Genomic DNA, 72,089 nt, shown 5'->3' with positions numbered 1-72,089 from the left:
TAATATTCCATTATTTGTATATACCAAATTTTTTTTATCTACTTGTCTGCCAGTGGACATTAGATTTCTTCTGCCATTTGGTTATCACAAATAATACTGCTATGAACTCTCCATACAAGTATCTGTTCAAGACCCTTCTTTTCAATTCTTTAGGTATATAACCAGAATGGAATTGCTGGATCATATGGCAATTCTATATTTAATACTGTCTTCCATAAAGATGGCACCATTTTTTGGATTTTCTTTTAATATGGGGTTGAAACTTTTCTCCAGGCTCCACCAACACCTCTAACACAACCACCAACACCACCTCCTCAAATGCCAGTGCCAACACCTCCACCATCATCATCATCACCTTCACCATCACCAACACCACCACCTCCACCACCAACGCCAACACCTCCACCTCCACTGCCACCACCACTACCTCCATCACTAATACCACCACCTCTACCACTAATGCCAACACCTCTACCATCACCATCATCACCTTCGCCATCACCAACACCACCACCTCCACCACCAATGGCAACACCTCCACCTCCACCAACAACATTACTACCTCCACCACCAATACCACCACCTCCAACACTAATGCCAACACCTCTACCGTCACCATCACCATCATCACCTTCATCAACACCAACACCACCACCTCCACTACCGACGCCAACACCTCCACCACCACCATAACAGAAAAAAGGAACCTGCATTATTACAAGTTACCCTTTTCTTGACATCATCCTTATCTGTTAAATCAGCTGTATGTAAAATGTTCATCATTTTTAGGAAGGCAGAGCTTACTAGGTCAGTTTTCTTTGGCTCCATCCTTAGTTATCTTCAAATAAATCCTCTCAAGTGAACACTGAAGAAAGTACACATTTCTATGAAAAAAAAAAAAATGCAGTGCAGTTGAACTGAAATCTCCCCCTCCTTGCCTAACCCCTCCAAAAGTACAGTCAGATGTGAAAATGTGAAGAACATTGTGAAGTATCTGAGATTACAGAGTAAAAGCAGTTTTATGATTACTAAATTCAGTTGTTCCTCAATTTATGTACAATACCATTATCTGCTGCCCCAAAAAAGATAAATATGTATAATACAGATGAAATTATAGGAGAAAAAAAGGTCAGCCTATATTGGGGAAGGAGTAAATCTTACCAATTTATCGCATTTTTTGAAAGATTAAGGATTAGAAAGCATGAAATCATTTTAGTTTCTTTCATAGAACTCTACCCTCCTTCTAGTCAGCGAGTCTAAATCCCATCAATAAGGGTGAGTAGGGGTGGGAGGGAGGAGTGGAAGAAACAAAAGCTTTTTCATTCACTGCACAGAGATGCATTCTTCCCCTTTTTATGATCATTTTCTCTAATCCTCACAACAGCCTTACAAATGAAGTTACTGTCACCCCCATTGCACAGTTGAGAAAACTGTGGTTGTAAGAGGTTACATGGCCTGCAGGAAAAGGCACGTTCAGTTAAACACAGAGTCAAGAATTAAACATAGTTTGCATAGTCTGGCCCTTTTTCTGGAGTCTATTCTCTATTCCTCTAAAGAGAGTCTACGCAGAGTTCACTTCTGGGTCCTTATAGAGTGAAAATGTCTTTATCTCACTCTATTGGATGTCAGTTTGGCTGGGTATACAATTCAGGAGTCAAGCTCATTTTCCCTGAGAGTTTTGGGAATGTTGCTCTAGTGTTTTTTGCTTGTATTGCTGGTGAGAAGATATCAAGTCATTATGGTCTTTGATTCTTCATAAATACCGGTGTTTTTTTTTTCCTTTCTCAGAAAGTCCTTAATAAATTAACTTTACATTCAGTGCTTAGAAACTCTACAGCAATAAGGCTAGATTTCCCCCTTTTTCTACTCTTTTCACTCTACTCAACACTCAGCCTTTTAGTCTGAGGACTCAGCTATTTCTTTAACTCTGGGAAAGATTTCCTTATTACCTCTTTGTTCAGTGGCTTTCCTTTTCTCTTATATGCTCTACTGCATTTGGGGTGTGGGGCTCAGCAACCCTCCTGGGAACCCACACTTTTGGCTCTAATCTCCCTGCTCTGGCTCTGTCCTGGACATATGCTGATGCTGCCTAGTGCCCAGCTCTGGATGGGCTGGGACTTCCCAGTCAGCCCAGCTCCTGAAAACCGTGCTGGACAAGAGTTAATCTGGGGGGAACACCACCAAGCCCCCGAGCTCCACTGTTCCTCTCATAGAGGCCTCCAGTAGGGAATGGCACTCCTCATTTTGCCTCTCATCTCTGTTTCTCCGAGCTTCCTACAAATTTCTGATTCACTATCCTTCTTGTTTCTTTTTTCTGGTATTTTTGTGGGTTAATTATTTTTAAAAAGTTTCTTGTGTCATTTTACGGCATCTATGGTCCTCCCCCAAGTTGTAGAAAGTTTCTGCTCAGTCTGCCATGTGGCTCCTAAATTCTGTCTGTGCTTTAACTATTAACGGAACATGCAGAGCAAAGCACCAGTTTTTGAATTACAACTTAAATCAGTTCTTAAATAGTTCTGTTGAAAACCTATTGAAAGCACAGTGCACTCCTATTATATAACTTCATGTCAATTAGTTCAGGCTTTTATGTTATGTTAAATTGGCAGCAAGCATTTCTCAGACGATTCACAATTATAGTTGAGGTTTGATCCTCTATCTTGTTCTTTGGGTGGCCTATCTCAACAGTACAGAGATACCCAGAGCATTCTCATCCCATTTCCAACAGCTCAAATGTGCAAAGTGGAACTAAATCTATCAGAATTGAGTTTTTACCTTTAGCACATTTTCCTCTTGACTTTTTTCTTTCTGCCATGCTTCACACAATTCCTGCACAGTCAAAGAAGTAGTGTCAAAGGTAAAAATTGAAGCCTTTCTGCCTCATTTGTGATTCTGTGGGTGCATTTTTATGTGTGTGTGTATTTTATAAGGTGAACCCCTTAGATAAGTTTTACCATTCCTTAGTGTTTTATTTACTGTTGAATCTAAATGGCTTGTCAAAATTTTTAAAAAATAATGATTATGCACATACAAGCTCTATCAGTAGCCCAAAATATAAGAGTGGGTCAAAAAAATAATGTTACCAGCACACCAGTAGCCTCAAAGTCCTTCCTTCCATTCAGCAGAATGAAGAACTTCATCCCAGAAAGTTTGGAGGGAAATCAAGTAGAAAGAACATGTTCATCAGAAATGTGTGAACTTCATATAATTTCAGTGGCTTTCCCAGACACCTATGGGTGAAACTCCCATGTGAAATCTCATTTAGCAAGTGGTGGGAAGCCTGGAAACCAGGAAGTGGACTATTTAAAAGTGGAGTATGATGCCTCCATCAGAAAGGATGAACACCCAACTTTTGTAGCAACATGGACAGGACTGGAAGAGATGACGCTGAGTGAAATAAGTCAAGCAGAGAGAGTCAATTATCATATGGTTTCACTTATTTGTGGAACATAACAGATAGCATGGAGGACAAGGGGAGATGGAGAGGAGAAGGGAGTTGTGGGAAATTGGAAGGGGAGGTGAACCATGAGAGACTATGGACTCTGAAAAACAATCTGAGGGTTTTGAAGGGGCGGGGGGGTGGGAGGTTGGGGGAACCAGGTGGTGGGTATTGGGGAGGGCATGGATTGCATGGAGCACTGGGTGTGATACATAAACAATGAATTCTGTTACCCTAAGAAGGAATAAAAAATAAAATAAAATAAAAGTGGGAAAGGGCTTAAAATTTAATGGGAGACTTAGTGACCCCCCCCCCCCATGGTGTTTATCTGGGGCTGTAGAGGGCTTCTGGGAGTAGACCGTACGTGGGGCAACACGGTGCTCCCGCCTTGCACTCCTGCACTCAAAGAGGGCAGAACTCGGCTGAAAACCACATGTAGAGCTGCTCCAGCCACACACTCCAGCAGCTCAGGGCCGTTCTCTTTGCAAAGCTTCCCCTCCACATCCAAGGGCTAGGATGTAGTTACGCTGGGGTTTTAAGCAATTTCCCCTGCTCCAGGGTCATGAGTGGGGTTGCTCTCCAGCCTCTCCTGGTTCCCATTTCACAACTCCTGCTGATCCCGCAGACCACGAAGGAATGATGTGTAAATTTCACACAGCTCCTACGTTTGGGTTGGAAGAGCATCTAAAAACTTGGTTTCTTACCCAGAATTTACCCAAACATCATTAGTTGGACAATCTCACGTGATCAGCCTTTCTCATGAGACCCTCCTGGGTTTCAGCCCAGCCAGAAATACTAAGTGGGCAGCCAGTTGGTGACTACAAAGGCACACACAGTTTTTAAACATCAATACAGAAAAACCAGCTCTTTTGAACCTCAGAAATGATTTGCATTGACTTGTGCCTTCCTCAGAGACCAGAGTCAGTTCTCCATCTTCCTGACACAGTATACGAGTTTTCCGAGAGTCACGAGAGAGTCATTAAACAGAGGCCGGTCAAGAACCACTGGAGCTCCAGGGAGAAGGAACCATTCAGAGCTCTCAGGAGGGACTCATCCTTTGCTAGGGTGTTAGTCTTCCACCGCTGCTATAACAAAGCACGCTAAGGATCCACCAAGAGGAATAAAGTTATTCCAGGTCCAAGGTTAGAGGTCTACATTCAAGTCTAAGCAGGGTTGAGCCCCTTACCAAGGCCTCCTGGAGGATGTGTGCCTTTTCCAGCTTCTGGAGGTGCCTGCACCCCTCCCTTGAAGCACCAAACCTCTTGTTTCTCTTGTCATCCCTCCTCCTACTCACACAGATTGCCCTGCTCTCCTCTTCAACAGACCCTTGTGATTACAGCAGGCCCATCCTAAGAATCCAGGACAATCTCCCCATCGCAAGATCCATACCTTAATCACATGTGTGAAGTTCCTTTTACCATGTTAAGATAACGTTTGCGGGTCCTGAGGATCGGGACGTCAGCAGGGGTGGGGTCATTATTTTGCCAGCCACGGTTAGTTTCCCCTCAACCAAAAAACTCTGAACTCCGAATCCAAAGGGAGTGTACGCCTTGGTATTTCTCCAAAAGAGTTGAAGACCAAGGAACAGAAGAACAGTGCATGGATGTCTATAGCAGTTTATCCATAATTACCAAAACTCAGAGACAACGGAGATGTCCTTGAGGAGGCGGATGGATAAACGAGCTGTGGCATATCCTGTCATCACTCATTTGTCCAAACCCAGAGAATGAGCAGCACCAAGAGTGATCCCTGCTGTGAACTATGGTCTCTGGGTGATGAGGACGTGTCCATGTGGGTTCAGGTGTTGTAACAAACGAACCTCCCACCTGCGGCATACTGACACCGGGGTGCGGGGGAAGAAGGGGTACGGGAACGCTCTGTGCTTTCCTTCCACTCTGGCTATGAATCTAAAAGTACCCCCAAAATAAAGTCTTCATTTTAAAAAAGAAAGGAAGCTGTTACTGAAAACGTTCTATATTTACCTACATTGAAGATTTTGACAATAGCTCAAGGTAAATTGCATTTACTTTCTTGAAAATGTCAGTATATAAATAAATGCATTTTCTTGTCCGAAGAAAGACAGTATACCACCACATTTAAAACAAAGAGAAAAAAATAAAATAAAAAAGGAAGGAAGGAAGCAGGACACACTCAAGCCTACACCCTAGCAGCTTCCTCCTTCAGGCAGCAGGAGGAGCTGAGACTAGAGTCCTTCTTGGAATGTGCAACAAGGAACAGGCGCGCTCTGTGCTGAGCCCATTCGTGAGGCTTGGGTGCCATGGGAGGGGGGGAGGCAGAGCTGAGAAGGTTCCCTGGGGCCCTAGGGCAGGCCCTGGCTTCGTGAACCTGACCTGTTACCCAAGGGCCTCGTCACCCCACGTGAGGCTGACAAGTTTCAGGACAAGCTTGGCTCCTGTGGCTCTTCCAGCCCAGGGCAGGCCCTGTCCGGGCTCTCTCTGGACAGCGGGCCTTGTTTCCTGTGGCTCTGAAGTAACACCCACCAACTCTCTGGGCCTCAGTTTCTCCCGACCAAGAAAAGGGCGTGCTGCCGGTGACGTCATGAGGCAATGATGAGGTGTACTTGCTATGCCAAGGTCAGTGTCGCATTTAAAAGCAAATGATACCCCCAAGGAGCCGTTTTTCTTCCCCTCGGGTGGTACACTTCACGGAAGCAGGGGTGGTGGATTCCCACCCTGACGAACAGCATGGGTCACGCACACGGCTGCGGTACGGACACGGCTGCAGTTGCACCTGTCGCCTCACCGAGGGAAGCTGCTCGGTGCTCTGAAGGACCAATGGGTGCATGGTCTTTATCACAGGAAGAAGTTTTGGGATACGTAAGGCCGGTGGCCAAGGTGAGCCAAGGCCAGCTACCCCCTGAGCCGCTTGACCCAGACATAGTTGAGGCCAGGCCCATGGAAATCAGCACCGGGTCATTTTAAAGAGGAGCAGCTCTCTGTCCCAGGTGCCATCCGCGAATAGTGCCACAGGTGGGAGGTGAAGTTTGTTTTAAATAGTAGTCAATCTATCTATTTTCTTTTCTTTTTTTTTTTTTTTTTGCAAATAACCTGGTGCCTTCGTATGAGTGTGTGCTGTACTTGGTTTCCCTGGGTTGGCACAATACAAGGCATTTAAGCTCCTCAAACCCCACAGATCTCCTGAGTATGTGTGAGTGACTGAGCCATGATGAACTAAGAGGTGATTGTGGGAATCAAGTTATTTGGGGAGGGCTTACTCTTCCTACTGTGCTATGCCTTTCTTCCAGGACATTTTCAGAAAGGCCACGTTCAAAACATTAAAAATAAATATAAACACATAGAAACGAACCTTCCCCAGAGCTCTGCACCCCCACCCGGGCAGGCTGCTCATCCACCTCCTCCAAGATGGCGGCCAGGGACCAACATCACAGGTCCTGGGACAAGCCCTCTCGGGGGACTTCCTGCCCCCTTACCCACAGCCCCAGTGTTGGCTGGTGACAACTTGCCCAGGACCCCTTCGTGACTGCAGCAGCCGCTGTGGAAGGGGTCCGCTGAACGGGCTGTGGCCCCGGACTTGTCTTTCCACGGTTTGACCTTCATTGCTGGGATGGCTCGGTTGTGGGTTGGCCTCCCATGGCAGAGACCTGGGGGTGAGCGGGTAAGTCCTGCTGAGCTTGCTCACTCCCCCTTTCCTTGCAACCATCATGCTGAAATGAAAAATTAAAAAGACATCGCCATCTAGGTGGCCTGTGGCGTCGATGTCTCGGCCAGACAGGGGGCTGGAACATTCCTCCGAATCCAGAGCCGGGACGTCCCCATAATTCCACCACCACTGTGCCTTCCGCTGCTCTGCCCATGTCCTAACGCAACTCGGGGGGTTGGATTACAAAATGATTTGTGATAATGGGAGAGAAGGCGAGGGTTATTTGACTTCAGGAAACAGCGCTGCGAGTTGCGAATGATATATGAAATGAAACATCCAGGGCCAACTCACAGCCGACGCATGAGGTACAACAGGCTGTCCCCACTGTGCCGAGCCGCCTCCTTGTAACCAGACACACAGACGTTTGGCTCGATCTGCAGCAAGCCTCCCAGAAAACCGCAGCCAGCCCCTAAGTCGCGGGTAAAATATGGCCCGCTAACCGGCACGCCGTTAATTAGCCGGAGTGAAGGAGAGAGCGGAAGGAAGATGGATTTCCACGCGCACAAGCATCAGCTCTTTCTTCTCCCTCCCAAGTCACAGGACCCATTTGCCTTCGAAAGAGCCAAACACCAAACACACTCCTCTTTCTCTGTCTCTCTTTTTTTTTAATATGAATACTGGCTGTTACATTTTGAAAGGTGAGGGCTCTTGAGGTAAAAAACCAGAGCTGAGTTATTTTGAACTCTTTTATTCCAGCTGTAAAATAAGAGAGAGATGATTATGAAGAGTTTCTTCAACAGGGAACAAAAAAAGATTTTTTTTTTTTTAGGTCTTTAAATGTGAGTAGCCTTTTTTTTTTAATTTCTGAAATACCTTAGGATCAGCCCCCAAATGCTCACAGATGACCCCTGTGCTGTCAGTCTTTCTGTCCCTGAACAGGCTTTGTCATGCCCACTGTCACGGGGACCTACCAGAGTCTCTGGGTGCAGGTGCGCAGTGTCCACGGGATGGGGCCTTGTCCAAACTGCAGCTCCTAAGGCAAAGATCGCACGTTTTTACCGAAAAAGCCAGGACACGCACAGGCCCGCACGGTGAAGTGGTCGCATCACACAATATATCCTCATCACTTAAGACATCAAAATGATACCAGAGAATTAGCAGATGGAACTCAAAATTCTAGGTGTATGACTCTGGGATTAAATTTGCCACTCACTAGGGCTTTTAACTAGGATTAAATTAGCCATTTTCCAGGATTTCAGTAAGGAAGAATACTAAAACACTTAACTGTGTAGTTTTTAAAAAGCCATTGAACATTTCCCACTGTCAGAAGCAGAGTGGATGACAGAAATCCAAAGTCCAATGGATAAATGCCAAAAAATCCCTCTGGTCTGCCATCTTCGAGAACGTGGACGGAGGACTTCCCTTCCGTAGATACCCTGAGCGGGCTCCCCTGAAACGTGTGTGTCCCTCTGTAAACCCCATGTCATTCGTTAATGACTGGATGCTTTTCAAAACTTACTTTATGTGAGACCTGACTTATCCTGGACGCCGCTTACGCATCTGCTCTCCACATAATAGCATTTTAATTTTAACAACCTTCCCCCAAAATCTTTTTCTTTTTTGGATCACTGTTGCACAGTGCCGGGTCTGTGTTCCTGCCGTGTATGTGTGTGTGTGTGTGTGTGTGTGTGTGTGTGTGTGTGTGTCTGCAAGCAAGGGGCATTGTGCCTCAAAGTCGCGGCCTGATTTTTTTAAAACCAGCCAGCCACCAGGAAGGCCCAGAGACACTCCCTGGCCTTGCATCCATCCTTGTGCCCGGAAGACAAGGGTTTGTGTTTGTTCGTTGAGGGGCAGCGAGGGAGAACGTGCTCCGGTCATGCCTTAGCTTCTGAAACAGGAGCCTGGACGTGGAAGCAAGCTGGACTTTAAACCTGGCTCTCCCAGGTGTGCCTCAGCGCGGGCAGAAACCACGGGCTCCAGGGAGTGATCTTGCTGGCCCTCCCTCTGCAGAGGAACGACAGGGACCGCTCCCTGTGCCCGGGAGCCTCTCCACCAGCTGCTTCTTCCAGAAACTCGCTTTGGTCCCCGGGAAGATGTGTGCAAACGCGGGCTGACAGGCAGGACGTGCTCACTACAGTCGTCAAGATCCAAATGGCTTTCTGCTGCTTCCCGGGATAGCGAGGACGTTGCGCTGCCTCCTGTGTTTGCAGACATCCTTTCCTCTCCTGTCCCATTGAACCGTCCAAATGAAGTCATTTTTTAAAAAATCTGCCCCAAGAATTTTTGCAAGGAAGGGAACAAGCCCTGCCCCGCAGTCCCCAGTCCTGTCCCTGGACTCCCCGCAACGGCTAAGTGCCTCCCGCTCCCGCTGCATAGCCAGCTGAGCCTGGGGCAAAGCTGGAGAGAGGGGAGCCTGGTGCATCCATTTACAAACAGAAACAAACACCTTTCCAGCAGGTTCTACAGAATCGCTAAACAAAACTAGGGAGAAGGTATTTTTGATGTAAATTCTGAGCAGCTGGGACCCTGTGTTTTCTTGAGGAAATAACACCATTTCCTAAAGACACCGAGCACTGGGAGCTCTGCAGTCTTACAATTTCCTTTCTTGTTGACTAAAAGGCCCCGTTCGGGCGTCCGTGTCACACCTAGGCATATTGCTTGGATGGCGTCCTATTCCCAGCTCGGGTCGCGCAGCTGCGCTCTCGGAGGGTCGTACCTGAGCTCTGCTGTGAAGAAAGCCATTTCCGGGTGCCAGGTACCCGCACTCCGGGGCCACCCGGCCTGGCAGAGACTGGGAACTTTGTGCAGCCGCGGTGGAGTGAGTGAAAATGAATCCGATATGAAAATGTCTGAAGCAATAAATTAACACGCAGCAGGGGGCTGATAGCTCAATCCTGTCTGGTCCAGACTCTACCTGACACCCATTACTGCTGCAGGAGGTGGGACCCGGTGACGGTGCAGGAGCGAAAATGAGCCCTCCGCACAGATGGGAAGCTGTGCCCTGGTCCGCGATGCAATCGCGCGCGCGAGCCGCCGGCTCCCAGCAGTGTCTGTGCGTCAGATTCCAGGTCCCTGTCCCCTGCCTTCTCTGCTGTCTCCTGCTTGTTTGTTTCACGCAGAAGGAATGTCTTTGACATTTGGGAAAACCTGCATCCTTGATAAAGCTGATCAATGTCTTTCTTAATACAGAGCAAACACACGCAGGTCGGTCTGCCTCTTCCCAAGGATGCTCAGCCGCCGGGCTTGACAATGGCCCTGGATAAAACAAAAGGAGAAAGCGTCTAAACACTTGCCCCGTATTCCGTGCCAGGTACCCCGAGACTAACAATGTCTCCCTGTTCCAGGAAGTCCTTAATTTGCGTGCGTTCTTTGAAACGCCGCTGACCCAAGTCTGAATTATTTTCCTGGAACAAACATTTGTGAACGAGGGTTAGAAGGCACACCTCCAGGAATGAATCTGGGAACAAATCCCCCTTTAGATGGCTCTGAGTAAAAATTCTCCTCTTGATATTTTGCTTAAAATATTTCATGCTCAAGGTCTTCAGAGGTAAGATTCTAAAGTGCACATTACGATTATTTTACATCAATAAATTGCTTCTGGAGTCACATAGTACGTGTGCTCAGTCCTCCAACACTTTGAAAGAAAAAGCAAATTTGAAGAATAACATTCCTTTCTCCCCTTAGTTGAAAACAATACATTTTTTTATAGACGCTCCATTTTTACTGTTTGTGAGGAATTTCCAGGGTAAATAATGAATCTTGTATTTTGATTTTTTTCCTTTTTTAAATATAGATCAGCCCTTCAATGAAAATTGCACAACTTCAAGTGTAAAATAAATGTGATCATCTTTCAGGAGGGAAGACGATATTATGCCATACTTCCATTTTGTTTCTAAAAACCACATAAATAGATCTACATTAAGTATGTGACTTCTGGGAAAGTTGCTGGATTAAACGGGGTCACAAGACGCTAATAATTTATGTCACCTCTCATTATAACCATCCCAGAAAATGAATTTCTATGGTCTTATTTTTTTTCCCATTTTTTATTTGTTCAAATAGTTTTCTTACCAGCAATTTGAAAAACGCTCACAGCCTTTGCCCAAAATATTTTCAATGCTCATTGTAGCAATTATAACTCAGCTAGTTAAAAGTCAGATAATTAAACACACAAAGATAGACCACACTTTTTTGCATTTATCCTTTGGAGACTGGAATTTTAGCACAGCTAAAGCTATGCAAATTGGATTCCGTTGTCTGTAGGTTTCTTGCTGCATATTAAGACCGCTTGCTCTCAGTCCGCCCCTGCTGTGGGAAACAGCAGAGTTGCCTATAGAATCGAATCGAATATTGAAGCGCGATACCTAGAACAACGTCTGCCCCAGGAAGGCTCAGCGAGAAAAAAAGTGCTAAGGACAGGCAGGAGAACATACTCAAAATAACCGTAAAACTCCTGACGGGGCTAGATTGGTCAGAGACGATAAAAATCTCCCTGCTGCGAACACAGAGCACACAACAACGCGTATTTCAACCAGAAAAAGAGACAAATACTGCTGACTCCAAGTAACAGAGCTTTTCAAGAGGTTTCACTGCTTAAAAGTTTATCCCATTCCGTGCTACCATTCCTTTCTTCAAAGACAATTTGGAGGATCCAAAGTTCACTGACCACCAATCTGTTTTTAATGTTTCAAGTGAACAAAGCCAGGCACAGCCTCGTTCCTGGGGCTGCTGGAGTATCACAAGAGAGGGAGACCGAGGGATCGTGTGTGTCTTGAGCGCCTCTCCCACCCCTGGGTGCAGCCAGCAGCAAGGCACCAGGGCCCACGCTCTAGAAACGACTCCGGTAGAGTCAGCCCGGTGGGGGTGGGGGTGGGGGTGGGGGGGGTGGGCAGCGTGCGGGTGGGCGTGGGCTCCTGCGTCACTGGCCTCCCACATTCCCACATTTCCTTCCGCTTCCCAGTGTCTGGCCTGGCTTCCCAGAGGCGACGTTGGTCCCAAACAAGACACCGTTTCTAGCCGCTACCGTGGTCCTTCATCCTGCCCCCCCCACCCATTAGCAAATGTGTTGTGCTCTCCCTCTGCTGAGGAAGGTGAATACAAAAACAAAGTGAGGTTTCCTTCCGGCTGGATAAAAGCTTTCTACACACACGCAGAAAGAGAGTCTTAACTGACCTGCTGTCGAAAGTTGTCCAAACCACCTCAACTAGACCTACACTGACCTCACCCACTCGATCTTGTGCAATGGGCAGGGTCTTGCCCATGGACAAGGGTGGTCTCCGATTTCTCCTTCTTTCCAGACTTTTCTTGGCATTGTCCAACCATCTGGAGGTTTCCGTCAGACCCAGCATCTCCTGAGTCTCCCAGCATCCGGAGTCTGGGGTGAGAAGGACCTCGCTGACCCCAGCCCCCCAACGAAAGCGACGCTATGCACAGAGCCCTCCAAGAGAAATTTGGACGTGTCACCCTGAAACCTCATTCCCAGTGATTGAAATGAGCTCCGTGCCACGTGGGAAATGTGTGGCTGTCGATCTTTCTGAATACATTTCACGACATTGATTTTAAATACCCCACCATTGTTTTCCTTTGGATTGTATGATTATCACCCTCATTTAGAGGCCCCAGAACTCACATTGTAAAAATCAACTGACTGTTTCTGACTTGCTGATTTTCCATGAAAAAACAGGGGAAACTCCAATGTGTGAGAGAGAAAATGTTTGGATGTGATGTGAGCTAAAACGTACCACTTCACTGGGCTGTGAAAAGTCTCTACTTATGTGTGTTTAGAGTCCAATTCTCCCCCTAACTTAGGCTCAAAATCCCCGCTGATGATGTTACAACCCAAACAAATCCAATTCCATGATTTTTAAAGGCAGGTGTGTCAGTCAGTGTGTTCTGAACAAACAGAGTCAGAATGCACTTGGCAACGTCCTGTCCGAAAGGGCTACCGCCTTGAGGAAATGCTGAATGGCTCCGCGGGGGGGGGGGGGGGGGGGGAGGTCCTTTAACTTTTCATGATTAATTTATGTATTTAGACTGATCTCTCTCTTTGAAAATCTCCTCCATAAAATTGGGTCTCATCAGGCGCAGTGGATGTTGCGGATTAGCCTGGCCCTAAAGCGGCCCACGCGGAAAATAACAACCCGGCCAGTTAATAAGGCCCCGTGTTCCCACTTTTGTGTTCCTGCTTTATGTGCGTGTAACTCACTTTAAAGACAATAGATCCTCCCAACGCCGGGCGAGAGGCCTGGAGGAGCTGGTCTGTATTAAGCCGCAAAACACTGGACACGGGTCCGTGTTCCTTCCAGAATATTGGTGGGGGTGGGGGGGACTGTGGACTCATGGAGCGGCACGCCCGAATTTGTGTTTCTGAAATTGAATTCCATTCTTCCCGGGAATTTGGTCAGGAAAATGCTGAAGGGAAGGGTGAAAGGAGACGTAGCAACAGGGAGACGAGGAGTGGGGGAGCCTCCGAAATCCAGCCCAGGGGAGGGCACGGTGCCTCCGGGCTCTCAGATTTCCAGTCTCATTTCCCGTCGCGTTTTAACTCTGGTCTCGGTGCTCAGCGCCGCGGAGCGGGAGCTGCGGCTCGCAGGTGCAGGTGTGCCCGGCGCCCGCGGCCGTGAAGTTGGGGCACTGGCTGTTCACAGGCGCAGGTGACTCTCCGCAGACAGCCCACATATTACCGTGTCCCTTCTATAGTGCTTGCTCTCCAAATTTCCTTTACACTTTGTTTACTATATATTCCAATAGTGTAATATTAAACAAAAACAGTGTGTCCTACGCCAGGATGATTGATTACCGCACCGTCACAAGGTCACCTCCTAGGGACAGGCTGGGTGCAGGAGGGGCTGTCTGACTCGTACAGTTAACACTATATCCGCATTGTATGAATGTCACCAGCAATCCAGTGATTTATTGCTTGGAAGGCTCTGTTCAATTTTTTCTGCCTGACCAAATTGCACATTTTCTAGAAAAAGAAGCAAAAATATTTCAGCACACGGATTACCTGACTCCTCATTTTCCCCACTAGGACCCGCACGCGTTTGCAGCAATCCTGATGATCAAAACCTCGTCTTCTCCTGCTCCTTTTCCCCTTCTGCGAGATATTTGGAAAAAAAAAAAATGATTATCCCACTAATGAAAAGGTACAGCAGGAGATTAAGGGATTTTTAATCAGATTTTGGTAACATCTGTGGGCCATGAGTAAGGGCAGCTGTATGCTCTGTTTCTTAATTTTAGCTAGATTTACCTTGGATATAAAATTGTTAGCCTCGGGGAAAATTGAGTAGGGGTTGGGAGGGGACACGGTCTTCGAGAAGACTACAGGACCAAAACTGTTTCAAAACGCGGCTAGATAAACCTTTTTTGCTCTGGCGGGGTTTTTCCTTCCTTCTTTTCCCTGGAAAGATGTACAATGAAACTAAGGAAGCGTTTGTGTAAGAGACCGTTCAGCCCAATTGAACAGAGATATCTCTGTGTGCGGTGGGGGGGGAGGTGGGGGTCTCTGTGCATGGCGGGGGCTAGGTTCTGCCAAGGGGGCCCCTCATGATTTATTCAGTTTTCTCAGGGCTATTTCTCCCTCTCAGCCACCACTTAATAGAACTTGCCCAAGCCTTCAGGGTTCTGATCATGCTCTATGTAAATATAGATGAAACAGAGAGAATATATAGTCCAGTACGGTCGCCGGTATATTTTTAAGTTTTTGCTTTTTTTACTTTCGATCGTTTATCCGTCCTTTCTGGGGAAGCTGCAAGGACTTTGAAAGCCTTCGCTTGGTGATGCGTGTGAGAAGGCTGTCTGGTGTGTGTGGAGGTCGTGAGTCATTTATTTGGGGTTTTTACCACTCGAGATGGATTTTCTGAATATTCTGGGTTAAGAAAATAGATCAGACAAGATATAAGCATTTTCTGAGATTTTTCCTGAATTGAACAGTCTGTGGAGACATCTTTGTGAGGATGTTTCATTCGTGTGCCCATTCTTAGCTCTGTTCAGTTTTTTACAGTTGCAGGGGGCAGGTATCAGAGGCAGAAAAATAGGAAAATGTGGAAGAGAATAAATTTTTCAAGGGTAAGGAAAATTCTCACCAGAAACACCTTCTGAAGGTCCTAAACTGAAGGGTTGTCTGGGTGGCTCAGCCTCTGAGGGTTCAACTCTTGATTTCAGGTCAGGTCATGCTCCCAAAGTTGTGGGACTGAGCTCCACACGGGGCTCCGTGGTCGGCGGGGGGCCTGCCTGAGGATTCTCCCCCTGCCTCTGCCTCTACCCTCTGTCTAAAACAAATGTCCTAAGTTGAGTCAACTTGTAATACAAATATAAGACTCTAGAGTATTACTGTCCTTCATTGTTTCTTACATTGGCCAAGTTTTTAAAAATCACAGTGTAACTAATTGAGAACAGTTTCACAAAATATTCCCTAACCAGTGAATACTGAAGTGTTAAAATTAATATTTTGTCTTCTTTCACAGATCTTTCCTCTCTCTGGGCAGGAGCTGTTGTTGGTCAAGATGACGACTCTGGGTAAGAAGATCCCACAGTTGCCTAGACCTACGAAGTGCCTGAAAGACTCTGACAGAAAAATGGGCTAAAAGTCTTGTGGGGACTGACCTTCTAGCCCAGAGTTTGTGCAGAAGGCAGGCCTTAGTCTCTTGATAACATTTAGGAAATTTTTACTAGATCTGCATTTTGTCAGAAGGTCCGAGCTTTTCTCTCCCCCCGACCCCATAAGGACTCCTTACGGGGCAGAAGGTTTACCACTGGAAAAGCACCTAAATCAAAGGCGCGTAAGGCACATTCTTGAGAACGTGGGACACCCCGCTGGTATGTGTTCGGGGACAACGCAGTCTCCTCATTTCCCTTTCTGAGCCTGAATCCACCTAAAAGATGCGTAGAGCCAGGAAAGGAAAAAAAAAAAAAAAGACGGAAGAAGACAGAAGACAAGTTTCAAACAGGAAAGACTCAGTTGTAAATAAATAAATAAATAGATAAATAAAAAGATATTAGGAAAAGCTCAAACATGAAAGTGACACATTTACATGAATTTTTTGACACCCTTGACCCAATTTAATGGTGAAAAGTTACTAGTTATGAGCTGCAGGGTTGTTACAGAGTGTGGTCTTCCGGTGCCAGAGTCTATTCAAGATAGTTCCTGTGAAATCACAATTTGTACTGGGGTTTTAACTCACTGGGAAGAAATCACGGCAGCACGTCTTCCTGTGACGTTCATGTCCGAGGGTCAGTAACCGTCCTCATGGCCGGAGCAGGTCGTGTCCACAGCCCGTTGCCTCGCCCCCTGTGAGCCTTGACGCTTTGCTCTGATACTTTAGATTCAAACTGTACAAAGCGGGGTCGCTTCATGCATTCTCACTGTTTAGAAACACACCAAAGAACATTTTTATCTTTGAGCCTTACTCTAAAGTCCCCAATTCTTGAGACTTTTCATTTCAAAATGAAACTTTAAAAAAAATTGTAGGAACTGTCTGCTATGTATTGATATTCTTTTTTTTTTTTCCTGATTGGTAAAACACAGTAAGAGAAAAAAAAATCTATCAAAAAGGATTCATGGATTTTTCACCAAACATCTCCAAGAAACCGCAGGCAAGTCTAAAAGGAGCTTCCCTGCAGCCAAGAAGGAATGTCCCCACCTGACCTTTTTTTCTTTCTTTCTCTCTTCTTTTCCCCGTCCCCTGGTAGATGATTCTGGTTTTGTTCTTCTACTTGTTGGTAGAAGAGCAAGTCACAGACCCCACCCCGTAAAGCTCTCACGCTTCTCCGTGCATTGGCCTCGTGATTACACACTGTGGTGGATTCCGTTTCCATGGGGTGGAAGGCGTGACTTTCTCATTTGCTTTTACTCCCCTTTGAGCTCACAGGCCAGTCTGGTGGCACTTTAGTGGCAGTCGAGAGGCAGCCCATGGTGAAGACCCCGAGAAGCGGACAGGCACAGAACAGGCTTACGCTAGGGTTCAACCAAACACTAGAGAAATGGAGTCTCGTCGGGGCAACACAGCCTCGCAGAGTGCGTTCCAGGTCCCTACCGGCTTTCATCCGCAGATTTCAATGTATACATCTGTGTTTTCTTTTTTTCTTTTAAAAAGCCCCAGGCCACATGTACTAACAATTCAGATTGTGTCAAGGAAAAAAAAAATCCTTCTCTTGGCACACACATACACACACACACTCGCAAATACAAAGCTGGACAGCCAACAGCATCCAAAGGCCGCGACAAGAACACGGAAGGTCTAGATCGCTCCTCGCCAAGAAATAGCCTCCTGCTGCCCGAAGGTGGGGACTGAGGCCGTTGTTCAGTCCCACACAGAAGGGCCGTTGCGTCCCACAGGCCGGGACTCTGAGTCTGACCAGTGCGTGCGCACGTTCCCGGGAGCTCTCTGCACTGGTGCATGGCTAGCTGGCATTCTGGGCTGTCTCTTTCATTCCCCTCTGCTTTGAACACAGAAGGTAATGCATTTTTTTTTTCACTATATTTCCCAGAAGTAGTAGTCCCGACCCAAATGTATACGGCGGTGCTGGATCGTAGGCGGATACCGATTGGTCGTTGCTGGGACACGGTTCCTAGAAGTCCCAGGCAGCGTGTCTAAGAATAATGTCAGTGCATTGCAGACCCTACGGGTGCCCGTGGGCAAGATGGGTATTTTGGGATCTGGATGGCACGGGTAATTCCGGGGCTTCTTGCAGGAGACAGGTAACGGCTATGATAATGCTCTTTTCCACCCTTTCTTAAGACATGCCAGGGAGGCACTGCTAATTAAACAAACGTGAGGTGAACCCGGCAACGAGAATAAATCATGAGCTGTTTCAAAATAATGAAAAGAAACATCCAAGAGAAACTGGTCACAATAGAGAAACCTGAAACCGTGTTTAAATGATTTTGGAGTTGGTTCCAGAAGTCAGGTGCAAAGTCGTCACATAATTCCTCATTTCCACTGAATTCCTTAAGGTTCCTCTTTGGGAAAGGAGAAGAAATAAAAACACCACAGCTTCAATAATTTAAGTGAAGACACGTCTGAGGACGCGAGGTGACAAAATGCCTGTAGTTCTAGCCCAGCCACATCCTGAAGGAATATATCAATGTTTTCAAAAATTATCTGGGCACTCTGGAAAACGTTAACGCTTCTTTAATTACAAGGTTTATGTCACTTGGTGAAATTTTAATGTAATGAAACATTCGGCTGGACCTTGTGCTGGATGTAAGAGAAAATTATTCATTGAAAATCAGACCATAGGCCACCTACTGTTTTTTTTAACAAACGGTTGAACTATCACGGGGTTACAGAACTTAACATGTAAATTGCAGTAGAACTTATAATTTCTGATTCAAATCCCTGAAGACTGCCATTTAAGTCAAATATATGAGTGAAATTTTGCTTCTGTGCCATAATAATGCGGTGAAATGGTCAAAAATCTGAACATATCTAGGGTAATTATTAACCCAATAATAATGTATTTTTAGTTATTTAATCAAAGGTATAAAAATTATTAATGTCAAATTCTTCTTATAAAAATGAAGTTTTAAACACCAGCATTTAATTTGAAAGTGACAATGCTAAATCTACCCCATTAGGGGAATTTCTCGCAAAGCCAAGTGGCGTAAGCGAGAGAGAAAGATTGCTGCTCATTTTTCAGGTCATTACTAGGAAATAGCAGAAAAGGACAATTTTTCTCCAAAATGGTCTTGAACTAATTTTTAGCATTAACTGAAATTGATCAGTCTTCCATAAGCTCGACTTGATCTACGGGCTAAGACAAAAACTACAAGGCAAATCCCGCAGAAACCCCACGCTTCGCAGGTAAACACCGCAGGTGGTATGTGGGACCGGATGTCTCGACCCCATGCTGGCCACGTCCTGGTGTTTTCTATTTTGTGCTGCAGGGAAATCGGAAAGGTGACTTTATGTCACCTGGTAAGAGTAATAGATTTTTTTCCCTTTTGCTCTCATCTCCTGAATGTTAAAAACCTATTGGTAATACAGAAATTTCAATTTTCACATCATCTGTGCTAAGGAGGTTTCGTCGCCCACAAGCTCCCGCATTTCTGGGCCCCTCTTCATCCTCGTGTACGTCCCTGGGACAAATTTCTTGTGCTTCCATCGATAATAAAGAAATCCCGTGGTCTCTCGACTCTGACCGCCTGTACCCCAGGGTACTAGGAAGGAATACTTTATTTTTGCAGCCATGAGGTGTAAATGTATCCACTTCACCCTGTCTCCCCCACTTTTTGGTGGTCAACAGGGCCAATAGGACCTTAACTCTATGTGTCCCGGGGAGAAATCTGCTCCCAGCGCCTGGGAGGGCAGAAGAGGAAGAAGGTTCCCCAGAGTCTCCCACCGACCAAATGGCTCGAGCTCCTCCCACATCCAGCTTACCCACAGAACCCCTGCCTCCCCCCAAATGGGACAAGATGGAGATGGCTTTTGATTTTTTGCTTGTTTTCTGGGAAAAAAAAAAAAAGTGCAATGGAAACAGAGAAATAAGCAGAAAAAGAGAGGCGCTCCAGGAAGACTCTGAATAAGGTAGCGCTGGAGAGCCAGCCTGCAAATACCCAAAGACCATCCCACAGCCCAGGTTCAAAGGAATAAAGTGACATCTGTAAAAAGAGCGACAGCCATCCACGCGTCCTGCCGGCATCTTTCCTTAAAGGCACAGAAGCTCCCACGAGGAGCCTGAACTGCTCTACCCAATACTCTGCCCCCGCCACCCCAGCCCACCCCGGCAAACAGGTGCTGCCCAGCTCTGCCTAGACGGTGCCCCTCCCCGGGTCTGCTCCTGGAGTCCCAGCCCAGGGTGTGCTCCTCGCTGAGACCCTGGGGGGTGAAAAAGCCAGGCTCTCTCCCCACCTTTGAAGCCACTCCCTGCCTCCCTGCAGGTGCGGATTCCCAGCAGTCCTTGAATCCACGCCCTGTCACTGCTCTTTCATCCCTATCTAAAATGATCGGTCATCTCGTGCCACCCCCTGCTTTTTCGATCCAGTGCCAGCTGCACTACGAAAAACTGTCAGTCCTGCCCTGCTTCCATTTATACAGAGTCTCATTAACACCTCTCTTTCCTCTGGCCACCTGCCACCACGATTTAAGGAGACTTGTGTTCCCAAACATACACAAGAAAAAAAAAAAAAAAACCTACCTTCAAATACAGTAGTGGGTCCCTCTGACTTCAGCTCACAAATGCTGAGCCATCCAGAGCAACTTCTGGCCAACGTATTTCAACTGAGACAGGTTCATATCTGACACCTGGACATCAAGTTCTCAGTGGACAACCACAGTCAATGAATTTTTAAAACATGCTCCTATAATGACGAATATTTATGAATTTTCTAATCTACCAGAAGAATTTAGTTCTAGAACAGAGAAACTACTCTCAGATACAATAAACAGCAGCTGAGGACATACCAGGTTTGTTGTCGACAACAGTATATTGTCCTGGGAGAGGCCCTGACACGGACTGACAAAGCCACAGGGTCCTGCCCCCTGCCCCAAGCCCTGACTCCTTCGTCCCAGAGCAACCCTGAAGTTCCAGAGGCTGCTAGTTTTACCAAGTGCCCAGTGCGTCTTGGAAAATACGTCCAGAGGGGGACCCTCTCCTAAGCCATCATGGAGAAGAGTGATCCCTGGGTATAGCCATGACTGCTGCCACACATCCCTCCTTGTCCAGGGCCACCCAGTGGGAATCGAGAGGTGTGCAGGTCTGATTGTCTCAGGAAGTCCTCCTTGCATCGAGGCCTGAAGCAGCAATGTGCTCTCACATGGTTTCATGCCTCTTACGGCCACAATTGCCCATACTTCTTGGGCTTTTCATTTTCTACATATCCAGGGGCCAAGACTGAGTTGGTCTTGGCTTTTCTGCACGGTCCTCATGCCCGTGTCTTCGCGAGGGAAGAAGGAATCTGTCCAGCGGAACAAGGACTATGAAACCCTGCCATAGCCCAGAGCACAGCCTCACAGCAGGAGAGGCTGGGGCCCATTCGGCTTCAATATGGCAGACTGGGCATGAGGCCGGGCGCCGTTTGTACTGAATGTCCTGGAAGACTTGACCAGCAGGGATCCACATGGCTTGGCTAAACCTCCTGTGTGCCCAGCCAGTGAAGACCAGCTAGCCGCCAGACAGAGGAACGACCATGGCCCCTCATCACCCAGGCCCCTTGCACCTGTGCGTCTGTGCTGTAGAACAACCACACTCTCCCAGAATCCCCGTTTGGATTTTCTTTCTTTCTTACTAGAGTGCGAGCCACCTGCCAGCCATCCTGTAGCTTCAGACCCTGGCAGAGTGAACACCACTTTTGAGGGACCCGCCACTGGTCTGCAGACACATATAAACACAGATGATGCGTAAATAGCACAGTAGTTGGTGAATTGGGAACCCGTTATGGGACAGGGGAGTCAGAGAGACACAGGAGGGAAACTGGGCTGGGCCGGAGGAGCTGCCTGGAGGAGTCAGAGACACCTTCGTGGGTTCCATGGAGGGAGCGGGGTGGCAGGAAGTCACTTTCACATGCAACCCACGTTAAGGTCATTTTGTACACACTGCTTCACGGGTTCCTTGTGCCCTAACTAAACAGAGCAAATCACATTTTTCCATATGGAACTTCTTAAAAGGCTCCCTGGAGTGAAAAGTTCTGTGAAGGAAATTTTACATGTTTAGATGACTTCTCAGAAATTTCCTCAGTAACACAGACTGTTTTAAGGGGGTCCACCTATATTGCGCAACAAGGATCAGAACTGTCACGAGCCCTGGACAGCAGGGAAAGACCTCAGTGGTGCAGGAAGCAAGCAAGGACATTCACTAGTCCACCTTGATCTCCGCCTGCCATGGGACACCCCCCACCCAGGATATGGCCGGCCGGTCCAGCTACATTGGCACTGGCCGTATTTAGGGAGACCTGGTACACAACTTGATAGGGTCTCCTGGGCCTTAGAAAATGTGAGGGCTCGTGGCAACATTGCTCACTGGCACAGCTGCCTCAGGACCCAGAGGACAAAGAGTCCTTGGCATTTTGAGTGAATGGGATTTTTTGGGGGGAGGAGGCGGGGGAGGGTGAGGAAGAGAGAATAATCTTACAACACAACCACGAGATCATGACCTGAGTCAGACACGTAGCTGAATGAGTCGCCCACGTGCCCCTTGAGTGAACGGTTTTTGCCTTTGTACTTTCTGTAGCTATATGGCAAATAATTTACTTTGGATCTCCTATTACTTACCCCAAGCAAATGAGAACTATTTTTTTTAAACATGACTCTTATAGACTGAATGTATCTCCTGGACCCCAAATTCCTATGCTGAAGCTCTCACTCCTGAGTGATGGTATTAAGAACCACAGCCTTGGGAAGAGACCAGGCTTAGACAAGATCCTGAGAGGGGCTCATGGGGACAGCTTGCTGTCATTCTCTCTCACCATGTCAGGACACAGCCAGAAGGCAGGCATCGACAAGGCAGGAAGAGGGCCATCCCCAGGTCCCGACCATGCCAGAAACCCGATCTGGCACCTCCAGCTGCTGGCGCTGGGAGAAACGGACATCTGTTGCTAAGCTGCCCAGTCTTTGGTGCGATGTCACCGTGCCCTTGCACACTACCATGAGGACTCTGGACGACGAAGCTCTTCGCTTTTAATTCAGGGGAATTCAAAAGCAGCAACACCAATGCTTGTGCTTAAAATTGTGCAAAACTGACTTTATGAAAGAGAGAGTGAGAGAAGAAGGGAAGAAGAAAGAAAAAAAGAAACTCTACCCAGTGATTGATGTTGGGGCAGAGGTTGAGAGGCTGAATGCCAGCCTTCAATTCGAATAGATTTCTCAAGCCAACTTATACACTCCTAAAATATTTCTGTGTAATTGAAGCATTTTCATAAATGCCTGTATGAATGGCAAGGCTATAATAAGCATCTTTTCTGGGCTAGATTACACCATCGCACCAAGTTAGAGTCCTAATTATCAGGTTTTCTTGGGAGCACCTGGCTGAGTGAACTTGTACTAAAATATATTTAATTTGGTTTTATATAGCACCTTTTAGTACACACTGTGCCTTATTTCAAACTGCTTTAATGAGTAATGAATTAGATCCTGGCAGAGCAATGACTCCTCAAATGAGTGAAGAGATATTACGGGCTCAGCAATAGCTCAAATTGGAAAACCAGGGCTCCTGTGGCAGCTCATCTCCTGTTCTCTGCAGGAAAGGTCATGCTGTCATGCTTTCCCATGTGGCTGAGGGCAGGAGAGCCTGGAGGAGCCAGCAGGTGGACATCAGCACGCCCATCGCGGGGCAGGTGCCAGGGGGCTGGACACACCTGCTGGTCATGGGACCATGAGTAGCCCGGCTGGCAGAAGGAGACAGGGGAAGACAGAGATGTTACAGCTGTATCCGAAGAAGCAAGGAGAAGTGGGGTCCAGCCACACATTGGTATATGTTCCAAGAGTGGGTTGAATGTGATATCTGGTAATTTGAGGAGAGGTGGTTTTTAGGAAAATCAGGCAGGCAGGGACTGAAACTCAGAGCCCTACCTCCAAACCAAGATAGGCAGTCCTTGAGAGGTACGAAGAGACTGAATTTACATATGTCTAAGGTGACCACTGTCTCGATTTGCCCAGGACCGTGGTGGGTTAAGTTGGAGAAATCCCAGGCAAATGGGGACGAGACAGTGACCCATGTCTACAGCAACCGTTTCTCAAAGGGTGGTACTCAGACATTCTGCTTGTTTAAAGATCAGATGCTGGTACCCTTACTCCACACCAAGGGGCTGAGAATTTAGGGATGTAGGATTCAAACATTTGCATTTAACCAGTACTTTGGTTGCTACATTATTTGCAAACAGCTTCTGAGATCCATTTTCCTAGAGAAACTAAAAGCAGCAACAGACATTGTATCGACAAGGAGAACTTCCCGCACAGTCTTCCCTGAAGAGAGGCAGGTCCCCAGGCAGGATAGAGCTGGGTCTACTCGGTGGGAACATGTAACCCAAAAATTGGGGCGAGGAGACTGGGGGTGGTGCACAAGGCAGAGTCAGGCCAAATGTCCTGCAGTGTCCCCCACAAGGCTAGGTGGAGGCAAGGCGCCCCAAAGCAAAGCATACAGTACTTTCCCCTCTACCTCCAGCATGGAGCAAAGGCCTCAGAAAGTGAAAGTGCGCTCCAGCGAGGGAGGGTAGGAGTCCAACCTGGCGCCTGGGGCTGCATTCTGTCCAAACTACATCCCAGGGGCCAGGAGGTTCCTGCGGCGGGTGACCCCTCAGAAAGCATAGAACCAGCTTTGGTTAACTCCCCACCTAGAGCAGAAACTCTCATCATGATCACGTTCAAAACACATTTGGCCATTACTGCCCTCCATTACTGAAGTAAGACCACTGAATCTAGCAGAAGCAGCTTGCTGTCGGTCATAATGCAAATAAAGAAGAAAGCCAGGCCTGCCAGACTCCGAAGCCTGGGTCCTTTCTGTTTTACCCACCAGCCACCCAAATGTAGCGCCCTTTATTCCTATGGACTTCTGTGCAAATACCCCCAGGACAGATGCATTTTAAGACTCATCTGAGTAGCTGTCCAATGTGCCACGGTTCCCACTGTCCTGTTCCCATCCTGCCATCACAGACCCTGGGTGCACCTTGTAGCACCACTCTTCCCAGATCTAGGGCCTAAGAAAAGTAGATGGGCTTTGCTTTCCTGTCCATTTACCGCGAATTATAATAGCAGGGGCTCCTGGACGGCTCAGTCAGTTAGGCATCTTGGTTTTGGCTGAGGTCATGATCTCAGAGATGGTGAGATCAAGCCCTGTGTCAGGCTCCATGCTCAGCACAGAGTCTGCTTGAGATTCTCCCCCTCTTTCCCCTCCTACCCTCCCTCTGCTTGCAAGATTTCTTCCTTTCTCTACATAAATTAATTAAATCTTTTTTTTTTTTTTAGAAAAGAATAGTAATAGGAAATCTGTATAAGGTTGTTAGAAGCATAAAATAAAATAAAGTAAAAATAAAATAATGCCACCTACCACATAATAAATTCTCAGCAAATATTAGCAATTAGTCTCTTTACTCCACAGCACAATATACATGTGAATTGGCCCCTGGGCTTGCAATAGTACAATGTGGACAGGGATAGCCATAGTTTTGTTTTCTGCCTGAGGTTTGTTTCCAGCTGCCATGATCATAAAATTATATTCATTGGTTTGAGGCACTCACTACAGGGAAGGGTCTAGCTGAGAACACAGCTATACTTCATCTCTAGCTTCCAAAAACACCCAAGAGTTGGAGCGATAGCCGTGCCGCCTGAGTAGTAGTGACAGCCGTAGAGTGGAGGCCACCACGTGTCCAGCCCCTTGTGTCGGCTCCCTGTTTCACTGCTCACGGTCCTCTGACAGGTTCTTTCTTTCACCCACCAAGTATTTGCCCAGAGCCCATCAGATGCCAGGCATCATACTAGATTCTGAGGCTCCAGGAGTGACTAAGCCATTCCTTGCCCTTCCTGAGCTTACCACGCACTGCAGAGGACGCGTGTGGCGCTACCCTGTGGGTGTTACTCACTCTCTTTGATAAATGAGGAAACAGAGGCTCAGTGACCTGAAATCGTCTCCAAGCGACATGGCCAGCATGCAATGGTGCCTGAACGGAAGCTCAGGTCCAGTTCTAAAGTTTGCACACCATCCCCCGTGACACAGTGCTTCTAGCCTACCGAGCAGGAGAAAAGTCAATGCATGTCTGAGGATAAAGAAGCTACTGTTGAAATCTCTGTTAAGGGAGTAATTAAATATGATCTCAATAGCCTAGAAAACTTTTAGAGATGGTAACTTTAAAAAGAAATTATTTGACAAACAGAAAGAGGGTGCACAAGCAGTGGGAGTGGGAGAGGGAGAAGCAGGCTCCCTATTGAGCAGGGAGTCTGATATGGGGCTTGATCCCAGGACTCTGGGATCATGACCTGAACCGAAGGCAAATGCTTAACCAACTGAGCCACCCACATGCCCCAAGAGATGGTAATTTTTAATTTGGGTTTGAACTCAGTTTCCCCAGCAGGTCAGAGGGGGATTCCCAACAGGAGGAATGGCATATGCAAAATGACAATGGTGGGAAAGGGGAGGCAGGATCTTAGGGCTGCAAGAGGTCCACAGGGACTGGGATGTCCCTGCTGGGGGAGGGGAGAGACGAAATGAGGCTTCCCGATGACGGGGAGAAGGAAACCAGGGCCCTGGATGCCATCATAAAGAATTTGGGTGTGGTTCTTGGGTCAATGGAGAGCCTTGGGGGGTTGAGCATGGAAGTGGCAGCAGCAGGTGGCATGACGAGATGAGGACGTCACCCCTCCCGCGTTCCTTTCCTTCTGGGGGAGGTCTTCCTGTCCCTACCCTGACCTAGAGCCCTGGGAGAAGCTCTTGCCCCAACTACTCCTCCCCAGTTACTCCTCTCCCTGTAGTAGGAAAACCTACTTGTCCCTCCCACACGTTCGTGCCAATCTTCCCAGCCTTAACAAGAATCTGCTTTTCTAATTACCTTCCACAAGCTCCAATCTCTGGTGTATCAAACGTCCTCATAGACCACATCCAGAGAAGCACAGGGAACCCCGGTTCTTTCTCAATGAGGTGCAAAGGGGTGGCGGAAGACTGGAGTTGCGGCATCAGACAGACTCAAAAGTAGGGCCCATCCTCTTACCAGCCACGGGCCTGAACACAGCATCTCACCTCCAAGAACACACTTCTACTTGGGCACCTGTCAGAAAGGGAGCTGAGATACTGTGTGTGCCTGACCCATCACCAGCTCCAGCAAATGAGAGTGGCCACACCACCACCTCGAAGGTCTGTCTGGCACCTGGTCCCAGAGGTGCTCCCTGGGCTTTCCTGGGAGGAATGACATGAGAGGAACCCTGTGCATTCTCCTCCTTCCTGGAGACGGACAACCCGCATCATCATATTGGATGCCAGGAGAACTCCCTCGGTGAAAGAAGCTGTTCTGCTCTGGATAAGCCAGAGTTTCTGCAACTTCTTTGGCTGTGAAAATTTTATTTCATCTGACAGCAAGCCACAGAGCTCCCTAGGCCAAGATCTTTGATGTCGTCTGGACTCAACTCTTCTCTCCCATTCATCAGTGAATCCTGTTGGCCCTGCATTCAAAATATATGCAGAAGTGGGTCCCTTCTCAACCTCCCTCTGCTGCCACCATGGTCCATGCCACCATCTGTCACCTGGATTGCCTCTTTGCTTCTCCTCTTTGCTGTGAATCAGCCTTGCCAATGCAATAAGCCACTCTAAATGTAGTACTTGTCCAGCATTGGTTATCACTCAAGATCCTGTGGTTCCCTTGCAGTCAGCTGGAACTCTGTGCTCAGCTGGGACTAGCTTGTGCTGAATGCAAGGTGTCAGGCTTGGTGGTCCAGGGACAGGAGCCTGAGATGGCATGTCTCTCCTGTACCCTATGGGTCACTCGGTCCAGCAGGCTAGCCAGGGCTCCTGCACCAGCCGGTCGTCGGGTGCCCAGAGGCAGCAAGCCAAGACAAGCCCCACACCCACGCACTCTGCACTGCTGATTCTTTGGCCAAATCCAGTCACATGGCCAACCCCAAGGCAGCAGGGGATAGACTACCCAAAAGCATGAATGCAGAGAGGGCAATACAGAAGCTGGTTTGCAAATAGTCTAGCACAGGAGAATTCCCTGGGTTCTGACCCTGGACTGAAAAGGGTCCTGGGTAATCTCACCTTTTTGCCCCTTGGTGATTTGGTGATTGTCCTGGGTGATCGCAACCCCCCCATTTGGTGCACTCCTCCCACATCAACATCTTTGATGATCCTCAAAACTCTGTATTAGTCAGGGTTTGCCAGAGAAACAGAACCAATGGGGCATGTATACATATAGAGAGAGATTAATTTTAAAGAATCTGCTCACATAATTATAGAGGTTGGCACATCCAAAATATGCAGGGTACACTGGCAGGCTGAAATCTCAGGAAATAGCTAATGTTTCAGCTCAAATCCAAAGATAGAATTCCTTCTTCCTAGAGGGAAAACAGGCTTTTCTCTTGTGCCCTTCACCTGATTATATGAGGCCCACCCGTGTGATGGAGAGCCATCTGCTTTATTCAACATCTACTGACTTAAATGTTATTCTCATCTAAAGCATGTCTTCCCAGTGATATCTAGCCTGGTGTTTGACCAAGTGTCTGAGTTTCGTGACCTAGTTGGCTTGACACGGAAAATTAACCAACACAACCTGTCAATCACTCTGCTCCTGGTCCTTCTATGCGCTGTTCCCTCTACCCCAAACACTTTTCTCCTAGCTTGCCCCTTGAATCTGACACACCTCTCCACCTTCATCTCAGGATGACCCTTCTAGGCAGAAAATCTAAAATAAAAGTTCTTTTACACTTTAGCATTCATTACTACGTATTTATTTATTTGATTATATCTGTCTCGCCGACTAAAAGTAAGCTCATGATGGCAGGGTTTTGTCTCTTTTGCTCCATTTATCACCAACACCTCATATAGTACCTGGTCGAGCACATGCTGTTTGTTGAGTGAGAAAATGAACGAGCGAATTCATTTCCTGAAGTGGAGAAAACGTTCAGCAGGGTTTTCCTAAGCCACACAAATATTAAATTAAGCTAAGAAAAATCATTGTTTGAAAACTTTATAAATGTATTAGGAATTTTCCAAGTAATCCAAGCTAACTTTTTCATTCCTCATCCATTACCTGGGAACCTGAGTTAAGTTGTCCCGATTTATCACTAGGCTTGAAGATAGACAGCTTGCCGAGTCACTGAGGACTCACCCCTGGAATGACAAGAATGAGAAATAAAGAAACACAAACTCTGTTTTTATGAAAACCGAAGCTCACCTGTAACCACGTGTGGCCCCCTGGGAAGGACCCCCTGCCACAGAGGGAGGCAGAGTAGGGGTGCAGGAAGAGCCGTGGAGGGGACAGCATGAGCTGCGGCTGTAAAGCTCAAGTAAGAATTCCCGTTCACAATTCTTTAGAGTAGGCAGCAAACCAAAAGGGGACAAAACCTAAGATGCTTGGTTTGGAACCCAAAAAACTGAGTGTACTAGGGGTAGAAAATTCCCCTTCCGCAGATTCTGTTTGGCAAGGGAAATGTGGCCAAATGAGGAAACACGGATTCGTGTCGTATTTGCAGAAAGTCACTGGAGAGGGGGTGGGGAGAGACTGACTTATAGCCGGTCTTACAGTCCACCTCTCTGGCCGGGGACAGGCAAATGCCAAGACAACATGTTGTCTTTTTTTTTTTTTCCCTAGTATTTATGTATTTGAGAGAGAGAAAGAGAAAGAGTGCACAGCAGGGGGGCGCAGCAGGCCGAGGGAGAAGCAGGCTCCCCGTTGAGCAGGGAAGCCTGACGCAGGACTCAGTCCCAGGACCCTGCGAACATGACCTGAGCTGAAGGCAGACGCTCACTCACTGAGCCACGCAGGTGCCCCAACAACATGTTGTCTCAAGAATTTCCCCGATAATCAAGAACACTGGCCCGGCCCTTGCCAACATTAAACTTCTAAAGCCTGGTTCATGAATAATTCATCTCTTTTCAGGATGAGTAATAATTTAAAAAAATGAATAAGCAGAGAATATACTTAAAATACTACTGGAAAGGGAGGAAATGGGCAGGAAAATAAGTGGCAAATAAAGAACACTCACTAGAAAGAGGTTTCCACAGAGCAGATGGAAATTGTTGCCAAACAAGCCCCATGAATTTTTTAAAACTTAATGAAATAATTACTTCTTTAATACAAAATCTCAGAGCAGAGCTACAGGAGTTCAGAAAATATGGAGAGCAGCAATGGCAGGAGAAATAAGACAAAAAAAAGAGAAGAAAAGCTCAACTCGCCCCAGAAAGGAAGAGCACGTTGACAAGAGCACGGCAGGAAGGTGTGTGGCTGACGGCGAGAAGGACACGGGGCAGCCGGCACTGATACATGAAGAAGGGCCGAGTCAATGACGTGCAGGTGACACACAACACGTAAGTGTTTTCAGAGAGCTAAAAAACCGGAACAAAAAAGAAAAAAAAATCTTAGAGATAGGATTTAAGGGAGCTTTCCCTAAATAAGATACGATTTGAACCTACCGATTGAAAGAGTGCAATGTGGACCAAGAAAAATGATGTGGAATGGTCAACTCCCAGCCACGTCCAGTGATGACATTGATCCTCCCAGAGGACAGGCAGCCTTTGGGGACCCAGGAGGAGACAGGTCCACTCCAGGAACGGTCCAATCACGAAATCTTCAGGGGAAGAAAGTGTTACCCCAAGAATCTTGCACCTGACCAAACGGTAAAGCAAGTATTAAAAGAAACGAATGGTCAAGAACCCAAGAGATGTGGTGTCTATGATGAGTCTTTCTAATAGAAACAACTGGAGGGCACCTCAGCCCGTGAGAAAGTGGATGGAGGGACACCTGGCAGTGATGGGCAAGGAGCATCAACCCACTGATCCGGAGTGTTGACCTCCAGGGGCAGCTGTGAGGATCAAGATAAGGGACACAGCACAAATGTCACAGCTGTTCCGGTATAAACACAGTTTCCATAGCCAGGTGGTGACAGGGAAGAGTGGCTTAAAGCTGGTGCAAGTTCATTATTTTTCTCATCGTTTACATCAGGGAACAAAGATGTCATTTTTGAAAGTGATAAATCAGGTAATAGGTAAAAGTATGTGTGAATGTATAAACAGGAACACTCAAGAAATAATACAAATTCTAAAAACTGAGTGGAGGAGGAGCTGACATCCACTAACATTGCCATGATTTTAGGTTTTCCTAAAAAGTATTTCTCAATTTTACCAAACAATCAAGTAATTGATGTCGAAGAATTAAGAGGAGAATCCACTCTCAAAGTTTTACTCCCAGCTTCTAACATTATTTTATGCCTGAGCCAGTCTCCTTGCTGTGGTCAGGAAGTACCCAGCAACCTGCAAAGGAACTTTCCTCAGCGAGCTCAGCTGTGAGTGACAGCAGTAGGTAATCCCTCTGCAGGTTAGCGTCTACACAGAAAGCTGAGTAACACTCGCTCCCGCGTCATAAAACCCTCACTATGCCCTCTTGAAGCTGGACTTCCTTTAGGTCCCATTTCTCAGATGAAAACCTTGGGAGGCCATTAGGGTACACAGCTAGGAAACCATAAAACTGAACTTGAACCTCGGTCTTACTGTCTCCAGAGCCTGTGCTCCCAACCTCTCACACCAGAATGTCTCCCTCCCTTGCACTTTGTCTGGTTAAATGTCCCTGTTAAGGCTCGCCTCGCTCACCGCCCTCCTTCTGCACCCCAGGACTTAGCAGCTCTGCTTCCTCTGAGCCCCACAGCTCGGCACCGGCCACTCAGCTGCTGACGTAGGTAGTTATCGCGGTGACTCACGCCGCATCTTGTCTTAAGAAATGGAATCGACAGTTTAGGAATCATATTATATTCTGACACTGGCCTTGCCAGTTGGCTCTTTCAATTTTTTTTTTTTTTTTAACCACTTTATCTTAGTGCAGGCCTTTGAGTTGGCCAAAACAAAAGTCAGGTCCCTCCACTTCGTGAAGAGCACTTAGCTAGTATCATGGGAGTTAACAAAAGTAAAACACAACTTGGTCCCTAAGCTCATTTCTGGAGAAGGGGAGGGGACCCTGGAAAATAAACAATGCTTCAGATGATCAAAGAAACAAATAGAAATTCTTTGCCGTCTCCAGAGGGTTCTGCGGCCTTGGAAATGCTAAAAATATGCATGTCGATTTGGGGAGCAGTCCAGTTCTATTTCCTCTCTCCTGTGTGTTTGGTGGGCGGTGGGCAGGACGGTCCAAAAAACCATTATGTCTCCTTTCCACAGTTGACCATCTACCTCCCGCTGAAAGTAGGTTCCCATCTGTAAACTCTGAGATTTTCTGTTTTGATTTTTGGTCCAGAAAGACTGTGAGTGGGGACAGCTACAAGGAGGTTTAGGCAATGTCTTCCAACCCTCTGTATTATCTTCATCTCTATTTCTTGTATCTCCTCATGCCTTTGCCTGAAGATCTTATTATTTAGATCAGAGCTGACATAGATGTAGCTATTGCATCTTGGATGGTACCTCATATGGTTTACTAGAGTGAAGGGGATGTCTCTTTCCCTTTAATAGTATATTCTACCCCCATCTGGAAAGATCCATTTGCTAGTTTTCTTTTTTCTTTCTTTTCTTTCCTTTCTTTCTTTCTTTCTTTCTTTCTCCCTCTTATTTTCTCTTTCTTTTTCTTCTCTTTCTTCTTTCCTTTTCCTTCTTTCTTTTTTCCTGCCTTCCTTCCTTTCTTTCTTTCCTTCTTTCCTTTATTCATGCTATGATAGTCCGCATACAGTACTTCGTTAGTTTTTGATCTAGTGTCCCATGATTCATTATTTGCATATAACACCTTTCCATTAAAGAGCACGGCCCTCTTCCAGAAAAGATGAGGTCTTTTCTTATGGGTTCCTCAGCTGCCCATTAGCTGGATTCTGGAGAGAATGGGAAGGAAGTTTCTCTGTCAACTCAGGAATATTCACAGAGAAAATCTTACCTATCAAATCCTATCCCTTGTCACTATGTAAATTGGGATAGTAGGCTTCGGGGAAACGTTTGAGAAAGGGAAGTAAATGAATAAAAGCCATGCAAGAGATGCAGAAGTAAACCTGTTTCAAGAAGCTAATGCTTTTCTGTCGCTTGTGTGCATCTCGGAAGGCGTCCGGACAGGACACGGGCGTGGAGCGTTCACCTGCTCCCCCGCAGCAGCCCCGTCGCTTCGGGATTACGGGGAGCTTTTCGTCTGCCTCTTTCCCCGTAGCTTTGATTGTTTCCGTGGGGTTACCCCAAGCCTGGAATGAGGGGCCCCATTAGTGGGAAAAGAGCTAATTCGAGACGATTTCATTATCTATTCTCTGGTACCATTAATTAACCAGTGGGCCAAGGGCTTGTCATGTGCCACACAGCTGTCACATCAGATGTCTTCCCTGCCACAACCACTAACCGTCACGTCACCGGGGCTACGAGCATGCAGGGAGACACCGAGTGACGGTGCGGCTCATTCATCCCAGGCCGGGGCTCGAGTCCGTGAGGAGTGGGACACCCCGTCGTCATAAAGCAGCTGATCGTGCGCAGGCCCGGAGGGTGGCTGGTACACGGGGTACAGGCTTGACGAAATGGTATAAAATCAAGCACCCCCAACAGAACGGCCAAACAAAGGCCTCTTCCAAAGGCATCTTTACCCCAGACCCTTTCTGCTGGTTAGAGCCCTCGGTAACAGGGCAAGGGGCTGAGATGACCCGAGACCGGACACGTTTAAAGCCAAAGTGGCCATTTAGAGGAAATGACTTCTTACTTGGGGACAGCAGAAAATGTCTGAACGCGTGAGTGATGTGTCTTCCAGCAAACGGCATAAAACAAATGTTGCCAGACCTGCTTCCTCATGTGCTACATTGTGCTTTTATGCATGTGCGCTGTGTGAACAAGCGGGTTAAAAGTTAAACAGCCGCCTAGGGCGAGGAGCCCGCGCACCGCCCAGGTAGGAAATGGGCTCCCTGACTTCCAAACTATTACTCTACGTCTTCAGCGGGAACTAACAGGCACCGGTGTGCAAAAATGTCTTTCCTGAAGGTGCCGGGTATTATGAAATGGGGCTGCTTTAATGTCTGAAATAGCCATCTGACCTTTAATCCAAAGCCATAAATTTATCATTGTCTGAAATTGGTGGACTATCATTCTTATTAAGGCCAGTTTTTAGGATTTAGCATTTACAGAATACTTAGTCTCCAGTGCATGAAAAGAGACTTAAAATTCACTGGGGTGCCCTGGAAAATGGTCGAATGAAAAGGAATTAGCGACTTTGAAACAGGACCTGGTCACGCTGCTGAATCGAGTAACAAAGGCAGGGGAAAACAATGCCTGGCGAGATGAAGTTAGTCCATATTTCATAAAATGATAAATACCTAGAAGTCATGTTTATGTATAATGAATTACAATCCTCCCACATTTACCTTAGTAACATTTTACGGGGGCTGTATTTTACTCCCAACTACCAATTATGTCATCATTCTGGCATTTACCTGGACGTAATGATACACAGCCAACCCATTCTTGTAACATAATTCACTGCTTAAAAGTGTTTGTAAAGTCACACGGCGCTCCACATACACATAACGACTCGGATATTGCTATTAAATTTTACAGATTAAAGTTTAGTAAACCTTAAAAATCTGATGTTGGTTTCTGGGCATCTTATTAATCCTAAAGGAAAAGATGTTCGGCTATTTAAATGTCAATAATGTGTAACCCTGTAAAAAGTAGACAATGTATAATCCATTATACAACGCCTCACCTACCATTTTAATGGAAGAGAGAGACTTGCTTTTTTAACTGTAAAAGGCAGGTCATTTACACTCTCACTTCTGCCACAATATTATGTCATCTATTAAAATATGAAAATACACACATAAAACACACACATACACACTCTCACACTGCACACCCCCAAGCCCCGGCGTCTCCCTTTCCTTGACTCATTAAACTCAGTAAAGAAAATCACAACTGTTACCACTGGTTTGCATTTATTCATCTTAATTTAGGTTTGGGGGGAAAAAACACAAGGATTCAGATCTTTTTACAGGCTTGTGAGGTCACCAAATTTAAATTACGCTTTTGCCTGTAAAGCACATTAATAAAAAGTACTATACAGAGGGAAATTTAATATGAATGGTTAAAATGCATGGAATTCAGATTTTACTGTCAAACAGCTCAATTAAACAAATTGAATTTTTAAGCAACAAAGGGGAATTGAATCAAATTAGGACCAGAGTGGGATCTGAAATGTGGGCGCGTGTGGCTCCCCAGCAACGAGTGTTCTTTATTTGTTGCCTCGGCTGTTGGAGGAGGCTAGCTCGGGCCGCAGTACAAAAGGATAAAAATGTTCACCGTTGAAACACAGTTTTTGGCTCCCAATAAATCATCTGTCACTTCATCACAGCCCAGTAGATAATGAGCAATAAAGTTTTCACACTCAGGGAATGAAGACACAGACACAAGAAATACAGCTGAAACTATACGTCTGGCTTTTCTGAAAATGGAAGGTGCTTTGTATAAGAAATGGCCCTACGAGCTCCTGCATTAAAAATCAAACCCCATTTATTAGCAACTTTAATGACAACAGTATGTGGAGGTCGATGCATTAAATAAAGAACCATGTTGATCCAGAAATAGCTCCATACTCACAATCCTGCTGGCACAGGGCGGTCCATACAAGGAATCACTATAATTTTTACTGGCATTATTTGAAATGTTTGTTTATGTGCAAAAAGTATTCCCCATTTAGCATTTAAATAGTGCTAACATATCTGTGGCTCAAAAATAATTTTTATTCAGATGAGTTTCTGGATATTCACGCCCCCACCCCCCACGCACACACAAAAATCAATTGAAAAGAACAAGAAACTTGAACTATCGATTCCAAAATCATATGCCGGTCTATTCCACAAATGCGTCCCTGGTATGTGCAGATGTTCTACAAAGCTTTCACCACAATTACCCTGAATTGTTTCTGACTTTTACTCACCCATCTCAGCAACTTGCACGTGGGTGGGCTACCTTCTAACCAAAACCAACTGGACAGAGAATACACTGGGAAATATGGGCCAGAAAGACGAAAGGGGGGAAAAAGAAGAAGAAAAGAAAGGAAGGAAGGAAAAGCCAACTCACTGTCACACCAGTTGCCCTGCATAAAATAGTTCATCAAAAGTGCTGACTGAACCTGGCACAGTTGAATGTGGGACAGTAAGACGACCCCTCAAAGCAGATCTTGCCTGTGCTGGTCACAAGATTGGCCGTGGGCCCCTGTCCCTGGGGGGGCATGGGCTGGCTTTGGCCTAGGAAGGAAGACAGAACAAACCTTCCTCTTGTTACAGGAGTTCTGCCTGTGCTCTAATTGTTGAAATGTGTGTATGGGGACCGAGTTAGCCTGAGGGTTCTCTGGTGGGTTCCCAGAGCCATGCTTCGGGAGGTCAGACGATGTGGCTCAATAGGGTGCCAGTTACAGTTCGAATCACGTGCCCTGGGGTTTCTCACCTGGATCCTGCCTCAGAGCCTCTGAGCCTCTGTTCCTCCTTGGAGGTTTATCATTCTCTCCCAAACAGCCCGGAGAGGGCCACGCCGGCCGGGTACCTGGAATGCCACAAGAGCTCTACCTCCCAACTTCTGCTTTGCAGAACTCCTAGGACTATTGTCCAACTCCTAGGACAGATCACACCACAAACCTTGCAGAGGAACAGAAATAAATCATACATTATAAATTAAAACCTGAGTGGAGGGTCTTGCATGGTTCCCTAGCCGTCTGTCAGTGGCAGTTTGGAGGGACCAAGACCAGCAAAATGATGCTGCTTTAAACCAAAGAGAAGAGAAAAATCCAAAAAGCTTCACCACTATATTCACACCCTGGGGAGCTGGGTTCCATGGGGTGGTGGTGCTCTGCCACATGATGTTTCTCCGAGGCCCCTGGACAAGGGGGCAGGGCAAGGGGGTCTGGAGGTGGTGCTTGTTGAAAGTGGAGGAGACACCCCTCTTCCCTTGAGGTGGCCCCAGTGTCGGGCGCTTGGAGGTGGTGGACGCAGGGATGCCTGGAAATGGCATGGGTGACAGGAACTTTAGATCACCATCCAACCCTAAATCTATAAATCTCTTACCTAATTTCACATCTATTCTATAAAAGTCCCTTGATCCAATAGGATCCAAGCATTTTAATTAATGCTGTTTGATCTTATTAACGGGTGTAAAAATATAATCAGACAAATTGCAGCAATTTGCAGTTGAAAGATATTAAGTAATACTCTTGCAACAGAAAAAAACATTACGCTGATATGTAAATAAATGCAAATACAGATCTCCTTGCTGTATTTTGTGCCTAGTTTCTGAGAAAGGCAAGTCACTTTAAATCCTTATTTCTCAGTTGTATTCGTTAAAATAATGCATGTTAATTATATTCTGACATTCATCTGACAAATAACTGATAAGTTACACAATGTAACTACTAATAATCCTTGCAGCCCATTTTATTATCTTATGAAATTAGAGATTGAACATTGATTATGACTAATAGGGGATTTCATCCAATAAAGACAGCACACGAGAAGTATATAAAAAAAATGGGTAGCTGGCTTTTGAATAGCTAAAAGGAGCTACGTTCAGTCATTAATTAGCAAGGACAAATACTCTGGGTGAAGATTGTAATAGTTGTACTTCCTCAGACCCGAGATGAATTATTTATTTCAACCCCAGCTGTACCGTAGAGCACAAGTAGAGTTTGTTTAGTAACAACAGTAGAAATATATTTGCTACAGGGCCAGCCTGGTAACACCGCTTGTTAAGGCGTGCTATTTGTAAGCAAATTTATAGGAAAAGTACGCAATGTCTAATCCTAAACTACTCCAGCCTCAGACTGAAGGGTGATTTTGCAAACGTCCTGCAGCACTCCATCATCCCTTCATTTTAATGTCTTTATTTTATGATTTTGTTGATGAAATACTACGTACCCAGTGCTCAAAATTCCTTTTAGGCTGCAGGCACTGGCTAGCTGACAAGGCAAGCTATATTTTACGGCCGTATATTTCAGCTCTCTCTGTCCAAGTTGGAGGACACAGTAGCCAAGATGGTTTTTCATCGTAGAAATATATTTTCATATTTATTTATTGATTTGACTAATGTATCTATTTTTCAATTCACATGCTTATGTTTCAATCCATTAAAGTGATTCATGGTCAAATAATATGTTATTGCAAGTACAAAGAGGAGATAAAAACCACTGTACATTTGCTATAACATGGGAACAAAAATAATAAAAAAAATTGCATGATTAAATATAGTTTTAATCCCCAAAAGATCAAAACGAAAATGATGTTTTTAATTATTTCACAAAAAGGCATAAAATAAAAGTTTTTTATAAAAAAAAAAAGTGCAATGCAATTACCTATGAAATAAGTTTCTCAGTAATAAATATTTTGTGGATGTTTCTTAACAAGATTATGTACTCAATATGGACTTTGATAAGCCACGAAATTAACAACAAAATAAAACCTAAAATGGGTCTCAATGACTCAGCAGGAGACTAGGTGGCAAAGCTGGTCAGCTCCTGGATATAAGCCTCCATCTCCAAGTGCCTTTCCTGGAGCAACTCAGCAAGCTTAGAATGTTCTTGAGATCTTAGGTTCTGGGGATGAAGATGGACGAACGCACCAGCTTTTCTAACGGACCGCCGCGCTGACCAGCCACCAAAGTGCTGGGAGAGCCTTGAACATTCCATTTGGTTTGACCCTCAAGGGACCCTCCAGTGGAGGAGACTGGGGAGACCTCAGTGCAAGGCTGCTGCTTCTTAGCACCCGTCCCCTTGCAGGCTTGCCACAAATTTCATTCTCCTTGAATGTTTGCTTTATGAATGCTTAGAGATGCAAAATAATTAAAACACCTGTATGTACACGTGCATGTTTGCGTGTGTGTGTGTGTGCACATACGCATCTGGAGACAGAGTATTGCAGGATACAGCATCCTGCTGTGTGATCAGGCTGAGACACAGAAGGCGAAAGAGACGCAGGTGCATGAGGAAATAGAAAACCTCAACTTGCTCAGGACAAGAGAAGTCACTTGGACTCTTGGAGCAGCAACGAGCATTGGCCCCAGGAATCATCTAGCACTGTGGGCAGTGAGCCAGGATGGAAACCGAACACGGACAGTACAGCGGGATGGAAAGTGGAGCGATTTGCCTCAAAGGTGACCAACATGCAGAGGCATTTCTTAGAGGGGAAACAGGACTACAGAGCAGAGAGAGAAGGCCCTGCAAGCACGGATCTGGGGCTATGAAGACCCTGGCTCTCTGCGGAGGCTTTGACCTTTACTGTGGCTGGGATGAGAGGCGCCAGGCTCCAACCAGGACAGGGCACAGCAGGTGAGGGCAAGGCCAAGTCGGTGAGCAACTTCACTCCTCATTCAGTGAGGTCGACTGAGCTTCTGCCATGTGCCAGGATGGTGGAAGGAGCTGGTGTTAGCCTCCTATGTTTTCCAAATATTTTCTATAAATCTCGCCAGACCTCAGCTGCCTTCCAAAGAAATCTGGAAATAAGGGAATTATTATCGGTGGTTTAGAGAATGGCTACGTGTCATTACTGTATGTGATCTTTTTCTAGGCTAACCCAGAGCGTGGACTTCAGTCTGTAGCTGGCCTCACCCTTAGTGCCCACCTTGCGCCTAGAGCACGGGAGAAGGGACACCCAGGCTGAGCTGATGCTTTCCTCCCGAGAAGGCTGTGCTTAGAGGGGGAGAGCCTGTTCAGACTGCATTCCTACCCTTAGGTGTGCAGAGGACAGAGGAGAGGGTATCTGAGAGAAGCTCTGGACCTGGGATGTTCTTTCCCGGCGGAGCCCTACCCTTTCCTGGTCTTCTGAAGAAGCCAGGAGGTAAGTTCCTGCTCACTGCTCGTCCCAGGCATGTCTCCTCTCTGGACTGTGACATCCCGGGCAGAAGGACAGGGGTTGTGTCCCAGCCACAGCAGATGTTCAACAGATTTTTGCTAAGTTAAAGAACGAATGAGGTGCCTCATTCTCTAGACCTCACGTGAAGATCCAGATTACAGGGATGTAAGGATGAACCTATAGAAGAAAGATAAAAATTCCTCACACTCTCAAAATTTGGAAATACCCATTTAAATATTTTGGTGATTTTTTTTTTCCTACCTTTGGCCACAAGAATTCACATGTTTTACATTAAAACTTGGGAGCGCCTAGGTGGCTTAGTTGGTTAAGCAACTGCTTTCAGCTCAGGTCAGCTCCCTGGAGTCCTGGGATCGAGTCCCCCATGGGATCGAGTCCTGAGCTGGGGGTGTCCCAGCTCAGCAGGGAGCCTGCTTCTCCCTCCGCCCCTCCCCCATCTCATGCTCTCTCTAACGTGCTCTCTCATTCTCTCCCTGTCAGGTAAATAAACAAACAAATAAATAAATAAATAAAATCTTTTAAAAAATAAATAAATAAAATAAATTAACCTTGGGTCAAACCCTTCAGTCTGTTTTTCGGACCACATTTTTTACTAAGTATTTTATACTACACGGTATTCCACAAATTTTTTCCACAACAATTTGGAATGGTTGCCTAGCATTTTATGGTATAAATGTACTGTAAATATACACTCTGTTTTCCCGTCACCAAAGATACTGCAATAAAAAAAATCTCTGAAGCCAAGTCTTTATTAACATCGCTAATGATTTCCATAGGACAAAACTTAAAGTAGAATTGAAAATACTGAAAAATCTTTAACCAGGCAGGCCGAGTCATATACCTTCCCGTCAGCTGTTCCAATTTCCCTTCACCCCCCAACATCAGATATTCTCATTAAAATGCTTTTATAAGCAAACATTTATATACGTAATTTTATAAGTAAAAGAGTATTTCATTTTACTTGCATTTCATTACGAGTCAAGTTTAGAGATTTTATGCTTATTGGCTATTTATATTTCTTCTCTTTTATTTAATTACCCTTTTAAATCTTTTGCATATTTTTCTTTCTATAATTTTATTTTTTTAACTTAATATTTATTTGTTTTTGTTGGTCTGTTTAACCACAGAGAAACATAAAGAAGAGAACTAAATTTGTTCAGAATCTCTCTCCAGTAATGTCATTGACATTGCTCTTTTAAAAAACGCCTGTGCTGGGCGTCTGCGTGGCTCAGGCATCCAGCTTCTGCTTCAGCAAGGATCATGATCCCTGGATCCTGGGATTGAGCCCCAAATGGGGCTCCCTGCTCCATGGGGGGCCTGCTACTCCCTCTGTCACTCCCCCTGCTTGTGTTCCCTCTCTTGCTCTGTCTCTCTCTGTCAAATAAATAAATAAAATCCTTAAAAAAAATGCCTGTGCAAGATCAGAAAATTCTACAATATGCCTCCTTTCTATCCCCAGGGCCCATGCCGGTTCCTCTTCTCAAATCCTGTACCGGAAAGCCGTGTTCCTTGATTCCTACCACACATACTCCACACACGCACGCACACACACATCTCACACACGCATGCACACACACAGTGCTTTGCCTTGCTTTCATGCTTCATAGCAGAGAATAGAGACATTCCCATATAATCGTACCAGAGTCAAACCGTATTCTTTTTCCCGAGTGCTTAAGATCACTAGTGCCTCAGCGCTAGACACATTGAGTGTCTTTATCTGGGTTTTGTTATTTTAACAGGATGGGAACAAAAGTGTGTGTGTGTGCATGTGTGTGCGTGTGCGTGGAGAAAGAGACAGAGGGGCCCTTTGTGAGTGCGACGGTAAATGCTTAAAGGTGGGCATGTCTGGTTTATATTTTTCTTAGCGATTTGAAGAATTCTAACATACTGAAGATGTTAACACCTGAACTGTAATATAAGCTGCAAACATTTTTTGTAATTTGCGATCTAATTTTTTAACTTAAAAATGTATTTTATAATTTCAAGCCCATCCATTTTTCTTGGTTTCTACATTTGATTTGCAAAAGCCTTTGCTTACAGAAAGATTAAGTCACCTTTTACTTAGATTTTGGTATTAATATAGAAGAGATCCATTCCTAAACTTAAAATATTGACCCTCCTGGTGCTCGTTTTAAGTCTAATCATAAAACAGGGATCTAACTTTTCTTTTCCCAAATGCTTAGCTAGTGGCCCCAAACTATTTGCTGAATAACCCTTTCTCTCCTTACTACCTGAAAATGTCATCTCGGTTACATCTAAATCATTTATGTCTCTCCCTGAAATTTCTTTCTGTGCTATTGATCCATTTACCGTGCACCACGAGCACATTGTTCTAATCACTCCAGTATTCTAATATCTAGGAGGTCAAGTCCTCTCTCATTTTTCTTGTTTTTCAAAATTTCCTTGGCTCCTCTCAGCCATTTATTTTTCCAGATGAACTTTAACAACATTCTGTTAAGTTCCACCCTGAATCCCGCTGGGACTAGAATTGGATATTCATTGAATTTGTGGATGAATTAGGCGAAAGTTGACATCTGCACTACTAAATCTTCTTGTACACGGACATGATTCTTTATATTCATTTAAGTCTTTTTTTTTCCCCCATTTCCTTGGCAAAGTTTTATAATTTTTAGGACTTTTCCAGGACACTTTGTAATTTTATTCAGACTTATTTTATATTTCTGTCACTATTGTAAATAAGATGATTTTGCCTGGAATGCATGTTCTATGCAGCTTCTGGTTGTTCTGTGTGAAATAGGAATCTGCTAATTTATGCATATTAGCTATAAATAAATAAAAGCTATAAAAAGTTTTAGTTGACATGGTTAAATATTCACTAAAAAGCAGCTAAAATTGTCTTGGTGACTCTAATGTAGTTTCAGTTTTCTTTAGATTTCAGTGTTGGGTCAACGGGAAACCATTCTAATCATTTCTCTTCCTTTCTAGTAATTCCGTGTCCTTTTCCTAACACTTACAAAATAGCCTATTAATGTAACTGATAATTTATTAAACACTACATCTGAAACTAATGATATACTATACATTGCCCAATTGAATTTAAGTTAAAAAAAATAAAATAAAACTTAAAAAATAGACTATTTAAATAGGAATCACAATGACCATCTTGTCTTGTTCTTAACTGTAAAAGATATGATTCTAATGAGACCAGGCAGGCACGGAGCTGATGATCTTATGAAATACTATTTCCATGCTTAGGACATGTCCCCTTTTTCTCCTTGCTGTTATTATTGAGAAGAAAAATGTTCAATTTTATCAGATAACCTGCCTGCATCAAATGCATTAAGCACACGTGTTTTTATCTGTATTCTACAAATGGGGTGGATTCTCCCAGATTTCTTCGGGATGATTCACGCTTGCACGCAATGAACACTATGAAGTCTCATTCTCAAAAGCTTAGAATCTGGACTCAGAGCAATTTAAGTTTGAATCTCATCCCTACGACTTCCTGGTTCCGAGATAATGAACTTGACCCCATCAAGCCGTCAGGCCTTCCTCCTCTTGAAGGACGGTCGCCAAGGAGTCGGTGAGGTTCGTGTATACGAAGCCTCCACAGGAACGTCCTCATTATTTTCATTATTTTTGAACACCCTGTTCCTTTCAGTCTGGTAATAATTTGTTTAGGACTTTTCCATGGTGAAACTGATTATACCTTTTTTCTATATCTGTATCAAAATTCGGTATCAAGAATCTTCTATTTTTATAAAATGAATTGAGAAGATTTCCTTCTCTCCTATGCTCAGAAATGGTTTTTAACAAGTAGAAATTAATCACAGGTTGAGAGATGCAAAGAAGTGAAAATCACCCTTGAAACCATTACATTTGGCTGTTATACTTTCGGGTGGTAAAAGGTAAATTGTTTGGTTTGTGTCCTGTTGCATGTGGTGACATGGCCAGTCAGAGCCTCTGCTCGTAGCCTGAGTCGACTTTAATCATACATATTCCTGGGAACCCATGGCGTCATCACGATTCTCAACTATATTCAGACAAACTTTTTATCATCTCTGTGTCTTGCGTGAATGGTCCCGCAATGCAACCTCATGCATTTGGAAGGTGATTTGTTTTATTTTGTTTGATCGTATAAAATCCTTATCAGAGCCTTTCCCTACGAGTCTCAGGTAAGTTCACGCTGCATCATGTTGTCTTCTTTGACAGAATGGTCTGTTTTTGTTTTTATGGTTGTTAAGGATAATTGTTAGCAGCTATCAGCATATTGGTATAGCCGTGGACACACCCCAGGAGGCTTCTCAGGACAATTCTTATATTATTCATTTCAATAACTGAACCTCGTTTCTCCTTCATCATTTTTAGTAACCTGCCCTTTTCATCCTCAGGAAAAGAATTTTTTTTTTTTTTTAATTTTCGTGTGTTGTCATAGTTTTTTAAACTATTGTTTCTTTCTAGTTTCATTGCATTGTCATGAGAGACCGTGTCACAATAAAACATTCCTTTGGGGGGAATATATGGGTGCTTTCTTTTGGAGTAAATGGTACATTCTTAAAAATGTTCTGTGTAAGACTGATGAATCATAGGCTTGTACCCCTGAAACAAATAATACAATAAAAAAATGTTCAAAAAAAATGTTCTATGGATATTTAAAAATACTGTATATTCTTTATGGGTACAAATTTAAATATATTAGCTCTATTACTAATGTTTTATATACTAATTATATTGTTGAAATTTCCTATAGGGCACTTTTTTACTTGATGCTAAGATAAAGTATGTTAAACCCCCCACTGACATTGTAATTTTGATACTCATGAATGTCTAGCAGCATTCCCTTTATATATTTTAACGTGTCTCTAATGAAAATCTAATGTGTTGTTCTGTCGTGGCTTATGTCTGTTGAACCAACAAGAAGGGCCACCAGGGGCCACAAAAGACTTTGCTTTCTCTCCCCCCACGCTGCCTCACCTCCCACCGTCCACACCCGTGGGAGTCTGGAGGAGGTTGCTGGGCCCTGGCTCTACTCTGATGGCTCCTCCCCTCCTCTTTTAACTCAACCTGTACCATCTGTCATCTTGCTGTACCTGTACCTCCTAAGCACTCAGAAATGGCAGATGAATGAGTAGGTTTGGAAGGAGGACAAAGAATTCATGCCTCGGCTCAGATTCACCTCTAGATTATGATTGGATCCTTCTCTCCTCCAGGCTCCTGGCCCTGGCACACCGGTGGCGGGAGGGGGGGCATTAATGACACACAAGCAAATGAGCTACTCAGAGCCTCTTGTTACGCCCGTCACCTGTGGACCCAGCTGTCGCTGACATGAGGAGGTTCAAAGTCTCCGTATTTGCCTGACGGACGGAGAAGCCTCAGGGGTGGAGTGGGTTGTGTCGCCTTCCTGAGCCATCCAAACACCTCACACCCACAAACGGCTGGGCCGTCACTCCACGGCAGGGTGTCCGCGTTCCTGGATGCCCTCGGTCTTCCCAACGGCTCTCTCCCTGGAAAGTTCGTATCTGGGCTTCAACTGAGAACCTCTCAAGAGGTGGGAAAGCTCAGGCATGAAAACAGAGTCAACCCTGCCTGGTTCCTCGGCACAGGTGTTTAGATTTAAGAAGGACTCCAGCATGTACTCCAAATCCTGCCCACGCCTTACACTTTTCTACCCCTTGTCTTTGGTTCTTAGAAGTATCAGACAAGGAGCTGATGAAGAATGAAAACACCGAGTTTTAAGGGACACTATTTAACCCTGAGAGTGGCTTAGACATGTCGGATGATCAAAAAAAAGTCCCAGACTCATCTCTTCATAAACAGCGAGGGACACCTCTCCCCACATGCCCCTCTGTGACAAGCAGCACAAATCAATGACTGATGTGCCTAAAACCCACAGAAACAGAAATATCTGACTTCAGTAAGAATGTGTGAAACTTCACAGATGTCACTCAACTGGCTTTGAAAAACATTTTGGTCTAAAATATTTAGATGGAAAATGTAGAGAAGGCATCTAAAAGTGACAAGTGTGTGTTAATTGAAGAACACACAATGAGCACAAATAGCGGAACGGACTCCGCTTTCTCCAGGAGGCGCACTGTCTAGAAGAAGAGACCGAGGCCCCAGGAAGAACCAGCAGTGCCAGGCGTGGTCGTTTTAGGTAAGCCTGGGGTAAATTTCACTAGCAACCTGATTCCACCAAACCAGAAGGAAAAGTATTTATGACTTGAACCATAACGCCGTTTACAACACCCTTAGAATTCTACAGTCACACACCAACAACGAACCCCGTGGCTTTCCAGCATGATTCTGTCTCCTCAACTGAACAGAAACTCCTGGAGGAATGACTGGGATCTAGGACAACGCCTTCCTACCTTTCCAGTGTGTGTCCGCTCAAGCACATGTTCTAGAATCCTGAAAGCAAACTGGCAGATCTTGCGGCTGTTTATGTGCAGGAGTATGGTTTCAAGAAACGTGCATCCCCTCATGTGGTCTGTGGAGCAAACCCCCCTGTGAGGAGAGGTAAGACCCTCAGCTGAGTGGGCGGGACCCCTCCCCCCAGGTAAGGGGAAGATCCCAAGAGGCAGTGTTTGCCAGGGGGTGCCAGCCGGCGCTCGGACCACAGTCGGGGAGGGACGTTGGCTTCTGCATCACTTTTCTTTTTCTTTTTCTTTTCCTTTTTTTTTCCTTTGCTTCGGGATGTTTCTTCGCTTAATGCTAAACAAAGCCCCTGAATGTGGAGGAGTCTGCCCATTCAGCGTTAGAAGGCACTTGGTCCCAGTGGTCACTAGCACGGGAAGTAGACGGAGAGAGGACGGCGCTCCCGCACCAGGAGTCCCAGCCGCCGTGCTCCAGAGCGAAAGGGGAAACCGCGTGGTTCAAGTCAGGGCGAAGAAAGTGGAGACCTGGGTGGAACGTGCTTTAATCAGCAGAGACGGGAGCCCAGCACCCAGGACAGGGGTCGTGGTTTAGCCACCGCGCAGTGGAGGCGCGGGTGGAGACTCGACTGTAACCGCACCGTCAGTGACCGCATCGTCAGTGGCTGCACGTCAGTGACCGCACCATCAGTGGCCGCACCATCAGTGGCCACACCGTCAGTGACCGACCATCAGTGACCGCACCGTCAGTGACTGCACGTCAGTGGCCGCACCATCAGTGGCCGCACGTCAGTGACCGACCGTCAGTGGCCGCACCGTCATGTGCCCGAGAAGCAGGAACACGGCTCTGAAGTCCTCTCCTTCATCTCTGCGTTTGCTCCAGTTTCCCGTAACCATAGCAGCAAGTAAGCGCTCGTTCCCTCGCCCCAGCTCTACTGAAAATGCACTTACCTTTTTTGAGTAAAACTTGCCTATGTGCTCCGTCTGCACGAGACTCCTTTGAAAGTCTTCAAGTGATGCTCCGTGGAAGGGGGTGACACAGGGACATCTACTCTGGTGCCTTGTGCCTTGGACCCCCGTTTCAAGGATGTGCGCTGGTGTGCCAGAGCTGCCATCAGAAAGTGCCGCCCTCTGGGCGGGAAACAAGAGCAGCTGACTCTCTCTCCACCGTGAGGGCCAGACCTGCGTCCACGGGGTGGGCAGGGCGGATCCCTTCCGCGGGCAGAGAGACAATCCATCCTGGGCCTCTCCCGGCTTCCGGGGCCGGCGGCCGTCCTTGGCCATTCCCTGGCTTGTGGAAGGATCACTCCAATCTCTGTCTTCATCTTAGCATGGGTCTGTCCCCCTGAGCCTCTCCGTGGGCCTGATGCCAGTCAGATGGGAGTGGAGCCCACTCTACTCCGTTACGCTCTCATCCGGACTGATTATGCCAAAAATGACACTATTTCCACATGAGAGGTTCTGAGAAGGGCATGAAATTTGGGGAGGGTGACCATTCTCCAATCCAGGACAGTAAGAATTTGACCTTGTTTTTTTTAAAGATTGTATTTATTTATTTATTTATTTATTTATTTGAGAGGGAGAGAGAGAGAGCGCACAAGCAGGGCGAGCAGCAGAGCGAGAGGGAGAAGTAGACTCCCCGCAGAGCAGGGCCCCTGAAGCCGGACTCGATGCCAGGAGCCCGAGATCATGACCTGAGCCGAAGGCAGATGCTTCACCTACTGAGCCACCCAGGCGCCCCTGACCCTGATTCTCAATATACAACTCTTCCCGCGCCTGGCTCTGCACCCCGAGCAAAGAGATCATCTGAGAACCACGGTGCGGGTGATGGATTTCGTCTGACCCCATTTTACCCCCAGTTCGGGCTGAAGGTATCAGTCTGCCCAGGTTCTCAGAACATGTGGGCTGTGACTCCTTGATCGACTTTCGCAGACACTCAGCCACCACTCACGGTGCCAGAAACCCCGTGGAAAGGGCGGCCAATGACAGAAGCACTGTGGGGCCCACCTTGTGTCAGTGTGTGTCTCAGAAAGAGTTAATCTCCAGAAGCAAAGTCTATGGAGTCAGTGAAGACAGTCGCCCGGGGAACCGTGCCGTTCAGCCCTAGCAGGATCCCTTCTGAGCACAGGCCGGCAAATGCTGGCATGGAAAGGAGCCCCAAATGAGCCAGGAAGTCTTCCACTCCATCATGAAGAATTGTTCTCTGGAGTGGGTACCAGTGGGGACGTGTTTGAAACACTTACCATATGTGCCCGGGAAGGGTCTAATTTGTCCATCTTGAAATTTTGCCTTTCTTTTGAAAGGATAGTTAATTTAAAGTAATTTGTTTCACAGGTGAAGCCTTTTTCCGAGTGTTTAATACATCACCCTTGGTTGCCTAAACAATTAGAAATTGTCACCAAAGAAAAATGTCGCAGTTCATGTAAATAAGTGTTTACCTAAAGGACTGGGAACCCACCAGAGTCAGCACACTTTAATGAGGCATGACAATGGAGAGAAAGGCAGGGCTCCACTGCAGCTGCTAGAGCTGACATTGCTTATGGTAAAAATTGGCCAAAACAACTATTATTTGTTTTTTTCTTGTCAGAAATAATGTAGCTTGAAAATTTTCAACAGGCAACATGAGTCCGGACCATTTGTTACTTCTAATGGCCTAATTGTTCTCCTGGCAGATATAAAAAATTGGAGCACTTATGTCATTTACCTAAATTTCTAATTAATGCAATGACAAAAGAGAAATTGGAGCAGCAAAAAAAAGAAAAGAAAAGAAAGAGAGAGAAAAAGGAAAAAAGAGAAGTCGAAGCCCGCCCCTCTCTGCGCGCTGTCTCCGTGGACTTGGCAGCTACTTGCCTCACTGCAGGTCTCCGTCATCACCAAATACCGTTTGCTTCCACAAAAGGAGGGAAAGATAGAGACTATTTGCTCAGATTCCTCAGGAAACAGGGCACTGTCTTCTCAACAACCTACAAAACATCCCACTGGACGGAAAGGTGAGTTGCGCGAGTTACCATTTCCCGGAGAATCTCTACTTGTCCCATCCCTGAGTGCAAGGAGCCCTCGAGCCCCGCCTCCTCGATTCCAACACAGACCCCAGTCTGCAAACGTGCAGTCAGGTCACTGAATTCAAGCCTCGGGTGCACCAGGATTCACCTGACACCGGAACATTCCCACAACTGTGCATCGCTGTAAAGCAGCTCACTTCCAGCAAAGTCCCAACATTGTGTCTGCTGGACCCATGATGACATTTTTTTCAAAACACTTCCTCCTCAAGCAGAGGAAGAGACACATTCCAGAATTATTCTAATTATGGCTGACATTAACGAAGCCGTGGTCATGCAGAACATTTTCTGTTCTGTGTTCCCGGAATAGTGATTGCGTGCGATGTTTGGTGGAATAAAAGTTGGATAATCTGGGCAAGTTACACGATCTTTCCTTAGATGCAATGACCACTAGAAAGGTGAAAGTTCTCAGAATACTGTAGTGCAGAAACCTCTTTCAAGACATGTGGCTCATCATTTCCTAATGTATTGGACCTTACAGTTCTTATTTTTAGTTGAAAAAAAAAAGGTCACATATTGCAGAAAAAATATCTGAGAGCTTTAACCCTGCTGTTGAGGTCCTTGACGGGTTTTCGAAGTTCTCCAGTCTAGTGAGAACACCAGTAATTGGATGAAGAGACATGAGACCAATGAAACACAGGCAAGGACGCTGGAACACAGTAAGTGCCTAATAAATACTAGCTGGACGGTGCGGGAGGAAGAGGGAGAAATTCAACCACAAACGCCTTCTGAAAATTTCCCCCATGGCTTATAGGATCAGAGGCCTTGTCTTTGGACTTGTGGCCTCCACAACCGTGAGACAATAGGTTCCTATACTTCTAAGCCCCCGTTTGTGGTCATTTGCTGTGGCAGCCCTGGGAAGCCGGCCTGAGCATGATGGTATGAGCAGGTATCTAAGAACACTCGTCAAGTTCCCTCCTTCAGTGTATGCGCCCCTAAACGCCACATTCTGGAGTCCCTTAGCAGCTCCTACATGAAGCCTTCCGGGCTTTCTAAAGCAGTCTATGGCCTCAGTGTATATTCCAGCTTCTCAAACGTGACAGTCCACGCTGAACGGGGCACTCCCATGTGGTGGAGTTAAGACAGCAGGCAGAGCTTTCTACCCTTGAGACACAAATATTTAGCAATCGCAGAGCTGCTGTGTCTTGAATCATGATCAAGTGGGTCACGGAAGCACCAGGGAGCCCCCACCCTGGCTTCTCTTTCTTCTCTTCTCCAGCGGATGGCGTCCACTCCTACGATTTTAAATATGACCATGGTACTGAAGACCCACATTCCCCTGCCAGTCTGTCCATATCTTGTATTAGAGATCTCTGTTTGGAGACCTCAACGGAAACTCCACTTGTGCAAAATGGACCTTTTGAGTCTCCTGTGACTTACCCTCACTCGGCTTCCAGCCAGCTGTCCCCACTCCACGGGGTCAGAGCGTCCTTCCAGTTGATCACTCGGAAAACCAAGCAGTCTTTCTGGGTAGCATGTGCTGTAGGGTCTCCCCACAAAACGCCTGCTGAGGGGACCCAGTTCTCCTCTGTCTTCTGCCCGCACCGGAGTTATGGCCACCACCCACTCCCTCCCGAGCCCCTGCAATGGCCCGTCTATGCTCTCCCTTCCTGCCTCCTGACTCCCTCCTCTCCATTCTCCTGAAACCCCATTTTAACCTGAAAACGTAGCACGCAGCGGTGCTAAGTGTACGAGTGAACAGATGTTATTTCTTGCCATAAAACCCTTCCAAGGAATCACAGTAGAGTGAACATATAGCCTCACCTCCTGAAAGTGGTCTCGGTGACACTGAATCACCCATAACCTTCTTGTCTGTCCATACTTTGGGTCCCTGTGGTTTCTATCCCCGGTAATACATAACCCCCATGGTCATCTTATAGAGGAGTCAGAATATTTCCCTTAAATTATCACTTTCAAGATTCTTTTTATATTCTAATAAGCTTTTTTATTTTGTTTTACTTTGGTTGTATTATTTTAGTCACCATAACATACATCATTAGTTTTCTTTTTTTTTTTTTTTTTTAAAGATTATTTATTTATTTGCCAGTGATAGAGGGAGAGAAAGCGAGCAAGCACAGGCAGACAGAGAGGCAGGCAGAGGCAGAGGGAGAAGCAGGCTCCCTGCCGAGCAAGGAGCCCGATGTGGGACTCGATCCCAGGACGCTGGGATCATGACCTGAGCCGAAGGCAGCCGCTTAACCAACTGAGCCACCCAGGCGTCCCACATCATTAGTTTTCGATGCAGTATTCCGGGATTCTTTGTTTATGCACCACACCCAGTGCTCCATGCAATCCGTGCCCTCCTTAGTACCCACCACCAGGCTCCCCCATCCACTTGCTCCCCTGCCTTCCAAAACCCTCAGTTGGTTTCTCAGAGTCCACAGTCTTTAATGGTTCATCTTCCCCTCCAATTTGCCCCAATTCACTTTTCTTTCCTTTCTCCTAATGTCCTCCATGTTATTCCTTATGCTCCACAAGTAAGGAAAACTATATAATAATTTACTTTCTCTGCTTGACTTATTTCACTCAGCATAATGTCCTCCAGTCCTGTCTATGATGATGCAAAAGTTGGGTATTCATCCTTTCTGATGGCTCAGTAATATTCCATTGTGTATATGGACCATATCTTCTTTATCCATTCTTCTGTTGAGATTCTTGCTACACGTTGACAAACTGTTCTACAGAAAGGAGAAATTATCTCCTATTCTGGACAGTAGGAAATCTGTTCATATTATCGTACCTTGATCAGTTTTCTGGGGATGCCTTTACAAAGCACCACAAAGTTCTAGAGTGGCCTAGGACAACAGGACTGGTGGTTTCATGGTTCTGGAGGTCCCCTGCAATCAAGGTGTGACCAGCAACACCTAACCTCTGCCAGCTCTAGGATACAGTCCTTCCTTGCGTCTTCCAGCTGCTGGTGTTTGCTGGCCATCCTTGGCAACCTTGGTGTATAGTCACCGGGTCCTGTCACATGGCTATCTTCTCCCTGGTGTTCTTGAATTGTCTTATCACCTGTGTTTCTGTCTCTGTGTCCAAATTTCCCCTTTTCACATATTGGATTAGAGCTCTCCCTGTGGACCTCCTTTTAACTTGATTGCCTCTGTGAAGACCCTATTTCCGAATGAGATTGAATTCTGACCCACAGGGTTTTGGGAAAGACACGACTCAGCCAAAAACAATGCGTTGACCAACATTCTGTATCATCACATCCACAAAAATAGTGTCAGCCTGCTCATTTCTCATGGTCTGAATGTCTATCTGTATATTCAGGATAGACTCATCTACTTGTTCATGCTACTTCATCACTGGACCTTCTTTTGTGAACATCCTCACCACATTCAGTCCTGACAGAAGTTCTTCTAAGCATTTTACTCACCTTTCTGGCCCCTGCCCACTGGAGGAGAGCTGATGCCCTGTTCACGAGAGGAATTATGAAGCAAGGCTTTCTTTCCTCCAGTCACTGGTGGGGCAGACACTTTGCAAGCATGAACATGATTAACTTACTTCTTCATAGGAAGACTAGGTCTATTGCCAAACAAGATTGGCGATAGCTAAAAGTTTCCGAACGCCCAGCAGAAATTCTAGGAAAGGATATTTCTCATTTGTTAAGTGAAAACTACCCAACAACGCTCCTTCTGTGTGACTCATTTCTACCTATAATAGCCTCAATTACCTCAAACTACCTAGCAGTGCCCATTTTTAAAAGCTTTTTTATTCATTCCCACTAAACAGTCCAAGTGCTATTATTATGTGAAGTGTCAATTTTTTTAAAACCATTGAACTGTATTATATTAAAGCAATAAAAGTGATTATCTAGTCCAAACCCCTCCAATTTACCAAGGAGGAAAAGGAGACTTAGGGGGTTAAGCCTAAGATTACAAGGACAATGAGTGGGATGAAGCCTGGCGGGAACACCAAGAGCCCAGCTCTCAGCTCAGGCTTTCCAGACCATGTCTTTTGCCACAGTTGACCTTAAGATATATCTCAAGTGATTAAGGTTCTTGTTCAAAGTGGTGGTGGTGACTGTGACATTAGGAGCATGTGGCTGCCCTGTGTCAGTTCTTTGCTCCCATTACTCATGTGATGCTTGGGACAGCCCTCTGCTGAAGGCATAGTTCCACCTTGGGAGTGGGGCAGGGGGTTCTGGAGTTCACAAGCCACTGTCCCATCCACAGACAGTGAGTTCCCAGGCAGTGGCTGCAGTGAGACCGTGACTCAGTGGCCAGGAGGTAACCCTAGCTTCTTGGATGAGTTAGCCTTCCCGACTTCCTCCAAGACATTTCTCCATACAGACATTTTCTGGGATGTGAACTTCCTCGGGATGAAAGACTTACTAATATAGTCACTGAGAAAAAGCACGTGTAATTCTGGAGCCTTAATCCTGAAGGAGGACCCTCCATGTCCTCACTGCTAAACACATTCTCTTTTTCTCTCCCCGTAAACTAAAAACATTTGCATTTCTGAGCCTGAGCCATAGGGTTAAATTTCCGTGAACATTTACAAAGAGCTTATAAAGAGGTATTTTCTGTCTTGCATCGACAGGTAACAGTCCCCTTCCAGGTGAAACTGTATCTTGGCGGAGGAATCAGTGTTTTTATCTTCGTTGTTATAGGTGCAGCCTTATTGATTCTGTTCATACTTTTACTGTTAATAATTAAGTCGTGAGCCTTATTTCTTAATCCCGTTTTATCCTCACTACTCGTCCTAATCGTTCTTAACATTAAAGGATTAGTGCTCAGGGTGCAACTGGACAAATAATGATCCACCTCGGAGAAGATGCTCCTCCACAAAGAGTGCGGGAGCCATTTTCCTTGACAAGTAGGCTTGGCAAGGAGGGCGAATGGTCTTGAATGTGTTTTAAAAGTGGAACAATGTCCTTGCACGGCAATTTCTCCTCAATAACAGATGGGTAGCCTTCCCCCGGGGAAGGGGGCAGCATCTCGTGACATTTTCCATAAAGATGATCCCGAAGTCTCCTGCTGCAGGAAACTAAGTCCGTCCTCATGGAGCACCGCCACGTTCCTTCCACTGGAAAAACCAAACATCCTGTCATGCGATTCCCACTCTTCAGCTTCTTCAAAGTCCAGTGAGAGATGGGACACACCAGACCCTTGAGCTTTCTGTTGGCGGCTCAGTGTCAGCGACCCTGTCCTGCCCGCGCTGAGGTTGCTGAGCAAGGGGATGCTCGGTCTCAGCCGCCCCTCGAGTGAGGTTTCCCGTGAGGGAGGATCAGAGCACAGCCTGATCCATGCTGCAGCTGAGCTGCTTTGGGGAGAAAGAGCCACTATCCATTTCTTTTCTTGTTAAAGAGGGAAAAGAAAGCCCTCTCTGTTGGAGAGAAATTACTTTAACCATTGAAGAATAACATTGTTCATCCAGGGAAAACTTGGAGTCAAAACCATAACACCTTATTACTGGCAGATTCCAAGCCAGCCAAAGATGCAGCAGAACACACACTGATGTCCACAGCCCCGGGGAGATTGTCTGTCAGAACAAGCAGTGGGATTTCTCTCTGCTCTCCTTGCTCACACACCATCAAAACCAAACACACACAGGCATCGCCATTACACTTTGCCTTGGATTTGCAGGAGCATCTCCTTAACATAAGGAAGTGTGGTGGCCACTGCTGTGCAGATGATTGGCAAGACTCTGTGCCCTCAGGAGGGAAGGGCTGAATAGGAGAGTGCCACCCAAGGAATGCTCATGGCTTTGGGGCACAGCAGATCTAGAGGTGACCTCTTCCTCTGCCATGTCCAGTCTAGGTAGCCTTGAGCCACTTACTTAAACTCCTAGAGACTCAGTATCCTCGTTGGCAAAAGTGGGATGAGAAGTATCTGTTCTTCAAAGGCTGGAAACATTAAATAAGATAACAGGTATAGATGTGCAGATGAATATCTATGATGGCGACAGACACTCATTAAACAGCCACCATGATTACTGTTAAAATGAAACTCTGTTATCGGTAGTAAACCAAGCTAAAAGGAGTCTGCACTGGTAGACTGCTATTCATTATGATTTTAATTATCAATGTAAGTGTTAGGACTTCTAACCGGAATCATTTAAAGAAAAATGTTACAAGAGTAACTTAAATAGCTTGTCATCTATTTTTAAATATACTATATCCTGGTTGAAGACTTTAGCTAAATAGTTTACCAATTTTTTTATTTTATATTTCTCTTCTATGAAATAGAGACTATTTTCTAAAACATGAGGGGGGCAAACCCTCAAAAAACACCAGGATACACTGTTAGTCAAGGAGAAAAACCATAGTATATAATGAATGTGCAATAAAATATTCGTTGAAATTATGGAAGTTATATGAAAACACAGAACTACCTGTCTTCAATGTGTTACCAAAAATATTTCTGAGTCTGTTGTCAATAAAAGAGTGCAATAACCCTAGTAATAACATTTTTAAACATATTTTTCATTCTTTCAATATTCAAAGGTGTATCAAGTACCTAGTATATGCCTGTATATTGGGACCATGAATGTACTGAGAAAACAGAGCTTGGGACTTGAGATCTAGTGAGAAAGACAGACAGCATTTTTTTTTTTTAAATACTAATTTGTCTATGCCATAACAGGAGAACATATAAGATGTACGGAGAGCACATGAAAAAAGACATCCACACAGTTCTGCTGAAATCAAAAGAAACTTGAGAGAAGAGGCAAAGCCTGAGTTTGAGACTGGGAAAAACACATGTGCACACACTCACAAGAACTCATGGACCAGGGGATGAGCATCCCAGGTAGGGTGGGTGTGTTGTGTGAGAAGAGGAGGCTGAGAGAGCACACAGCCTGTTTGGTACCAACAGGATCCGTCGTGATGACCACACAGGGAGTAGTGAGGAGATGAAGGGGCTATATCAGGAAAGGCCTGGTAAGCCATGTGAATGAGGTCCCACTTTACCTTTGGATAAGGAAAACATTGATTCAGCCGAAAGCTAACAGCAGCCACAGGGAAACATGACTAGAAGAGATGAAACAGAAGCAATTAGACCAGTAAAGAAGCAGTTAGCAGTTTGGCCAAGAAACTATTTGGAATAGGGAAGAGACAGAGCTTTGGATGAGGTTTCTGGCTCAGGTATCTGGGTTGAAAGTGAAGTTATTGCCCAACAGCAGAGGTCTCACAGGAGGGGGCCAGGTTAGGAAGGGTGGAAGGAGAATTTATGAGTTAACTTTTGGTCATAACGACTTTTGATCGCCTCAGGGATATACTGATAAAGAAATCCACAAGACAGTTGGATATATGTGTCTAGAGCTTATATCAATATAAAAGGTGTTAATGGGAGAGCAGATTTATGAGAATATATAAGATTACCCAGGGATAACTTAAAGAGAAATAAGAAAGGTCCAAGGAAGGATCTTGAGAAATGACCAACATTCAGGGTCAGCTGAATAAAAACTAATTCACAAGGAAGAATCAGTAGAACGTGAGTAGAATCTTAGGAAAAGTTGTTTGAAAGCTTATAGCAGATTCAGATTCCTGCATAGTTAGAAAGGCAAAGAAAAAAAGAGTTTCAAAAAGAGAACTGGTTGAAGAAAATATAGGTATGACAAGTATACATAGGGCAAGGAGTTCTTCTTAAGTATATTAATAAGGGTGGAAATTATAAAAGATGAATTAAAAACTTCCAGATGATAGATTTATAAGATTTAATACGTGAATAATTCATATGAAGTGTAAGTGGATAAAGTTTTCTCATTAAAAGAAAAAGTGTCAGTCTAGATAAAAACAAAAAGAACCCAACATTATGCTACTTCAAGAGATACATCCTAAATATTAGAACACAGAAAGCATAAAGTAAAAGGATAGAAAGTCATGTTGTAAAAACCCTAACCAAAAGAAAGCTCATGTGCATATATTGATATAATAATAAGTAGATTTTGAAACAGGGAAATCCTTTCATTTTCCTCCCCAGTATTGCCAGACTTAATGAGGGATATATCACAATTTAAATGGATCAGTTCATTGGAAAGAAATAGCAATTATAAGTGTATATTCACCTACTAATTTAATTTCAAAATCCATGAGTCAAAAATTGATAGAACTAAAGGAGAAATAGACAAATCTATAACCACAGAAGAGATTTTAACATATCTCTTAAGTAATTGGTAACATAAGCAAAAAAAAAAAAAAAAAAAAAAAAAAAAGATGTAGAAGATGAGAACAACATGAATAATATGTTTGTTTTAATTAGCATATGCAGAACATTTTACCCATCTGTGTCAGAATAAACTTTCATTTCAAATGAAGATGGAACATTTATTGCCATAGACCATGCTTTGGGTCACTGAACAAATCTCAGTGAATTTGAAAGGATTAAAATCATTCAGAGTATGTTCTCTGATGATAGTGTATGTAAGTTAGAAAATCATGATAAAAAGATACGTAAAAAATTTCCAAATATTTGTAAATAAAGCTATATACTAATGAATATCTAAATAATACAAATTAAAAATTTTGAGCTAAACATAACAAAAATAAATAACAAAACATATTAAAACATATAAGATGTAGCTAAAGCAGTGGTTAGAAAAAAATTATTATCTTGATTTATGTTTCAGAAAAAAAAAGAAGACACACTAAAAATTAAATACTAAGCATTCATCTCAAGAAAAAAAACTGAGCAAACTTAGTCCAAGAAAAGTGGAAGAAAAGAAATAATGAGCTGAGAGCAGAAGTCAATGAAATGTAAAGCAAACAGACAATAAATAGAATTTACTTGGAATTTTGAGAAAAACAAAAATTATAAGCCCTTAGAAATGCTGACCAAGAAGAGGGACAAAGAATGAAAGTGCAAAGTGCCTGATATTAGGAATGCAAGAGTGGACATCACCACAGATTCTACAGACATTACTAACATAATAAGAGGGCATTGTGGACACCTTTATGATAGTAATTGAAAATACAGATAGATTGTATAGATTCATTTTAGAAATACAGCCTACCAAACTGACGCAAGAAGAAACAAAAAATTGGAATAGTCCTATATGAATAACTAAAATGAATTCTTCATTAACAACCTTCCCATGAAAATAACTCAAGACCCAAAAAACTTTATTGTTGAGTTCTCCCAAACACCTAGGAAAGAAATGATAACAAATTCACACAAACTACCTTAGAGAACAGAAAGAAAGCAAACACCTCCCAATTTGCTTTTGTCTATCAAACGCCAAATGTAACTTATAAAGCAAAAAATATATACATTTTCTCTTCCTATATATATAAACAAAATACGAAATACAATAAATATCATTGTATATATATTTTATCTATTGTAATATATATTATATTATTATATATTACATAACATAGTATATGTTTTATATAACATATATTATGTATAATATGTATTATTGTATAATACATAACTTAGTAATACATGTAATATATTTTAAAACAATATAGAGTAAAATAAATGTGTATATATATATGCACATTGATATATATATTTACGAATATACAAACACTTATATGTAGATATAATGTACAGACATATAAGCTATATATAATCTGTGTATGTCCACCTGAAGAAAGAAAATTCTGAAAGGAATAAATACATACAAAATATAACTATTGCTATTTCGTGTAGTTGGAATTACATTCTTTTTTTTTATTGTTTCAGAATTTTTAATTTTTTTTTGAAATAAGCATGTGTTGCCTTTATGTTGAAGAATATTGCAGCTGTTTCATTTTGTGGGGAAATCAAGAAATGTTGAAGTGTGTTAAATTCTTTTTTTTTTTTAAGATTTTATTTATTTGAGAGAGAGAGCATGAGAGGGGCAAGGGGCAGAGGGAGAAGCCAGCTTCCTGCTGAGCAGAGGGCCTGTTGTGGGACTCAATCCTGGTACTCCAGGATCATGACCTGAGCCAAAGGCAGTTGCTTAACCAACTGAGCCACCCAGGTGCCCAAAGTGTATTAAGTTCTTGACAGAAGTTGGAGCAAATACCTTGAGTGCCACTTAGATGGAAAATTTTAGTTTTTATAAATTAAATCCAGTAAAGTGTGGTGAATTTGGGACCGAAAGTGAGGTGAAGCAATAAATGTGAATGAAAATATAAATAAAGGGAATCAAAAAATAATAATAATAAATAAAGGGAATGAAATAAAAATATAAATAAAGAAATAAAGTGAATAAAAATATAAATCTCCAAAAAGTGATGGAAGAGAAAATGAAGAAAGTGCAACCTACTGGGGAGTGGTCCCATGAGAGAGAAAATGTTACTATGGGAGAAATTTGAACTTGGATATAGAAGAAATAGAAAAATAAGAACAAGAGGAAATAGAAGAATCAGACCAAAGAGAACGGTATTTACGGATGGCGACTATGAGCCAGCTGGCGGGGAAGCAAGGGTATGAGTAGTTGTCAGTCTTCAAGATTCAGCTTCCCCTCTGTGTCCCTGGAACCCTGTCCCCACAGCTTTCCTTCAGGACTTCCTTCCCCTGCTAAGAGCCCCCTCAAAGCCCATTCCTGGAGACTGTGACTTCACTCTCCAGCTTGCACCTGCTGCTGATACAATGGGGAACCAGTTCAGGAGGGAAGTGAATTCTCTGCCATAGCCCCTACGACCAAATCCTGAGTTCATCCTGTCCTTGAAGACACGTCTTGGAAACGCGCCCTGCAAACCACACCCTCCCTCCATGCTGTGTCAGACATACCAGGAAGCCTGGAATGTTCCAGAAGCTTGCTCTCATCCCCTTTGCTCTTAACCACTCATGTCCTTCCAGGTATCATTTATGAGCAGAGATCCGGTCCTCTGCTGGACATACCTGACTTCCTTCTGTAATGTTCAAGATAAATCAATACGCCTAACGATTCACCCATAAAAAGGAGGAAAATATTGACTCAAGAAAAAAAAAATGGGGGAGGCAAAAACAAGATAGAAAGCAAGATTTGAGACAAACTTCAACCCCAGCTTCTCCAGAAGTCAGTGGAGACAACAGGAACTTGTCTGGAATAAAGGAAGAAAATGATCTTTTAGGACTCTAGTTTATTTTTTCACGAAAAACAGTTGGAGATTTATAAAGTTCTTGAAATGTTTTAAAAACATGGTGGTAAAAATAAATAAGCAAACCAACCAATGAAGATGGGCTCTTTCACGGCATCCATCTGGAATCCTACCTCTGACTCCTTCATATCAGTGAAAGTCCTTGTCTACAAATCCAATTACTCCCCTCAAAATAATAGCCTATTTAATCCCCTCCCCCTCGAAATGCAAGGTTAGACCACTGGACAGTAGTTAGAGAAATTTCTGGCAATGGAAGGAAAAAATTTTTTTTTAATTTGAGCAACAGATGGACAATTGCATATTTCATTGTGGTTGGCAGCTTGCCTTTTCTTAAAAAGGCATTCATGAGCCCTGCCAGTGGGGGCCTCAGGTGCTCCCGGCTGGTTCTCACTAACCAGGGTGGGCACGGGTCCAAGGCGTCCTCGGTGCCGTGCCCTGCTGGCATCTTCAAGTTTGCTGCAGCCTGAGGACCCTGGCTGGCTCTCAGCCAGGGTGACTGCTTTGTGCAGTGAATCAAAGTCACTGACCATTTCTGGAAGAAGAGACGGTATCTGCAGCCCCCACTGAGTCCCCAGCAGGTCAGTGCTTTCTCCCAAGGAAGGTGCGGCCCATAGTTTCCAGCAAGTCTAGGATCCCATCTGTTTTCAGGTGTGGATGCGGTCTAGGCAAACGCGAGAGTCAACCCCCCACGAATGTGTGCCTGTCCACTCTATATACTCCTTCGGTTGTTAGGAAATCTCCAGGTCATAAGGCTGGGAGGTAGTGAGCTCATGGATTTAAAGACTCAGGGAATGTTAGACCTAAGAGCAACCTTGGACAAGGCATAGCACACATGTTTCATTTAAAGGATGATGAAAGGGAGACGTTAAAGTCACTCCCACAAACTCTGCCATGGAACCGAGGTCCGTCCCTGTTGTCATGAGCCAAACTCTCCCATCCAGCAGCAATGGAACACCCACCTGCCCACACAGCTTCTCCTGGGACTCCTCTGTCTCCCTGCCCCCCGGATGAATGCGTGCACCCATGACATCCTGGTGATGCCACGGCTGCGCCACCAGCAACTGTGTTTCCTTTCCGTCTGGCAACCCACCAGCCCGGAGGCATCAGGCCCATGTTGGATCTTGCCAACTCTGGCAACCCAGAGCTTAGCATTTAGCAGCGCCGAGTAGAACCTCACTGGGACATTGCGGCACTGTGCTGGCTTTGACATTTCTCTCCAGACCAGCATGATACGCAGCAGAGGACGCTTAGTAAGGACAAGAGAGAATTCCAGAAAACGCTGCTCTCAGAAACCTACGCTAACCCTTTCTAATCTCAGAAAGAACCCCCCCTTAGCTAAAACCAGTCACTCGGTCTGCTCAGTGGTGACGACACACAGACAAGATGTACGGAAGCCAACCCGGAGTCTCAGCAAGAGAGATGCAGTCCCTTCCAGCTGCCACGCCCTCGATGGCCAAGCGAGGACGCACCGGGGCATCCTGCCAAGGTCCCACTGAATCCTTCCCATGCAGAAGCCAATCCTGTTCCACCTCCTGTCTTTGTGGGTTCCCTCCGTGATCCACACACCCCTGTTTCTACCTGTCCTCTTCGAGGTGATTTAATATTTACTTCCATGCCTCCAGGTCCCCATCACCTCTGCCACCACGCAAAGCCCCATTCATCTTTTCTCTAGGTAGCGCCACTTCCATGCGGAGCAATTCAAGTCACCGGGGGGGATAGGGGGAAGGAACGGCACACCGCTCCTGGGGGATGTGGCCCCGCACAGATCATCCGTCTCCAGCTCCGCTTCAAAAGCTCTTCTTCTGGAGCTGTTATCAGTTACCACTTCAGTACCTGATAGGAAAATGCACTCTGTAAACGGTGCATCGAGTGGACAGTGAGCTGCAGATTTTCACTTCCAGCCTCGCACCCACTTGTCACTGGAGCACAGAACCATTCTGCCCTATGCTTGCCTTCCTTGAATGCTCTTTCCCTACTGCCTTGGAAAAATGCAAATTTAATCGTCCCAGATGCAATAGGAAACCGCTCCTGAAATAAAGTATTGTTTAAAAAGGAAGGGAAGGATAAACATGTAAATCAAGATAATGGTGCCTCAGGAAGGAAGAAGCAAGAAGCGGGAACGCTCTTCATTGTATCGTCATGAAAATTAGGCCCTTGGGGAGTCAAAGGGAGAGTTTTAGTAAATACACCTGGACCACGAGGGAAACCAGACCAGCCATGCTAAGGATGGCAGAGGCACTCAAGTGCTAAGCCATGGCCGCTTGAGTAGAGTTCCAGGCTTCCCATCACTGGTGAGTTTGTGGGTGTTCCTTGTTATTAACACACACATACACAAAACATGTCACCAGCCAAGGACCATCCCGGAACCAGTTCTGGGCAGGTTAAGGTGGGGAATGTGACCCAGCATTCTGAGTCATCACCGTTTGCTCTTGATTATATGACTTTGCAGTGTTCATACCTCTCCGTCGCTCCCTCTCCCTCCTGCCCCCCCTCTACTGTCCCTTCTCTCTTAGATTCTAAATGCAGACGTTTAAACCAATAACAGGTCTTTCGGGCTGGCTGTCAATTCAGGGCACAGACTGCCAACCCCCAAACCACATCCTGTCTAGTAGAACACCTTCACGTTCTATTCTCTTTCCACTGACTCTAAAACAAACAAACAAAATAAGCCCTGGGTTATGAGTGGGCTTCTTTGTTACGCATAATAAAAGGCACACACCTATCTCTGCGAGGAAGGGCAGAGTCTTCATCTACACTTTTATTACTATATTCATTTACTTTTTCATCTACCCGACCAACCAACCATGCGTCCCACACTATTTGCCTGGCACAGGGCCAGACACCGGAAACAAGACAGTAGTTGTTTGTGTCATTGGATCCCTGCCTTCCAAGAACTTATTATCTAGAAGGCAGTTTATAAGCACCAAAATGAGGACTCCAGGTAACAAGCACCATAGGCGATCGGCAAGGGAAGCCATGGCGGGAGCCGGATTGGCGATCACTAGCCAGATGTTGACAGTGTGTGAGTATGACTGTGTGTGTGCAGGAGGAGCTCTGGTCGAGTCGCGTGGCGGGGAAGTATGGTTGGTTGATCGAATTTTCTATGTTTACCTTAATCTAAACCTAAATTCAAATGTTAAAGCAAGTGTTTTATTTCATACTCAGATGTTCATTTTCAGACATCCCAAGATGCCCCAAGGACCACAGAAGTTGAAAACTTGGTGATAAATGTGAGAGGGAGGCTGCCTCCCTTGCGGACGCCCAGGACAGCAGAGGCACCCACCTCCACCCCAGCCCTGCCCTGTGAGCTGCAGACGTGGTAACCAACAGCTTATCAGACACCTTTACTTACTTGTCCGTCAGTGTCCTATTTCACATTCCCGTAACTAAGCTTCCCATTCCCTCCCCCAGCCAGACCCTCCAGCACTTTCCTTCATCTCTGCGAGTGGCAGTGCAGCTCCTGCAGCCAGCAGCCACGGCTGCTCCATCCTCCCTCATGCTCCATAACCAATCCACAGACACAAGCCCAGATGGCTGCATTTCCAAGAAACTCCTGACTTGATCTCTTCCTACACTCCACGCTCACCTGCTCAGTGAAAACCACCAGCATCTTCGCCTTGCTTAGTGAAGTGGTCTGGCCACCGCCACCCTTGGGCCTCCACAGTCTGGTCTCAGCCACGTCAGGCCATGTCACTGCTCCGAACCCACTTTCACGCACCTCACTGTGAGGAAGCCCAAATCGCTGGCCCATGTCCATGGCCCTTACACAATCAGGCCCTGCCGTTACCTCTTAACTTCATTCTCTACCTCCCCCTCCTTGTTCATCTCACTGGGCTTCCTCCTTGGGGCCCCTGGTCCCTTGATCAAGGGCTGCTATAATCTTGTATCAGATACCTAGGGAACTTACTCTCTTTCCTCCCTCAGCCCCATACTCATACTGTGTTCACTACACCAAGGCTGGCACCTGGGGCAGAGTAAGTATTCCGTACTGTTTTTTGAATGAATGAATGTCTGCCCTTTGGACTGAATGGCCCAGGTCCCTATGTCAAAGCTGCTAAAGACACCGTGTATGCAGACCAAGCTGACGCTGCTGGAGGTTTTGATGTAAACTTGTGATGTGGATCCTTGAAACAAGAGATTCTTTTTGCCATTTCATGAGAAGAAACCAATCCCCACCCTGTGAACAGGTGTCCTAAGCAAACATCCCACTGAAGCCACTTGACAACAGGAAGCCATCTACAGACCTAATTGGTTTCTACTATGGGATCCAGATTTTCTGAAGGGGCCAGCGCCATTATGAATGTGTCCAGGAGCTCTACCATGTCCCTTGAAAGTAAGAGATGTATAGTCTGCTCTCAGAAAAGAAGAGAAGGAAAAAGAAGAAGGGGGGGTGAGGGGAGGAGAAGGAAGAGAAGGAGCAGAAGCAGAAAGAGAAACACAAAGAAGAAGAAGACAACGGCAGCCCACGGATGGCTCAGTCCAATCGGCTTCCGACTCTTGAAGTCGGCTCAGGTCTTGGTCTCAGGGTCATGAGTTCAAACCCTATGTTGGGTTCTCTACTGGGCACGGATCCTACATTTATAAAAGGAAGAAGGAGGAGAAGGAGCAGGAGGAGGGAGAGGGGGAAGATGAGGAGGGGGAGGAGGAGGAGCAAGGGAAGGAGAGGGAGCAGAAGGAGGAGGAGGGGAAGGAGGAAGAGGCGGGGACAAGTGGGGAGGAGGAGGAGCAGGAGAACAAGCACAAGAACAAGAAGAAAGTCTGCTTGGTTCAGTTATATGATCCCAGGGCCCAAACACACGCCATATTAGAGAAGAATATTCAGGAGAATGTCAGGACCCATGAGCAATTCACCACATGATCCATTGCTAGGGAAGGACCTGCTTCATCTTGCCCAGCAAAAGGATTTTCCTGGCTTCAAGCTTGACCGCAGGGTGCATACATCCCTGCAAACTCCCACACACCCTGTACCCAACATGGGTCCACGTCAAAGACCTCTTGCCCCAGAATCATCTCAATCTTTGTAGAGACTCTACATTCTAGGATTTCAGGGATAAAACCCTACTTCAAAGATATCCCCATTACAATATCCACAGAGGACAAGCAGTACATTTCAATATGTTTATATATATATATATATATATATATATATATATATATATATATATGTTTATATATATATATATATATATATATATATATATATATGTTTATATATATATATATATATATATATATATATATATATGAAGATTTCAATATGTTTATTTTCCAATTAGTGGTAAAAGAGAAGACTCAGCCTACATCCGTCATTGTCATCTTCTTGGATTTCATTGGTCAAATGGCAGCCTGAAAACAAAGATGATTTCAAACACACAAATCACGATCCCTTGGGAAGGCAGGTGACATGCCTCAGAAAAATTGTGACGACTTGCCTGAGATTCCGGGTCCATGAATGCAGCCCCTTTCCAGTGTGCTCCTCCATGCCCATATCCTCTTCAGGACCCTGTGCTCTCTGCCACTCACGCCTTCAGCACTCCCTACACGGGCCTCTTCTCCAACTCTGATTCGGTGGATCACTCTGGACTGACAATCAAAACCACATGTGCCCAGAACTGTCAGGCTTCTGCAGCTTATTTCTGCAATAACATGTGGACCCCACTGCTTGATCTACCCTGGATGCAAGGAGAGGTCCGCACTTCTTCCCGCTGCCGTGCTGAGCATAGTATAGCTACTTGGCAAGGAAACGACCACAGCAGAGGACATATTAGGGCCCTACAAGACCCACCTGATAGCCTGAATCCTGCTTTCTTTCAGGGTGTCCCCTTCGGAACGTCTGGTCCTGTTTGCCACCCTCTTGACTCAATGAGGCAGAAGCAGCTTCTGTTGGAACTTTGAGTGGATGTTCCGAAAGCTGGCCTCTGCGGAGTAAGCCAGCCAAGGAAGAGAAGCAGATGAGATAACAAAGCAGCTTAGAAAACCAGCACAGAAAGAATGCCATGACCACCAAGTTCACTTCCTTTGGCCAATCCTGGGTTGACAGACACACTCTTTTGTGGATTTTGCCAACCGACCAGGGAGCCCTCTGTAGGCACATAAGGTCAGTGGTCTCCACTGTGGGGGACAGGTCCTCCCTACCAGGGAACAGTTTGTAGCAAACCATCCGCAATATGAAAATATATTTAATGTGATTAATAATTTAAGAAGTGAGAGCGTGTGCTCTTGGAGAGTTAAATGCTTGTCAGAGTGATCGATGCACGCTTCACCACCAATACATTTCGTATGAAGAGCAGAGGGATTTTGCAAACTTGTGTTGACCTTGGGTTGCCATATATAGGAGGCCGATTGCAAAGGCAGGCCTACTTAAGGAGGAACTGTGCATCAGCTCCCAATTTACAGCCCTTTCCCCAATTAAAGGACTGTAAAAACATTAAAATTAATGCAGTCTTAACTCCTAGAGCAGGCCCTACTTTCTTAATTAGTGCATAATTATTCAGTTTTTGATATCCTGGAAAATTATCACATGGAAATTATTTTAGGCAGAGTAACAATAGCGAAAACTCCCTCCCCCACTCTATTAACATGTGGAAGTAATTAACACTTTATTACAGTGAAAATACTATTACTGCTAATGTTTAATGACTTTTGCCATTGTACCCTAAGCAGGAATTCAGAACGCTATGGAATGATGGTTTCCTATAAATGTATTACAAATGACTTCCAAAGATTATGATGGTTTGAACTAGCTGCATTAAAAATCAGGAGGCCATAGACACTCCGTTGCTAAAAGCTTAGTGGGCAGAGAAAAGTAATTTGGTGTGAACTCACTGGGAGACAGCACAGATACTCCTGCGGGCACGACCTGGGCAGGCAGCCGGCGCGCTCTCTGCCACGACCTCTGGTAATAAAACAGGGTCCCTCTGCTATGCTAATGGGTGTTTTTAAATGCAAAGTCAAACACCTGGAAGTTCAAGGCACTGGGAAAAAATTAAAACTAAATTTCTGTAGCTGCGCCCACTCGGCATGATAGAAGAACTTACTACTCTTATAACCAGAAGGTGTTAGGAGTGTTTGGAGTGGGCTAGAAACTAGGGTATCTCCTGCACAGATAGCTGCAGACCAGACTCTAGCTGCCTATTTGAGATGAGTCGTGGCAGGAACAGTTTGTGTGTGAAACCTTTATAAGGAGCTGAAATGGGAGAACATTAGATGTGCGCTTGTGCCCTGGATCCCTATCCACAGGGAACTAAAGAAAAAGAGAGTTTCCTTGGTTGGGGTGACTTCAAAACTGTGATTAGGGCCACCCCGTGAGTAAACCACTGTTCACCATTGTGTTCGACCAGGAACATGGAAATGTCAGCTTCTTTTCTTATTTTATTTTTATAAATTTACTTTTATGCATTTGTTTATTGCAAAACTGTACAGAAGCTTCTCGGCATGATGGGTTGCAGAGCAGGGTAGTAAAAAGCAGTGCAGATAAATAGAAGATGCTCATCGAGCAAGAAAGCGTGAGTGACCTCGCTAGGTTGCTGGAGATGTCCTGCGCGTCGAGGGCCAGGTTCAGCATGAACGGGGCCCACATGCAGTAATTACGAGGCACTGAAACTCATGCCTCTCTAAAATTTTAGTTTTATCCTTGGGCAGAGATGACAACCTTTTAGCCGCTTTTTCTCTTTGTGTCTGTGTCTGTGTGTGCATGTGTGTGTGGGTCTTTTATTCTTTTGTTTCCGTTGGTTTCTGGCGTGCTATTTGGCTCCCTTGGAGGAAGAATGCTCTGGAAACAGGTCTCAGGGCAGAGGTGGGGACACCACCTGCATCTCTACCCTGAGGTGGAAAGAAGAGCCACTTACATGGGTCAGAAAACCTCCAAGTGACTTCAAGCCTGTGCATTCACTGGGAACCCTAAAAGGAGCTGGACCCCTAAGCCAGCCTTGAGGAGTCAAAGGAAATAGATGTCCCATCAACAGAGTCCAACATCACCCCCAGGACTGGGACACCGTGGAGCTGAGGGGCTCTTCCTCCATGAGATCCATGCAGGGCTGGAGGAGTTGGGGCTCACCTGCCCAGACCCCTGCATTCCTTCTGCAAATCCAGGGGGCCAAGCCGCCAGCCCAGGAGGGGACAATCACCCCCCTGTGCAAGCAAGTTCTGTATCCCTCGGGCCTCCTTTACCACTGGAAGCTGGGCTTCTGTTGCCAGCTAAGACTTCAGACGAGAAATAAGTGTCTTGAAGACGGGGAACTGTTTCAGACCCGTTTGCAGCTCAGCAGCCCAGGACAGCTCACAAGCACGCGTGGTCAGGGAGTGACACACAGAAGGTGATCCTGGGGCCACAGCAGGGGCACGGATCATGAGTCAGGACCCAGTGAGTCCTGGTGCCTCCCTTCACATGATGTGTGGCCTTGGACATTTTACTGGCTCTCACACTCCACTTCCTTTGGAGAAAAGAGAAATACTGATAGTCCTTACCTCACAGCACTGTTGCGAGATTGAAGGATTCACATGTTAAAAGCATATAGAACATGAACAGCCTGTAATAAGGCCTACGTCCAAGTTTGCTGCTACTGATGAGGATGATGATGATATCCATGTCTTCAGTGACACTGGTCGTTCTCGACGCCGTACAAGAAAGGTGGTTCAGCTATTGTGACCATCAGAATCCTCTCAGCTGCTCCACGGCATGTCCAGGATTACCCGTCCACGCTGTCCATCCGCTCAGCTCATTCTCCAGCGAATTTCTTACCCTGAAAGTATTGCTACTGGACACAGTGCAGAAGGCATGCCCAACGTGCCCGCTGGAGTCTGTGGACAGCTGGGGCAAACCTGTTACAGCACACAGAAGCGTGGCTGTCTGTCATGTTTGGAGCCAAGAGGAAGTAACCAATGCTGGTTCCCCAGCACAAATGTCACACCACTCTCGTCCCAGCCTGAGAAGGTCAAAACCTTGCCCAAATACCCCCAAGGAGGGGAGACTGAGGCCCAGTCACTAGGACATCTGGTAAGCATAAGCCCAAAGGCAGGGAAAAGACAAGCATGTGGGGGGGAGGCAACAGAGCAGTCACGCTCCTGTGCATGGCCAAGAGAAACTCAGGCATGTGCCCTGTGAGACTAGTGAGCCACACCCCGTTCCAGTTCCAGATGGGAGCCCTGGAAATGACCTCCGAAGCACCCATGGCTTTGGAAAAGACTACATAAACGCATGCATATGCGCACGACGGATGCTGGACTGCAGCAACTTACAAGCACCTGGAGGGCCCTTGAAGGAGAGCGGGAGTAGGAAGCGCCACCCCAGAAGGCTACTGGAGAGACACCATTTTCACAGACCCAAGAACAAACAAAACCAAAGAGCTTGCTGCCAAACATGTATACGTTTCTAGTGAAGCCATCCCTGCCAATTCAACTTCCTTCTCATTTAGGAGAAAGGACCTTCTGCAGAACGAGGTGGGGGCAGGGGATGAGGAGGAACAGAGCAGGAAGGCAGTTTGGAGGTCATGCTGTGCTGCTTACCTTAGGCTTGGCTTTATTGCATGATTAGGCTCTGTAGGCAATATACACACATTTCACACAGTCTTTTGCATATGTTAATCAACTACTTTTTAAAAGACAATTGAAGAAGAAAGAGTGTCCCAAAGTAACTTCAGATTATTCACTGGCACCTGAATGATAGGTATAATTCTGTAGGCTCTGAGTTTTAAATAGACAAATCATTTATTCCTCTACTACAGGTCTTTTTAGATGGCCCAGAATCACAAAACTTGCAAGATAAACAGGATTTTTCAACTAGCTCCTGTTGGATACATTAAAACACGGCTGGTTTTCATAACTCTTATCCCTCAGGACAAGTTGCTCTTTGTGCCTGATCCTACCCCCTGCTTGGGGGCGGGGGCAGGACTCTAATTTCAAATCCATTTAACAGATGCTCCAGTAAAGGCTGCTGCCCAGCTGATTTGCATGTACTAAAGGCAGTCCGGCAAGGTACCAGGCAGAGATAGCGTCCTTCAAGGCCCACAAGGACAGAGAGAGTCTTGCTCATTTTACCCATAAACTAAACCAGTCCTTCTGTCAATTCAGAACCTGGACCAGGCCTGCAGAATATATGAAATCAATATAAAAAACAAACTGTATTGCTAAATACCACTGAATAATAAAACATGAAATTAAGAAAGTACCTTCATTTACCACAGTACGTAAAAGAATGAAGCACTGAGAGATAAGTTGAGAGATAAGAAATGTAAGACTTACACAATGAAACCTACAAAACAATGTTGAAAGAAATTTTCAAAAGATCTAAAAATGTGGAAAGACACACCACATCCATAGGTTGGAAGACTTAGTGCCATGAAGCTGACAGGATTACCTAAACTGATCTACAGATTTCCATGCTATCTGCCAAAATTCTAGAAGTCAACCAGCTGATCCTAAAATTCATATGGAAGGGTAAGGGACCCAGAAGAGTCAAGACAATCTTCAAAAGGAGAAACAGAGTTGGAGGATTCACTTCCTATTTCAAAACTGACTACAAAATCAGGACAGTAATCAGGACACTGTGGCATGGCATAAGGAGATCCACAGATGAACAGGACAAGAGTCCAAATACAAACCCTTACACTTATGGTCAGCTGATTTTCAACAGGAGTGCAAAGATCATTCAATGGAGAGAGAAAAACCATTTCCACAAATGATGTTGGGAAAGTAGACGGTGACACACACAAGAATGAGCATAGACACCCCCCACACACACTACCGTACACTGAAAGTCACCCAAAAGAAACCACAGACATAAATGTAAGAACTAAAGTGATCAAACTCTTAAAAGAAAACAAGTCAGAGTGCTCGGGTACCACATTCAGTTACACATCTGACTCTTGGATTTCAGCTCAGGTCGTGATCTTAGGATTGGGATATCGAGCCCAAGCCTGGTGTCAGGCTTTGCACTCAGCAGGGAGAGTGTTTGAAGGTTCTTGCCCTCCCCCCACTCAGTCTCTCTCGCTCTCTCTCAAATAAATAAATCTTAAAAAAAAGAAAGAAAACAAGTCTCTGTGAGCATGGATCAGGCTATGTGTTTTTCTACAGAACACTAAAATTCTAGGAGACCAAAAAAATAGCTAAATTAGACCTCATAAAAATTAAAAATTGTCATGCTTCCATGGATGTCATCACACAGGTAGAAAGACAATCCATGGAGGGGAGAAAATATTTGCAAACTGTGTATCTTATAAGGGATTTGTTTTCAGAATATATATAAAAAAAAACTCTTACAATGCAATAATAAAAAAAAAATCCAATTTCAGAATGGCAAAAGCCTGGAATAGACATTTCTCCAAAGAAGATATATACAAATGTTGAATAAGCACATTAATATATTCTTAACATTATTAGCTTTCAAGGAAATGCAAATAACCCCCCCCCAACAGGATATCACTTCACATTGGCCAGAATGACTAATAGAGAGAAAGAGAGAGACGCTAACAAGTTGGATATGAGGAGCCATATGATATGGAGACAGAGGATATGGGGAAACTGTAACCCTCAGAATTTGCTGGCTAGATTATAAAATGATGCAGCCGGTTTAGAAAACAGTTTGGTACTTCCTCAAAATATAAAACACAGAGTACCTAATGACCCAGCAATTCTACTGTTAGGCACAGACCCAAAAAACTGAAAACACATGTCCACACAAAAACCTATACATGAATATTAGAACTGCATTATTCACAGTCTCCAAAAAATGGAAACCCAGTGTCCACCAACTGAAAAATGGATAAGAAAATATGGCATATCTATCTAATGAAATATTATTATCATAAAAAAGAATGACATACTGATAACACTACAACATGGATGAACCTTGAAAACGTGATACTAAATGAAAGAAGCCAGTGGCAAAGACCGCATGTTGTATTATTCCATCTACATGAAATGTCCAGAACAGACAAATGCATAGGGACAGAGAGAGGTTATTGGTTCCCAGAGGCTAGACAGAGGAAGGAAGGGGAGTGACTACTAATGGATTTCTTTTGGGGGTAATGAAAATGTTCTAATAGAAGGTAGTTGTAATGGTTGCACAACTCTGTAAATATACAAAACCCAATACATTGGAAATTTTAAAAGGATGGATTTTATGGTATGTGAGTTTTATCTCAATATAAGCTGTCACTAAAGGAGGGGTGCTTTAGAGTTTCCAGTGAAGGCATACATGCAGTGACC

Source organism: Mustela lutreola, chromosome 4 (genome assembly GCF_030435805.1).
Source record: "Mustela lutreola isolate mMusLut2 chromosome 4, mMusLut2.pri, whole genome shotgun sequence".
In the NCBI taxonomy this organism is placed as follows: Eukaryota; Metazoa; Chordata; class Mammalia; order Carnivora; family Mustelidae; genus Mustela; species Mustela lutreola.
This window is presented reverse-complemented; position numbering follows the sequence as displayed.